Here is a 72,089-nt window from a genome sequence, read left to right as displayed (position 1 = left end):
CTCTCCCATGCTGTCTGCCACCAGCACCACTCCCACTCTCCCATGTTGTCTGCCACCAGCACCATCACACACTCCCACCGCACCTGCAAAGACAGAGGAAGGAAGCAAATATGCAACAATAGTAAAAATAGTAAAAAATAATTTGTAAATAAGGCTATAAAAGCCGAATGAAAAAGGTGGTAGTGGGGAGGGACTCTTCTTATTTTTTCTTTCATTTTTAGCGAGAGAAATGAGCACAAAAACAAGAAAGTGAAACATTCAATCTCAGATTCAATATAGTGATTCAATCATTTAAATACGAAATAGCATTCAAGCATAAAAATACCAAGATCAAAGGATTGAAAGCTTAAAAAAAAACCTAAGGTGATTTCTTTTTCTTTCTATTTTAAATTCGGTTTAAGTTTTTTTAACCTATATATATTAAAATATAAATAAAAAAATTTACCTTTACTGTGGTGGCGTGCGCAGTGCAGTGATCCTCCGGTGGCGGTCCGATGGCCAGGCCCTGGCGGATTCCCTCCTTCTCTCCCTTCTCTCTTCCTCTCTCTTTTTTTTTTCCCTCTCCCAAATGATTTTTTTGGTTATTTTAGGCCTTATATAGCCCTCCAAAGCGACGTCGTTTTGGGGCTACACTTAAGCCCCAAAGCACGTCGTTTTGGCCATACCCACCCATCCGGCCCGACCGCCAGGAGGATCCGCGTGTTTTGTTTGAATGGGTTATTTATGCGCGATCCTTCCGCTTTTCAAGGTTTTGCAATTAAGTCATTTTTTTATTTTCAATTTGGCCCCATAATTTTTCGCTTTTCGATTTAGTCCCCGCTAATGTGCTGCGTTTTAATGGGAGGAATAATTGCTTTTTTGGTCCCCTTTTGTTTTATGCTACTCAAATAAGCCCTTTTCTCTTTATTTCCTTTCACATTTGCCCCGAACTTTGTTATTAGTTCAATTTTAGTCCTTTTTATTTGTTTTTTCTTTATTAAATATTACATTTTTGCATTTCAATATTATTATTATTATTATTATTATTATTATTATTATTATTATTATTATTATTATTGTTATTGAAATACATTAGTGTATATCTTCATGTATGTATATATATATATGTAGTAATGTTTCTATTACTTTATTTTAATATTTTTATTATAATGGTTTTCGTGTTTCAATATTATTATTATTATTATTATTATTATTATTATTATTATTATTATTATATATCCTTGTTAGATGTATACATATGTATATTACTGTTTTTAATACCTTTATTTTAATATCATTTTATTATATTTACCTTTTGGTATTGTATTACATGGTTATTATTATTATATTTATTAGTGTATGCCGCTTACCCCGTATATATTTTTAGTACGTATTAATAGTCAATTTTTAATATATATTATATGAATAATTCATATATAATATTATGTATATATTTTAATATTATCGTTATATATACTATATGATTTCTAATACTATTATTTATATATATATATATATTTTTTTTTCTTAGTACCACATTATGTATATATCGTATATATTTATTTTACCCATATTGTATTTATTATTAATTTTAATACATTTATTTTATAGTCCGTATGTATATACCTTTCTTATTTGTATTATTTGTGTATGTTGCATTATTGATTTTGTATTTATTATTTTCCCTATTGCTACTTATTATATTATTATTTGGTGTATATATATCTTTTACTATTATTAGTATAAATGTATTTTCCTTGTCCATAGTATTCCTAATATTATTGTATATGTTGAATTATACTATGTGTATTTGTATCTAGTACGTATATATTTAGTAATATTGCATATATATGTCTATTAGGCATTATATTTTCATACATCATGTATATATGTCATATATTATATTTTTGCATATTATCTTATGTATATATTACCTTATATTATTATTACTAAATGTACTTTATATTTGTTTATGTTTGGTTTTTATTTCTCTTTTAAATATTATTATTGTTTTGCTCTTGCTCTAGTATTATGTTAATATTTTTCATTTGAAAATGTCATTGTTTGCATATTTGATTTATTTCAAATTCTTATTTCATGAATAATTTTATGTTTTAATTACTAGTCGAGGCAATACACCGATTTAACGTTAAGTCGTAAATTTCATCGCTATGTTGGATGGAATTTGTCGGCTCGTGTTAAAACGGTATATCCTTCTCAAAAATCAAAAATTGAAAGTTCTCGTCTTTTAAATAGGATCACGATTGGAATTTAAATTGAACTAGTATTTTTGAAAATTAAGACAACACATGTTTAAAAGATACCAATTTTAGGCATCACGAGGGTGCTCATACCTTCCTCAAGCGTAACTGACTCCCGAACCCTACTTTTTCTCTGATTTTAACGTAGACCTAAACTCGGCCTTCTTTTTAAAGAAAATAAATTTATTAGGTGTCCGATCATACCTATAAAAAGGATCGGTGGCGACTCCCATCTTTATTTCTGTTTTTTTTTAGTTTATGTTTCAAAAAAATCAAACTTCAGTTTTAAAGTTCTCAATAAATTGCCACAATTAGCGACCCCAAACCAAAATTTTTTTTACGTCGCTACAACAAGATTCAAGCATTTATTGCATAAAATAGAAATCAAAAAACATAATTCATCATAGGGTTCATCTCCCCTAAGTATTTAGAAAATTAGTTTATAATCGCAAATAAAAACATCCAAAATACAGTATAACCACAAGAAAGAAAAAAAAACCCATAATAAACTTCAAAGGAATTAAGAGGAGATCTCAATCTTGACGGAAATCAACTTCAGGGTTGACTTCAATGGTGTTTTTTGATTTGTTTTCTTTAGTATCCTATGAAGGCTCTCTTCTCTCTTCTTATCTTTGTCATATATAGGTCTTAGAATGCCCAAAGAACCTAAAAATTGCATTTTTCTACATGTTTGGAGTGCAATTTGTGATTTCCACAAGATCTGGCACATAGCCATGTGTCTAGCCTGTGTGGAATGGCCCAGCCCATGTGGCTCCTGACACTTGCTCCGATTTTTTATTTTCGCTTGTTATTTGCTCCTTTTGCTCCCAAATACTTTCCTAAGTATAGAAACATGAATTTAAAGGATTTGAAGCATAAAATTCAGCATTTTAAATCAAATAATCATCCAAAAACGCATTAACAGTGAGGCTAAAACATGTTACTTTTGGCATTCATCAATACATGTTTAAGATTGGATCTGTTAAGGAAAGGCTTGGTATTTAAGCAGTCAAATTTGACTCACCCCCCTTTCCTGGGATCCTACCTGGTGTATAGTTCACATTCACTTTTTTAATTTCAAACATTGAGGACATTATTTATTTTTAAGAGAGGGGACCAAAAATTGAATTTTTCTTTTTCTTCAAAAGTTATTTTTCCTATCAAATTATTAAGTTAAATTTTGTTCAAAAATTTAAAATTTTGTTTAGTTATGTTAAAATTTAATATAAATAAAATTCTATTATCTCAATAATTTTTATGTTAGCTAAATTATGACATAAATGTTGGTCTTAATAAAATGTATAAGTTAAGCCATGAAAAATTTAATTACTTAGAAAAACTAAGCATGCATGAAAGTTTAAGTCTCTAGAATTGACTTAGTAATTTCTTGAGGCAAAATCCTAGGAGGCATGATAATTTGAAAATGATTTATGCAAAAAAAAAATGGACCATCTGAACCTTTCAAGCCAACCTTAATGAATATTTATACATTGAAACTCAACTTTGAGACTATAGGGCCTAATTTTTTTCTGGATCTTATATTAATAAGCAATATTTATCTTTAAATTTTCCCAAACACTAGACTCAGTTTATTTAGAATATTTACAGAATTAGCTTGGGGGAATTAAGTAGTGGTACTAAAGGCTCAAAATGTTGAAGTGCATGTAGTAGTATGCTCAAGTTTGTTAAAAAAAAGAGAGAGATAGCATATGTACTAAAAAATAAAGATGTACAGAGAGCATGTGTACTCAAATTCAAAAGTAGCTGGTGATTTTGGGGCATTTGTATTTCGAAGGTTCAAGGCAAGCTAAGTCTAGGGTTTTAGCCTACATTATCTATCTTTTACCTACCTCTAGCCAAGCCACGTTACAACCATATTAATGACCTATTGATTTAGATTTCTATGCCAACTACATTAGTGGAGAGATATTTCTAAGCTCAACTTAAGAAGGCATAATTAAACTTAAGGAGTGCAACTTAGTTTAAATTAAGGGAACAAAAGTTTATTGGAATAAACTAAGTACATAATTATTAAGAGAAAGCATGTGGTCTATATTTTTGCTACCATGATAATATTTGAGAATAATTAAATGATATGTACACCTGAGTTGCATAATTATAGAATTTTTATTCTTAAGCATAATTGTATTAAACTCATAATTATGGGAAGGATTGATTTTTGAAAGGTTATTTTCTTGAATTCTTCGTAAGTCAAGATTCCTCGGGATGAGCAATGAATTAAGTTTAGGGGTGTAGAAACACTAAAATATATAAACTTTTCAGCACCTTCAGGCATTAATTCATGAAAATTCTAACTATTTTTTATTGGATTTTGTGCTTTCATTGTAAAATAACTAAGTTGGATATGATTTAAGACACATCTTGATTTTTAGCTTTTAATATTAAACTTATGGAATTCTGCCTATTTTGAGTAGTTTTGTGTAATGGAAGTAAAATCAGCCTTGAAGCCACCTTGGGAGGATTAAATTGCTAGAGCATCTCTAAAGCATTATTTGATGAATTTACAGCCATGAATGTCCCATATTAACATATTTGGACTCTCTAAACAATTAGTTTGATCCGATTAATAATTGGGTCTATAAATTTAGACAGCCTGATGTGAAAGGAAGGACCAATTGAGGAAGGAAGAAGCATGAGCCCAAGGAGCAGCCCAAAACCATCCATCTCTTGCCCAAATTTACTTAAGTCAATATTTCATAAATATTTTCTTGTACAGTCCTTATGGAGACGATAACTCGATATACTTATCACTTTATTACTTGTTACGATTGTATACAATTGCACATTTTGTAGTTCTAGTAAAGCATGTAATTATAAGTTAATTAGTATGTGTGTGTATGTAGCCCAGGTGGGAAATTTTTGGCTAATATTAACATCATACATGCACACCTAAAACCCAACCCGAAAGTCCAACTGGATCCGAAGCACCACTGTGGTCGTCGGAGCAACCCGCTCGATCAATCACTCAATCTTACAAATTAAAACGTAAATTGTAAAAAAAAATGATACAAATAATAAATCATTTAACATACTTGATCAAACAATCAATAAGTTTCAAAATAAAAATAAATAAAACCAAAAGTAATTGAACCAAACAATCTAACAAATCCTAAGTACATTCCAAACTTAGCTAATTAAATGGTCTTTATAAATTAAGTGATTGCAGAGACTCTTTGGCGACACTACTGAATCAAGAACTCACAAATTATCCATTACCTACATGCGGAATTAAAAATCCGAGCATTCTAGTAAGATACAACCATATATGATTATGCAATATTACGAGGGAAAGTCACCGTCAATAACATTTTTCAAAGATGCAATACCTTAATAATTCAATCACGAAATAACATTTCTAAATAACAATGAAACATTAACAAGGCGCTCAATAAATAACAAAAACGTTTCGATTCAATGTTCAAGTTCATTTAATCATTTAATCATTTTTCCCAAGTAACACAAGGAGGAAAAACGTTTGGGCATACAAGTGTCCAATCAAACGCCAAACAATCAATGAAAATAGTGCAAGCACCAACAATGACAATACTCCGTTGCACAATAAATGCACTTAATAAAAAACCAACCATCAAATCAAATGCATAAAGTGTAACAATGACAATACTTCTAGACGCTCAAGGCAATCCAGACAATGAACAGTAAGCAATGATTGGGGCCCCTATCATTTACAGCATGCCAACTATATATGAAATTTTTTTCACTACTTTTATTAGGCATTATCAATTATTAAAGAAATAATTTAAGCAATGATTATCAAAAAATAATCAATTAACTAAAATAACAATTTAACAATAGTAGCCATCATGAAAATCAATTTAATAAACTACCACACAAGTACAATTTTAAATGTAAGGTATCGCAACATTATAGTTACTAAGCTAATAATTTAATTACAATATTAAAATAATTTAAAATGTAAGGATAACAAATCATAATTCTAAGGGTTCGTAGCTTAGAAACAATCAATTCATTACGAGCATTGCTTTTAACAGTTCGTCTAACCCTTTTCACTTTAATAGAAAAATGTATGAATTAAAAGTAAATTTCTAAATTGGGCGATTTGGGCAACTTATGTAGGTTGAAACAACAAAAATTTTTGAAGAGCAAATCAACACCTTTGTAGAGACAAATTAAGTGCAACAAAGTGGCAATTAAATCAAATAATAGTAGCCGCTATTTTGAAAAAATTGAAACTTTATATGAAGCCATAACAACAACAAACGATGAGAAGATGAACAACAACAGGGAATTGATCGATGTAGGTAGAACTTTAGAGGAAAAAATTGCGACGAATTATTTAGAGGAACAAACAAGTAAATTGACAAGATTTTTGGCAACCAATTAAAGGCTAAAGGCAAGTGTAGCAATAAATTGAAGTAGCAATCGACAATTTAATTGGACGATAATTTTGTAGCAATTGACAGTAGGAAGGAATAATTGGTGTAGCAACGATTAAAAAAAATAGCAAAACCAATAGCAATTTAAGGCAAATGGTAGGAATAACTGGTGTATGTATATAGTATACTTCAAAGACTATAGACCTTAAAATGAATCAAATCAAATATATGCCAAATCAAATTTCAAGCATGATAACAACATATACCATTTCAAATAAGCATCAACCATTTCCAACTCATGCATTAACCAAATTTAATACCATGAACAACATGAGAATCATCATATACCAAATCCATTAAATGTTACCAAACTCATCAAGACTTTTATACATTAAGATGAATACCAAAGCACTATATACATGCCACAATCCCTTGACTCAAAATGATTAAATATCTAACGATTTAGTGATAAGATAGTGTGGGCTTCAGAATGATCTGACTTGACGTATTTTGCAAGGTATTGATCTATAAGGAAAAGGGAAAACAAACAGAGTAAGTTCATAGGCATTAAACAGAAGTTTACATCAACTTTCAATTAAGCACAACAAGTTACTAAGCTTGGCATAGTTGGCTAGACATGGCGAACCACATAATGTGAGTTTTGACTTGTAAATAAAATATATAATACCACAATCACATATCATGTCAGTTCATGTCATTTTGATTGACTAGCTCAAAACTTATTCAATTATGGAATGAAACAATTGTATACATTCTAATGTCATTTCTTTAATACCTTATTCAAGTTCAAATTTAACATTTCAAAAATGAATATCAATATCATTATGTCTCATTTCAATTTCTCAATTCATGTAATTTGTTTCGCCCGGTAAACCTTAGTAAACAGGCTCGGATACCTTCATGTAATTTATTTTGCCCGATGAACCTTATTAAACGAACTCTGATACTCAAGTATCTACATCACACCAGTTGCTCGTTTGAGCTAATTATATTCGTGTCAAGTTACCAGTCTTAGCTAAACCTTTATAACGACATATCTGATTGCTTGTCCAATCTGAAAATATATATGTCAGGTTACACGTCCAAGCTAAACCTTTAAAACGACATCAGGTTACCAATCCAAGCTAAATATGTGTCACTGTGTCTTCGAGTTCATAACAAATGCTGGATCTCAGTAAAAATTGCAACCAATCTCGTACAATAGCACACAAAACCCTATGGCATGTCAATTATAACCTTTATTTTACAATTTAGTCCATTTCTCACCATTCATACTAAATTACCACAAATCAACCCACAATATAACATATATACAAAAATCAATTGCATAACAACTTAAACACACTTATACCATATGAACTTACCTAGTCAAAACAACGAGCAATTTGAATCTTCATGGACTATTTGACAATTTTGGCTTTTCTTCAATTATTCTGATTTGATTCAATTCTTAATCTAAACAATTATTTTAGTTAATTCGTCAATACCAAATATTTTTACATCATTCAATGATATGCATGAACCTATTTAATTTCATTTTTCGAATGTCCCTTAATTTTTGCATTTTATTCAATTTAGTCCTTGAAACCGAAATAACTATCCTTCAAATTTGAGCTTCGATTTTTAAACCCATCTCAATTACATCCATTGGGGTCTCCCTAATATCTATTATTACTGAAATTTCATAATTTATTGACTTTAGTCCTTTTGTATAAAACTAACAATTACACATTACAATCTAGTCTTTTTTCACATTTAAGCTTAAATTCTATCAATTTAACACCAATTTCTTCAAGAAATCAATAATGGAAACTTTCAAAAACTTTAGAAGTTTTGCAAATTGGTACATAGGCTAGCTAAATCGAGCTCTCATGACTTTAAAAATATAAAAATTACAGGAAAATGACTTGAATTATCTTAATAATTGAGGACCGAATGGTGAAAACTTCCTAAGTTTTTCTTTTTTTCAAGTTTCGACCAAAAGAAGAAGATGAAGAAAAGATGAAAGGTTTACTTTATTTTTGTCTTATATAGTTAGATTAGGGATTTGTTAATTAAGTTTAATTATAATTAATTAACAAAAACCATCATTAACAAATTTTAGTGGAATCTTCTAGACATATATTATAAAATGAGTTAATTATTATTTTGAAACTTCGGATTATTGCAATTTAAGTCTCTATGTCTTTAGCCAATTAAAAATTTATAACGATAAATATTTTTACAATTTATTCCCTATACCCTGACTAAACAATTAATAGAAAAAATCAAAGGACCAAACTAATATTTTATTATACCAACGGGCCTGGTTTATAAAAATGAGGTTTTGAAACCACCTTTTTTGGCACCAATGAAAATTGGGTTACTATACACTAAACTTTTACTATCTTTTTGTTTTGGTCACTTGAAAATTTTTTCAATTTAATCATTAAACTATCTAAATTCATTTTTTTTAAAATTTAAAACGGTTGGATGATATGGTCATTTATTTCTCAAATCAACTACAACAATAATCAATCAACTATGTATCTGTTTTTGTTTGGTCACCTAACTATATTTTTTTATTTAGTCAATAAAATTTTTAAATTAGATTTTTAGTTATAATGTCATTAAATTGATAACAAAAATTTGACGTGAATCTTTTTATTGGACAAATAACAAATTCAACCCTTCAATATTTTTATCTTCTATCAATTTAGTCTTAATACTAAAGAACAACAATTTAGCCCTCAATATTTACAAAATTTTTCAATTTAATCCTAATTATTAAACTCTTTTTTTCATCTACCTATTTTTTATTGTCTTTGCTAGTGTAATTTAGCGTAGAAAACTCAAATGTTAGTTTTATATGCCAAAAGATCATAAGTTATTCGTAATTTTTTTTAACACTTTATATTAAACTGTGCCTCTCTGACACTGAAAAACTCAAAGCTTTTTTTTTCAGCGGCAGAAATATCATAAGTTATTGAAAAGTTTCTTCTATATAATTTTTATGTGAAAATAATGGTTCTCCTGTGCCAAAAAGTTCAATTCTTACTAGCGTTAAATAAAAAATTACAAAAAAAAAAACTTTCTAGCATCAAATACTGGTAAGAATAATTATAGCTAAATATATATAAATTAGGTTTAAACTTATAGAACATATAAATATTGAAGGAAACTTTTGATATTAGGCCAATAAAAAGATCACATCAAACTTTCATTATCAATTTAATAGCATAGTGGTTAAAAAGAATTCTAATTTCAAAATTCTTAATGAGTAATTAAAATATTTTTTATAATTGAGCGACTAAAATAGAAATGTTCTCATAATTGAATGACTATTTATATAATTTATCTTAGAAATAATCAACCACTTAACAATATAGTAACTACATAATTGAAGGAGCAAAACAGATAGAAGATAAAATTGTAGTCCCTAGTATGTTTACCCATGTATATTATTGACTTGGACTTTTTCATATTATTAAATTGCTTAATGTTTTAAAAAGTATAGTTGACAAAGACCATACTAAAAGTCAAGGTCTCTTGACATCTCGAAATAGAAAAACTTAATTCCACTAGCTACCTAGTTGAAAATCAGAGTATAATATAATGTTGTCCTTTATTTCGCGCGGAGAAAAAAAGAAGGGAAGGGCAGTGGGAGGAACAGTAGGCATTTTCAATGTTTCTTACATTTGTTTGGTAAGAAAAAGAGTTCAGACTGTAGATATTTTGATGTACAAAGTAATTCTTTTAGAAAAATAATATTGGCCTTGTGGTGCGAGATCGGGATATGTTTGTGGTGACGGAGGTGCACCACGACTTGAACCACTTTTATGATTCTCCTCTCAGCTACACTTTTTTAAAGAAATTTATGATCCACTTCAACCATTTATTCAATAGATAATTTATAAAAATAGTCATTTTTTTTTACCTCAGGTTATATTTTAGTCACTTATGTTATTATTTTGTTACGAAGTGATTACTCTACAGTTAAGTTTCGTTATCTCTCTAACGGTAATTGTAGATGGCAGTACAACTAGATTTTAAGTGCCAACTTAAATTTTTAAATGGGATGAAAATAAATTTTTAATTAAAAAAATTTATTAATTAAAATTTTTAAACCTAAACCTTAACTAAAAAAACTGTTCATCTCTTCTTTTTAATTTTTCTTCTGTCTCTTATTTTTTCAATGATTTTTTTTCATTTGACTGAAAAAACTATTATTAAGATCAAAATAGTTAAAATCAAAAATAAGAAAAATAATCTAGAATACCCACAAAGAGATTGTGAACATACAAGTTGATTCTAATAAAAAAATTGATTGAGAAACTAATTATTCAAGAACTATGAAAGAACTAGAAAATATAATAATTAGGAACAAGAACAGTGAAAGTAACAGCCCTTTTTCTGAAAATTTTAAAATTAGCTTGAATGAAACATGTTTCTGGTTGCATTTTATGGGATGTCTATTGACGCAAAATAAATACATGTTTACAAACAATTTCAAAAAGTAGAAGAAAATATCAAGAATTTTAATTTAGGATTTTCATTAAACAATAAAAAATCTAATCTTTTGTTTTTCAGTACTGAATAAAAGAGATAGAGGAATACAAAAAAGACATACCTGAACCTTCCATTGAATTCATCTTTATGAAGCAGTCAGTTTAATTTCAACTATTTTGATATTAATAATAGTTTTTCCAGTCAAATGAGAAAAAAAATATTGAAAAAAAGAACAGATGGAAGAAAAATTAAAGAGGATATAAACAGTTTTTTTAGTTAAAGTTTAGCTTTAAAAATTTTAATTAATTAAATTTTTAATTAAAAATTTATTTTTATCCCATTTAGAAATCCAAGTTGGCACTTAAAATCTAGTTGGACTGCCACGTAGGATTACCGTTAGAAAGATAACGGAACTTAACGGTAGAGTGATCACTTCGTAATAAAGTAATAACATAAGTGACCAAAACGTAACATTTCAAACATAAATGACTAAAATGTAACCTGAGGCAAACAAAAGTGACTATTTTTGTAGGTTACCCTTATTCAATTTATGAATAAATCTAATGTGACATATTGAATTGTATAAAATATTAAAATAAAATATTTTATAGATATTTATAACATTAATTTAAATTTTAATATTTACGATAAAATCATTGTAATCATATAATTTATATAAAATATGTATAATTATTTTGACTGAATTGAAGTCAAGTTAATTTGTAACAATTTAATTATATAATTAAAATATATTTATTTATTTAAAAAACAAAAGTGAGAGTGCCGATAAACTCATGTCTAAGAGAGCAATTAAACGAACTTTATAATGATACCAAGATCAAAGTTGAAACCTTAACGTACAAAAAAGAAAGAAAAAGAAATTGAGAGTAATTAACATATTTTCCACTTAAATTTAAATATTTTATTCAAAACTTTATTCTATTCTTAACCTCTTTTTATTTTCTATTATTTTTAATCAAACACGATGAAACATGATAATCTTTCGTCTCCAGTTTTCTTTTGCTTTCTTCACTTTTCGTACATACAATCCATGCCACACACCAACCGCCATTTTATTTTTAAAGTTTAAATATGTTAAAAAGGGTTTTATATTTTTTAATTTTTAATTTTTAATTCATATATTTTAATTTTGAGATATTATTTTTTATATTCTATTTTTATTATAATATCTTATTTTGATTGTATCGCACTATGTATCATTTAATAACAGAATAGATCCTTATTTCAAATATTTTTAGAATTAAATAGATCTCGCCAACATAATTTCCTATACTCACTTATTTTTTTAGAGTATATTTATGCACTTGCTCATGAGCAATGAATCGGTGATTTTTTTTTAAAATCAGGGTTATAGTGATAAATTCAATTTACTAATTGTGAAACGTCTAAATCTTCGAATGGATCAACAAAACCGTTTGATTAGTTCTACTAATGATTCCAACCAAAATCTAGTTTTTGGGTGCAACAATAATTTATTTTCTCAAACAAATTATAGCTTCAGGATTTACAGTCATTGTGAAAACTCCATTTTCCATACTATTAATATCCTATCCACAAGGGATACAAACCTCGAAATTCATAATTTACTATCAATTCATTCAATGTTTCTTTTTTTAGAGAACAAATGATCACATTTAAATTTATTTACAAATCTTGATAGTTAAGCTAACTGTTGTCCTATTTTATTAATACTTGTTGACTTGGTAATTATAAAAAAATAGAGTATATAAAATTAAAACAAAAACATTTTTTCATATTTCTAATAAAATCTTAAAATTTTAAAATATATAATTTTTAAAAATTTAAAATTCTTTAAAAAATTTTTGAAGAAAAGGAATTTAATCGCTAGATTCCTTTCTCCTTTAGTTTATGCTTTTCAGCTTGAAGCACTGAAACCATACAAAACAAGAACAATTTTACCCTCTTTTTTTTGTACTAAGAGTAATTAAAATCCATTTTAAAAAAATAAAAGAAATTAATACAAAATCAGATGTTTGCATCATCTCATCTACTCATCTATACAATTATAATTGATTTCTACACTGCCAAACCTAACCATTCTTTCAGTTTCATTTAGTAAACAATGAACATTAATTCTTGACTGATTATTATTTGTGTTATAAGCGGTGGTTTATCCATAAAAACTCAGGGAAAGTATAGGAAGGTATTTTATTTTGGTGCAACAGTCACATGGGGGTCATGGCCACATGGGTCACCATCTCCCCTATGTTCTACAAATTTAATTATAAAGGAGTCTAGACCTTAAAAGAGAATGCTAAGTCAACCAAAAAGGGGAAAAAGGAGTCTCTTTTTATCTCCCAAGTTCTTTTCTGCTTGTATTTTTTGCTTTGAAATTTTTTTTTTATCTCACCCTTTTGAATTACGATTCCCAAATGAGGTAGGAAATAGTTTTTTTTTCAAATTTTAGGGAGTTTTGTTTTATTTTTATTTTTCATAAAAACATTTAACTTCTTATATTTTAGGATTTTTATCATGTTTTTATATATTTTTATATTTTTATATACTTTTAAAAGTTAGATTAAATTAATAAAAAATAAATGTTGAAGATTATTAAAGTTGTGTTTCCTTTTCTCTATAATTGCCGCGTTAGAGACTAACAATAAAATGGACTAAAGTTAGTTGAGGGTCAACATTTTTAAATATAAAAAATAGTGATTTAATGTCTTGAATTTAAATTTAAAAAACATAATTTTAATTTTTTTTTAAAAACAATATGGGACACATTACCTTCAAGTTCACGATCAAACCCCCACTTTTATCTCTCATGTAAAACGAAACAAGAACCAAATGTTTTTTCATCTCATCACTTCATTTAATTTGCTAAACAATCTATTTTTTAGGTTAAAAAGGTTCCTTCAAATTCACATTTTCAGTCCAAAAAGAAAAAAAAAACTAAAAAACGCAATTTTTGACTCATTTAAATTATAAATACGATTTATATATTCAAATTAAATTTTTATACTATATTAATTATTTGTAAAATATTTAAAATTTATATTTTTCAATTGAATTTTAGCTCGATTGACAGTAGTATTGTTGTCAATGCAAGAGAACGTGGGTTCGAATGCGTTGAAATACATTATTTTCTTATTTAAGGGTTGGGAAGGGTTATAGATAGTTTTAGACATTATATAAAAAAACAGATATGATAAAAACTTATAATGAGATTAATGTTAAAAATAATCATATTTTATATATTATATTTTTAATAATGGGTTGTCATAATTTTTTTCATTTTTTTATTATTTTCTAAGTTAATTATTTATTAATATAAATGTAATAAGCATCGTGGTCATGATAATAAAATAAATAAATAAAGATATTTTACATTTAAGTCAATCATTCTATTAATTATGATTTTTTTGTTTTAATGTAAAAATCTAGAATTACTAATAATTTCTCATCAACCCTTAAATTAGAAGATAAATATTTTAGCATATTCGAACTCGTATTCTCCTTACACCGACAACAATACTAATAACAACTAAACTAAGACTCAGTCAACAATTATAACTTATTTTATAATTTATAAAAGTTATGTTTACATGCATTTAATATCTAGCTTATAACTTATATATTCAAATTAAATTTTACTGGTGATATATGTTAAGTGCTCACAAAATACTTAAAAGATTGATATTTTTATATATTAATTAATTTTTTATATATTAATAATATTTAAATTAAATTAAATATTTTAACTTTTTCACAATATTTTTATTTTAAAAATACTAAATACCTCAGATCTTAAATGACATTAATTAAAGCAATTTTCAAAAATAATTTGTGAGTAGCAACGCTAAAAGTGGATTGCCAAAGTTTGAGGGCTTTGGAGCAGCACTTAATGCCTCACGGGTCGTCCATGAGTCTGCCCCAACTACTCAATTATTTTTGACATAGATGGATTTGGCAAAATGCTTGCTTCCTCTCAACAAGCTTCTCAAGTTTTCTTTCTTCACGTTAAAGCTACTACTACTCTGCCCTGGACTTGCGCTTTTTTTTTTTTTTATTGCTTTAGCTTTAAGGATTTGTTCGATAGAGTATAAAAAGTTTTAAAAGGATAAAATTGAAAAATTAAAATATATATAGAAAGATGAAAATTATAATTTTTCCTATAGAAAATTTGATAAAATAATTTTTATTTATTAATTGATAGAGTTAAAAATAAAAAGAGAATCAAACTTTTAAAAATACATACTTTTACTCTTTTTTTTTTTTCTTCTCTTATTATTTTAATTGGAAAATACTTGTTTTATGCATTATGATTAAAAAAGCATATATCTTGTTTTCTTTTCTCATTTTCTTTCTCACCAAATATTATTAGAATTTTGTCTTCTTCTTTTTTTTCATTTTTTCACTCTCTCCTTTCATCTTTTCATGTTATCACTCAACCAAATACATCTATTGAAGGGTTTTACCATATAGGCATGACGAGGCTCTCAGAAGTGCAAGTTTACAACTTTGGAACGGCATCACCTTAAGATCAAGATCAATATTTTCTACTAAACCCAAAATGTTGCGTTTCTTATTTCTCAAACTTCTCAACATAAAATATAAGGAGAAAGTTTGGTTATTAGTGTAATGCATAAGGAAAAATTTTATTTAACACATGTTCTAAAATAGTTAGACATAAAATAAAAAATAATTAATATAAATTTAAACATATAACTAGAAATATGAGAAAAATCTCTTGTATAAAATAAGACCTCTTCGAAATAAATAAAAAGTCTTCCTTCTTTTTTCCACAAACAAGTCATACGAGTGACTAAATCAAAGGCGGACTGTCATCTCCCCTAAAATTTTAGGAAATCTTCATTTCTCCTTGAAATTTTTAAAAATTCTTATTATAATTTTTTTTGAAAATTTTAATTAAGCTATATTAAATATTTTTGAAAATTCTCATTAATCTCACAAAAATTTAATTAGACCCTCAATTTTTTAAAAATATCTCATTAGCTTCTAAAAGTTTGAAAATTTTACTAGGTCTCTAAATATATTATTAGACTAAATATTACCAATCATGAAAATATATGTAAAAATAATATTTCTACCCAACGTAGCAATAATATATCGGTGGTTAAATACTTAATAACTGTTACATAAACTACATATGGAAAGATAATGATCAATCCCTCATTTTCTTTAAAAAGCTTATTTCATGATGCATCATTTATTATAATCATCACACGTGTAACTGGACGTGTTTTATAAACAAAGATGAAAAGATTTGAGCCTTGATTATCAAAACTAAGAATTCGAAGATCTACGAGTACATGATTATGTGAAGTGGTAAAACTCTTGTATAGCTAAATACTAATAATATTGTTTAGTTAAAAATAGAAGGAACAATGGAATTAAGCCATCATTTGATGGAACTCATGAAAATCAAGCACCCCATTACCATCGATATCATATACCCGAATCATGGCAACGCATTCATCATATGATTTTGCATCCCCAAGTCGATTCAACATCCTTTGCAGCCCTTTGGGTGTTATGCACCCCGAACCTTTCTCCAGTTCAAACATCTCAAACGCTTTCTTCAGATCATCATAATCATCTCCCTCATCATCCTTGCTGGGTTCTCTTTTCATTAGCTTCAAGAAATCCTGATAGTCCAGCATGCTATCCCCGTCCGAGTCAAGATCGTTGATCACCCCTTGAGCATCTTCATGTGACATGTACTCCCCGATGGACCCAAAGTACGCCCTAAGTTCAAGAGCAGAGATTTTGCCATCACCATCCCCGTCGAAATAGCCAAAGACTTGCTTCATCTCGTCTTCTTCAGGCCTTTTGGTTCTCATATTAGGAATTGTGCGAGGAGATATTGGTGTTGATGATGGTCCAGGAGAAGAGCTTAAGGATGTTGATCTAGACTTTGATCCACGACGTTGAAGGCTTAACCTAAGGCTCTTGTTAGAGAACCATTTGGAAGCCTTGGAAACTTTAGCAGTTGCCATAATATATTGACCGTGGAAACCCTAATTTAGGCTCCAAAGTGAAGTTAACAAAGATTCAACAGCTTAAATAAAGAAGAGAAAAGCCATCTAAGTCTTTCTTTTTTAGTTAATGATAGATTTGCTTTAGAGAAATTTCAGAGAAGGCTAGAAGATGAAGTATATTGACATAAAGGAAAGTGCATGGCAACTTCCTAGATGACCTAACCTAAAATTTATTGACCGTTGCCCAACTCTCTTTAAAATGGTGTGTAGTGCGTTACCTAATTTGTTCGATTAAGATTTCTGTTTACACTTACGTCTATACTTCTATCTATATCTATTTATTGATATACACACTAATCAGGCATCACTTTCATTAAAAAATTACTAAAATAATTGTTTATATTATAAAATAAATTTAATTTTATTATTTCAATTAAAGTATAATTTAATTTTATACAGTAAACACATATCCTATGTATACCATATATATTTGTTTTCTTTAAAATAATCTATTTCCGCCTATTTAATTAATTTTATTTAATAAATTGTACCATGAATAAATAAAATACATCTGAATATTTGATTCCACGATTAATGTATACATATTTGCTTATGCAATGAAAGTGAAGTTTAATTTTTTTATATATCTATCTTTTTTCTTATGATAATCCATAATTCATAATTGCATGTATCTATTGATCACTTTTTATTGCATATTGCTATACATTTTTTTCAAAAATATATATTCTTTTCATTTAGAAAGAAAGCAAAAAGAAGAGAAAATATAATAAAATACTTTTAAAATAAAATATTTTTACTTCAAATTAGAAAATAAACAATGTTTTTAGCTTTTGAATTTGGGAAAAATACTTTTAGAGCCATAAAATTGCTAAACACATAATTATTGCAATCAAAATTGTTTTTGATCCCAAACTCTAAACCACTTTTGTTTAACTTTTGAATTTGAAAAAAATACTTTTAGAGAAAATGATATTTTTACCCTTATTTATAATTTAATATATTTTTGTAATATTTAAATTACATATACAATTATTTTTCATATTCAAATTTATCTTAAACATATAACATTTTATATTTAAATTTTAATGATTATTTTTAATATTTAAAATATAATTTATATATTCAAATTAAATTTTACAAATAATTAATGTTAGTTATCAAAATAAGAAACAATAAATTAATTTTTATTGTTATTCAAATATAATGAATATAAACATTTTGTAACATCATTTTATATTTCAAAACAATATTACACCAGCTCTAAGTAGAAGCAGAATAAAAGGGTGCTTTCGATTAGTTAGTCAAAACTTGGACCCAATTCTGCGGCATTTACACCGTCCCAAAAGATTAACAACGTAGCGGACCACCCACTACAGACAAAATGGGTTTTAAAGATCAACCTTTCACATTTGCTGTTGTGTTTTTGCATTAAATTGGATAATCCCCACGGCCTTTTATTTGGTTAAAATATATCATAAATTTATATATTCTTTGTAAATTTAAATTTTACACAGTAGAATTTTAATTTTTGGAATTTTTTTATTTTTTAGATTTTAAAATTCAAGTTTAATTGTTAATACTATTAAATTTAAGTTTGTTAGGATAGTTACCACCATCGGTCCAAAACCAATTTGTCGGCCCAAACCGATAAGGTCGCAGACTGAGCTCACACGATGGGATTGTAGACTGAACTCGCAGGCAAAGTTCCCTCGTCAAGCCTACTCCTTTGTGAAGTTATATGTGTATGAGAACGTGTAACACATGTTAAATCTAGAGTAAGGCACATGTCTATATGCATGGAGCCTACTTAGTATATCATCTCAATGAACAGTACCCATATCATATAAATAGGCAAACATCACTAGGAAAAGAAGATAGAGAGACAAAAACCTCAACAATGGGTGCGGTAAGCATGGAGAATTTCTTATCTTCAAAACTTCAGTTTGCTGAAAATCGAAATGGCTCATCTCAATGAGAGTTTTCCCATCAATTTTTTTGCAGGACAACTTCGAGTCTCTAGTGCCAGTAATCAATCTAGTGAAATGAACTTATTTTCTAGTTGGTTTATTAACCAACCAGAAAATTTAGGTAATTCGGCTCATGCAAGAGCCTCAAATTCTTTAGACTTGAACATCCTAGTATTGCCATTTCCCTTTGACCAGGAGGTATCCCTATAATGAGTAGTTGAGGTTGGTCAGGGAGAAAATGGCTCTGTAAAATGCTAAATTTGAGCACCAAAAAACGTTCCAGAAAGAGTTTTTGAGGCAAAATGAAGAATTAAGAAAGAAGGTATAATTTGACAATTCTAATCTCCATGGTAATAGTGACATGCGTGAAAGTGGTTCTAGGATGCATGCAAAATTGTGGCAGAATGAGATGGATGCCTTACGTAGGGATGTTCAGGCCTTGCATCTTGAATGCCTAGAATATGGATTGGCTATTTTGTTTCAACAATCTGCTAGCTTCTAAATTTACCATCGAGAGCCTACCAACTAACTTTAAGGTTCCTAATATGTTTGAAGACTTTTTTTTCTCTTTGAACAGTAAAGAGGGAGGGAAATAAAAACAAGCAGCTTCTCACGTTCCGTGAATAGCCGGGACATTGAGGAATATCCAGAAAGGCACTTAGGGAATCGGTCTGATTCTATCTCCGTTCGTTCCGTTGTATTTGCTTCTCCTGATGGTTGGTTGAGTAACAAAAATATTGTATTTTCCGGTACATCTTTATGGATTGGAGTTCTATTAGACAACCCGTGCTTTTTTCTTTTTTTTTGCACAAATGGAGAGTTTCGGATACAATTCGTATACCAGGATGGCCCAGCTGCGCCAAGGAAAAGAATAGAAGAAGCATCTGACTCCTTCATGCATGCTCCACTTGGCTCGGGAACCCAAACACGTCTCGCTTTAATGGGCGAAACACCCAACCCTTGAACATACTACTGACCTGTGTGGCGAAGAGCCGACATCGAGGTGCCAAACCTTCCGTCGTGGCCGCCAGGATGATAAAAGCAACACCTCTCATTCTTATTACTTTTCAATATGAAAAGTAATAAGAATGAAAAAAGAAAAGGTCGTCTTATTCAAAGCAGCTGCAACAGGAGCTGAATATGCAACAGCGATCCAAGGGCGCATACCCAGACCCTAGCTATTCTTAGCATGATATTGGGGAATCTCATTGCTATTACTCAAACAAGCATGAAACGTATGGTTCTATAGGAACCGGACGATCCTATTTGTTCAAATACCTAGCGACAAACTCCTATGTTCCTTTCATTACAGTATTTGGTGGTGAAATGGTAGACACGCGAGACTCAAAATCTCGTGCTAAAGAGCGTGGAGGTTCGAGTCCTCTTCAAGGCATAATATTGAGAATGCTCATTGAATTGGAATAAGTTCGGCAGCGGATCACGAGATCTTGGACCCCCGAATTTGGAGTATCCTACTTTCACGCAATTCACAGGGTTCAACAAGCAATCGATATTTCACGCGCTCAATAAAAAAAAGATTTTTTTTCTTCCCCAACCGGTTGGTTCCGTTTTAGTAAGCTATTGGGCTCTCCTTTTTGCTTGTATTCTTAGTGTAGGTTATAAGGGAAAGTAATTTTTTTTAAAATGTTTTGTATAGGAGAAGGTGGTGAGATGATGGTTTCGTTCAATCAGGCTAATCTGTGTGCGCGATCAGGTTTGATAATGGTAAGTGTATGCGCGTTGCTCGGTTTTGTATTGATGATTTTGTAATTAGATTGCTAAAAATGGTGTTTGGTATATTATTTTTAGGTTTGAGAAGTCTCGTGATTGTTTTTGCATCAAAATCGAACCAGGTGTATACTCCAAACACGAAAAATCGAGTTTTGATGAAAACTGAAAATAGGGTCTATTGGCGCCACATGGACGTGCGGTCGGCCGTGTAACTGACGAAGGTGTGGCCATGAGCAAGACACGACTGTGTGATGATGTGAGTGTGGTCGTGTGGGCCACAAGGCTAGGCAATTTGGGCGTGTGGGCCCACACAGGCATGTGAGTTTTATGCCAGGCCGTGTGGGCCATACAAGCATGTAGGCCTATAATTCTAAAATTTTTCCTAAGATTGTACGGGTCGTTCCGATCAACTGCGGGCCTGTCGTAGGGTTAGTAAGGGCTAACCAAACCATAAATCATGTGATCTGGTATTTTGATAGTCTACTATGAGTAAGACACAGATATATATATCTGACTGTTTTGTTTGAGTATATATGTTATCTGTATACGAGCATGTTAAGCATGATATTTTTGTATCTATGATTGGGGTGGGAATTGGATATCTGGAGGAAGTGATCTATATGAAAACTTTTTGCTTATATTCTGGCAGCTTGACTGCGTATTATTTGTCATGTGCCGCATCGAAACTATATAGTGTGTAGGGATGGATGGGTATTTTTAACCCCACATGATGCGATAGGATGGTCGGAGATAATGTATAGAGGATGGAGATAGGACTGAATATTTGTTCTGCTTATCTGATTATGATATCTATATCTATCATGGACTTAGTCCAAATCTGTATCTGACTATATATGAGATTTCTATGTATATTGCACATCTACTTTTGTTAGTTTACACACTAAGTTATGAAAACTCACATTTGTTTGTCTATTTTGTTCAGGTGATCCAAAGACTTAGGCAGTTCGGTGCAACGGAGGCTCAGCGGTGTCCACTCTATCGAGATATATTTTTATTTAGTAATAATTATTAAAATTTAAAATTGAGTTCTTTATAAGAGTTTGTAATTTTTGGGACTCTCTGGTCTGGTTAGTTTTTACCTTTGGATTTGGATTTTGATTTGCTACTTTTTCGCAACGTAAAAAAAAAACACACTTTACACAAACAAATGAGTTTTTGAAAACACGAGCTTGGTTTTTATTTTAAATGATTTGCAAACTTCCGCTGCGAAATAAACGGTTAACTTTAAAGGACTTCATATCACAGTTTCAGTATAACGAATATGTTTTATAATACTTGGACGTTTTATTAAATAACTAAACATGATTTTATCGAAATATTGTCAATTTCAAATCCCTTCTTCGTAACACTTCCAGATTCAATCATAACATCTAGATCGGATAAGGGGTGTTACATTTATTTATATTAGAGCTATGTTGCAAAACTTGGGCTCTGAATTTTGGGTTCCAAAATTGTGTTTTGAAAAAGAACTGGTTTTGAAATAATTAGGATCATTTGAGTAAGTATGTAGTAGGCTGAATCTCCGGCACCGGTCCTGTAAGTATCTCTGAATTTAGAAAACACTATAGTTAGTACTTTCTAAAACTGCACTGAGTTAAGTTAGAAACTGAAACCGCTAAAATACTTTTGAACTTCTAATAAATTAAGCATAAAATATTTGTTAATAGCACTGGAACTGATGCATAAAAGTTTATAATGTAGATAAATTTGAAATTATGATAAGCGCTCGTAGAACTCACGGTCATGGTATTCGTGGGCGCGGTGGGCGCCGTAGGTGGGTTCGAGCTGATTTTTCCTCTCTGGTCAGTATACCAAATTTAGATACGAGTAAGGCACCGGTTTCACCTGCTACTGAGGTTGGGTTTCAAAGTCGCTCGGCTGAGGATGACATATTATCCCAAAACATGTTGAGAGTGTTGGAAAGGGTCGCTGGACCTCATTTTAGATCTAGGGCCATGGGTCGGTAACTGAACGACTCCGGTCCAATAGAGTTGAATTGTTTAGGGGTGTCACTAGAGTCGCCCCTATTATGGCTGATTATTTGTTAGAGGCCACTGAGAGGATTATGAATGACATCGACTACACTCCTGAGTAGAAATTAAAGGGTGCAGTCACTTTGCTTCATGATGAGGCATATCAGTGGTGGTTGTCGGATAAGGGTACTTAACTGGATCGTCTAAACTGGGACTACTTCAAGACTGCCTTTCAAGAAAAGTATGTGGGTGCGAGTTATGTGGATGCTTGTAGGCGTAAGTTTATGAATCTCACGCAAGGTGATAAGTCTGTGGCCGAATATGAGGCCGAGTTTTTTAGATTGAGCTGCTATGCTCGAGGCATGGTGGCATCTAAGTATGAGAAATGTGTCCTTTTTTAGGATAGTTTAAGGGATAGTTTAAGGATTCTAATTACTCTATAGAGGGAGCGTGAGTTTACTGTTCTGGTGGATAAGGTGAAAAAGGCTGAAGAGGTTAAGCGCGTGGAGCACCAGAATAGAGATAGTGAGAGAGGGAAGAATAAGAGGGATTTAGAACCCTTTTAGTTCTATTTAGAGGCCTATGAAATGAGTCAGACTTAATGGGCCTATTAGAGTGGGAGTTCCTGTTGCTCCTACTAGGATTCAGCCTTGTGTTGACTGTGGTAAGCACCATCCGGGCGAGTGCTAGAGGGGATTATGGGCTTGTCTGCGGTGTGGGTCTTTGGAGCACCAGATTAGAGAGTGTCCACACCATGCGAATCAAATGCAAGCTACGTGATTGGGTTTTGTCTAGCCTCAGAGGGTGATACAGCAACCATCTAAGGGCCGTGGACTGGTTAGGGGTGGTAATAGCCTGGGCTAAGGGTAAAGAACATCGGGTAGAGGCGCTAATTAGATAAGGCGAGATAGCCTACATTGGTTTGTGTTGCTCGACGCTGAGAGGACAGAAATGCTCCTAATGTGATCACGAGTACATTTTTAATTTTTGATGCTCCATATACTACTTTGATAGACATAGGTTCAATACATTCCTGTGTAGCTAGTACTGTTTCTGAGAATTTGGGGACTGCAGTTGAGTGTACTATTTGTGAGATTATTGTACTGATTCTGTTGAGGCAATCTGTTCGGGTTAGTAGATTATATAGGAATGTTCTATTAGAAGTGAAAGGGGTTGTTTTTACGACAAATTTGATGGAGCTACTATTTGGGGAGTTCGATTTAATTCTAGGTATGGACTAGTTAGTTGAACACTAAGTTAGCTTGGATTGCATGACTAAGAGGGTCGTTCTGAGGACCGAGGATGAAAATGAGGTGATTGTGATTGGTGAGTGTCAAAATTACTTATCTAATATAATCTCCGCTTTAATGGCTGAGAAATTGGTTCGAAATGGGCGTATATTGCATGTCTACTTTTGTTGGGTTATACACTGGGTTACGAAAACTCACATTTGTTTGTCTGTTCTGTTTAGGTAATCCATAGACTTAGGCAGTTCGGTGCGACAGAGGCTCAGCGATGTCCATTCTATCGAGAACTATTTTTATTTAGTAATAATAATTAAATTTTAAAATCGTGTTCTTCATGAGAGTTTGTAATTTTTGGAACTTTCTAGTCTGGTTGATTTTAACTTTTAGGTTTGTATTTTGATTTGCTACTTTTTCGCAACGTCAACAAAAACATTTTACGCAAACAAACGGGTTTTTGAAAACACGAGCTTGATTTTTATTTTAGACGATTTGCAAATTTTTGCTGTGAAATAAACGGTTAACTTTGATGAACTTCATATCACGGTTTCAGTAACGAATATGTTTTTATAATACTTGGACATTTTATCAAATAACTAAACATGGTTTTATCGAAATATCGTCGATTTCAAATCTCTTCCTCGTAACACTTCCAAATTTAGTCATAACGTCTAGGCCGGGTTAGGGGTGTTACAATCATGCAGTATAATGATTATATGAATGTGTTAGGAGCTTCTGATGCTGTGAATTGTAAATCCTTCTTAACAACCCTTAAGGGTAGTACAAAGGACTGGTACTTATCCCTTCCACACGGTTCCATCTAAAGTTTCTCACAACTAGGCCAGATATTTTTAGGGAGATTTCGAGCACATAGAACGGTAATGAGTACTTCTATGGGTTTGATGTCTATCAAACAAAGAGAATAATAGAGCTTGTAAGATTATATTAAATGCTTTCATGTAGTGACATTAAACACGAAAAATTTGTAGGATCAGCAGGCCATTGATGCTTTCATTATGGGAGTTTTAAATGAACATGTCTAATATTTATTCACTAACAACATACCACGAAGCTTAGCAAATCTGTATAAAATGGTTCACAAGTTCGCTAAGGCAGAAGAGATCAAAAGAATAGCACGTGGCACATTTTAAAGAGATGATAAACATTTGAGGAATAGAGAGGGAGTTCGAGCCCGTTAAGGCTCCTCTTCTCAGAATCCTCAAGTACAAGTAAGGGATAATAGAAAAGACAGTAGCAGAATGAGTTATCTAGAATGCTCCAAAGATCTCAACCTGAGCATGCAAGAAAGTACCATCTTTATGGTAAATTTGAGACATATACTTCTTTAAATGCTACACGTGTATATTCTTAGTTAGGTGAAGAGTCTGGGCATTTTGCCAAGCCCTTTACTTATAAGGCATAATGTGAGAAGATTAAACTCGAGGGATAGATGTACCTTTCAGACATAAGACTGAAGATTTTTCTTCCTTAAAGGGCGCTATAGAAGAAGTAGTTAAGAATGGTGAGCTAAAGGATTTTGTTGCTCAGCGTACTGATCAGCCAGGGCAGAGTTCAATGACTGAGGCTAAAGGTAAACAAAAGATGGGAGGAACTATTAATGTGATAATTGGGATAGATGAAGATTGGGAAACTTTCAATGAGAAGAGAAAGGCTTATTTAGAAGTGTTATGTTTGTTAATTAGCCAAATAGATTTTGTTAGTAAGAAAAATGAAGGGTGGACTTTAGCAATGAGGATGAACAGTTAATTTGTGATGAAGAATGGAATGATCCAATGGTTGTGCCAGCAACTATTGTAGGTTTTGAAGTAAAAAGTGTATTGGTAGATAAGAATAGTGAGCTGAAGGATTTTGTTGCTCAGCGTACTGATCAGCCAGGGTAGAGTTCAAGGACTAAAGGTAAAGGTAAACAAAAGGTGAGAAGAACTATTAATGTGGTAATTAGGACAGATGAAGATTGGGAAACTTCTAATGCAAAGAGAAAGGCTCATCTTAGAAGGGTTATGTTTGTTAGTTCGCCAAAGAGATTTTGTTAGCAAGAAAAATGGTAGGTGGACTTTAGCAATGAGGATGAACAGTTAATTTGTGATGAAGAGGGGAATGATCCAATGGTTGTACCGGCAGCTCTTGTAGGTTTTGAAGTAAAAAGAGTATTAGTAGATAGTGACAGTGCAGTTGAAGTGTTAACATGGAAGGGTTATCAAAAAATGGGGTTGAAAGAACAGGCATTGAAAAAGGTGAGCCCACTGTATGACTTTGTGAACCACCCTATTGAGGTAAATGGTTGTATCGCTTTACCTGTTACCTTGGGGGATGGTGAGTATGCCACAACGGAGTATGTTCAGTTCTTTATGATTTACCAACCCATGGCGTACAACTTTATTTTCGGATGTCTCATAATGAGAATGGCTAAGATGATGATAACAACTTCCTACATGAAAATTAAGTTTCCTACAAGAACAGGGGTAGGGTTCATCAGTCTGATCAGCGAACGGCCAGGCAAAGCCACATGCTATTAGTGAAGCAAAATACCGTGATTTCTAAGGTTTTGTTAACCCTTTTTAAAAAAAGTTTCTCCACAAACTTAAACGGTTCAAGTACCCATGGGTAAAAGCATAATTAATCACAAATAGTTTTATCCTCTCCTACACATGGCAAACCTTGTGATGTTCGATGAAGCATAAAACGTGCTCAATAAGTTTTATTTATCTCAACCAGAGTCACTTTATGACTCTCTCTTTTAACCAAATAGGGAACAAATTGTTAGGATGGTTACCACCATCGATCCAAAACCCATTTGGATTTGGGACAACATTAGCCCAAACCCACAAGGTCGCAGACTGAGCTCGCATGATAGGATTGCAGACTGAGCTCATGAGCAAAGATTGCTCATCGAGCCTACTCCCCTGCGAAGTTATATATGTATGAGAACGTGTAACACGTGTTAAATCTAAAGTAGGGTATGTGTCTGTATGCATGGAGCCTACTTAGCGTATCATTTCAATGAACAATACCCATATCATATAAATAGAAAAATATCACCAGGAAAAGAAGACATAGAGAAAAATACCTCAACAAAATTCATTACAACGTTATTTTTCTTAGTTACATGTCTATCAAGTGAGTTTTTTTTATTATTTTTTCAAAATGTCTCATTAAAAAATTTAACAAATTTTTTTTAATGGTATTAACAATTGAACTTGAATTTTAAAATATGAAAAATTGAAAGGCTAAGATTCTGAAAATAAAAGTACAAATACAAAATTCTAAATTTGTAAAGAGTAAAGGGACCAATGGCAAATTTCAACTTTGTTTTTCAAGTGAGATTATGAAACCATCCGTTTTATGAAAACAAATTATGTATTCTTGATTAATAGTTAAAATAATAAATTAATGCATAGCAATTTTTGTGGAGTTAAAAAAATAAAGTAATCTTCATTAAATAATAAATAAAAACATAATTAGTATCAATATAAAAAAATGTATTTAAGCACATTCAAATGTGTTTTTATGAGGATAAAAACAATCAAGAAGGCAAGAAACCTTGGCAGTCAATATTAATTGCTAAAGAGTTAAATCACATTTTGGAGCTTGAGCTTGACAATTCTTTTCACATTGGGGTTTGATTTTTTTTTTCAGGTTAGGCCTTAAAATTGACAGTTGTTCCCACACTAGGACTTAAACTTTTTTGGTCAAAGTCAGACCCCTGAATTTAGCAAATGTTTTCACATTAGCACTTAAATTTTTTTTTATCCAAGTTATTCCTTGAAAACCTTAAGGTTTAGCTCTCAATGTGGGAACAATTATTAAGTATAGAGTATAACTTGGACCAAATCAATTCAGACCCAATATAAAAAAAATTATCAAATTTAAATTCTAATATAAAAATAATTATCAAATACAAACACCAAATAGTAATTTAATGCATTACCAATCCATGGGGAAAAACTTGATCGTTTGATACTTTCGAAGTTGAGTAATAAGAAAAACGAGCCTGCTACACGTGGCAAATTCAAAGAGCTCTTGGGCCCTGGAGAGAGGTTAATAAAATAGAAGCTTAAGCTCAGGCCAAGCCCAAGTTTGTTTAATTATGCACGAGCCCAGGTATAATCGGTAATGTTGCTTGGGAAAGGGATGCAACTCTGAATATTTCAAATAACATAATAAAAATTTAGGACTCAATATTTAATTTTTTAATTTGACTTATTTTATTTTAAGTTAAATTTATTTATTAATCTTTTAAAAATAATTAAATTACTTTTTTAAATAGAAATATTAATAAAACATTAATAATTTTACGTTGTTTATATACAACCCACGTGAAAGTCCACATGTATTTTATGTTGACTTGACATTATTTATCTTACATGTCACGTCAACTAAAAATTTAAATATTATAAAAATATTTAAAAGGTTATTCAAAATTATAAAAAATTATAAAAAGTTAATGAAAATTCAAAAAAAAAAAAGAAAATTATTTGATACACTATTAGTTAAGTTTTTAAACTCCATAAACAAGGCCAGGAGTTGACAAGTGTCTTATAAGGGTATAGTTTAATATTAAAAAAAGACACGTCAATTTTTTAAGGCGGTTTGTAGAATAAAAAAAGTATATTGTCAGTGCACTATATAACCAGCTAGAAAAAAATAGCATGAAATATATATGGATTGTCATGCGGGTTGTCATATTTCAAAGTTTAATGTTTTAGCTCGTATTTCATTTAAAAAAAAAGTCAACTCTTTTTGAAACGGTGATAGCTAAATTGGACTCATTTTAAAATATTGAGAGCTAAATTTAACTAAAAATAATATATTTTTTTGAATAATATCATCATAAGTTCTTATTATATATGCTCTTTTTAATACAATACCTATAACTAACAATAGCCCCTCCCCAACTCATAAATACGAGGATATTACGCTACAACACACTCGAACTCACGTCTTTCTGTATTGGTAATAATATCCATGTCAATCGAACTAAAATTCAATTAAGAACTAAAAAAGTAATTAAATTGAGAAAAGATATAAATATTTAAGATTAAATTATAATTTTTTAGCTAAACAGAAAATCTGTATGAGTTAAATAATTAAATAATAATTCTAAACTGTGCCATCTTAAACTCATGGTTAAACGTGACTTAACAGCAATTGCATATACAAATTAATTTATATTTCATTTAATCATCATTTTTCATCCAATTTATTGCGCGAGAAGGTAATAAAGCAGCACATGCAATGGTGGTTGAAGGTTTGTGAGCTGAGGTAGATTATTTGTAGGTTGAAGATGCGCCCTCGGAAGTTGTGGAAGTGGCCGATTCTGATTGATGGTTCAGTCTATCACCATAATCATTTTCTCTATAATGACGATTAGGTTGAGAAATTCTGAAATTTAGCTGGCTGTTTCAACTAGCTTCTTTTTTTGGGCGATTTATTGCCTAAATTTGGAGGTTTTTGCCGTTTATTGATGGGGTTCTTTGACACAAGAAAAGCCTGAAATTTGTTGGATGGAGAAGACGATGATTTTTTGGTTCCTTTTCTTTCTGTTTTGTTATCTTTTTTGTTTATTTTGGGTTTATGTTGAGACTGGTTTGAAACTTCTCCGAATGGATTTTTCAAGCCCAAATAATAAACGGACTAATTTAAAAAAAAAATAGCGCCGGTGCTAAAACGAGACATGGCAATGGCTTTTACTCAATGGTTATATATTGTGGCAAACGAGAAAATCAAGTAAAACATTTTGAAGATGGGCATGGTACTAAGAATCCATCCACATTGATGCTAATTATAATGCCTTGTAACCTGTAAGGTTAGGTCAAAACTCAAATCCCTATATTTTGTAGTTGTTTGGAAGATCAAAGTCTCAAACGAAGTGCCCTAAACTATGAGTCGGGAGTTTGTATGATGTTTTTCCATATACGGTGGTTGGTCAAAGATTTAGCCTCATTTCCATTATCTGGTTCACATTCTGAAATTTTGGCCATCCAATAGGATAGCAACTCTTCCGTTTATTAACCTTTTTTTTGGCCAAACCATATTATTAACCTTCAATGTCTAATTTTGTATCCATATATTTTAGTTACTGCCTTTTTCCATACAAACAGTCCATGTGATTAATCTCAAATCGATAAATAAATGACGATTATAAACAACCTCACATATATACATATGGCGGGGACCCATAAATTTTGCTCACAAATTATCCTAATTTACGGCCTGGGAATATGCGAAAACCTCAACTCCCATCAACTATGCTAATATTTCTAATAATATTGACATTTTTCTTATGAATTTATACATCATATTTATATAAATTGATTTATTCCTTAATTTCATAAATTATTCTAATTCTTTTCAGAACGTGAGATATAAAATTTTCGAGTGGAGTAATACCTTTTATTAAGGATTTAAGACTCAATTCGCCAAAACAAAATTGAAGTTATTTAAGTATTTGAAAGTAGGTTCAATAAAACAACTTTTAAAAGTAAGCTAAGTAAGAAAAATTTAGAAAATGAAAATAAATTTAAATTGATATTTTTAGACAATTTATAGAATACAAAATTAAAAAAAATTATAGTTATTTTAACCAACCAAATTTTATTTTTATTTCATTTATAATTAATTAAATATTTTATGATGTAAAAATAAATATTTCATATTTGGAATAGTAAAAATAACTTAAAATTATATATAAAGATATTTTCAAACAAATATCATACTTTACTTACTTCAAATATAATTTTTAGAAATATTTATGAAAAAGATTTTTAATTTTATCGAATAACATCCAAAGGTTGTAAAGTAAAGCTTATTTTGTTAAAATAAGTTCAAAAACCCAAAACTCGAAATTAGTAGAAAAGATTAAAACTTAACTCAAACTAAATTATGATACTTAAATTATTTTTTTAAAAATTAATCAAATTGAACTCACTCGTAATTGAATATGGAACTTGAAAGTTCACTATTTTAATTGTAAATGTCGATTAACTGAAAATCGACTAATAAAAATCAATGTGATTTATTCAAAATTTTTCATGGATTAGTTCAATTCCTAACTTTTAAAAAAATCGATTGAATTGATTTTTAATGATTTTGAATGGAGTCAACAGAATTTTCACTCTTAACCACCGCTTAAACAAAAAAGGTGATAACATATGCCCCATTAGTTATATTTAAAATTTTATAAAATAAATAAATGAAAACATAATTATTGTTGTGAATTTTTTCTTCCCACTAATAATATACCTGATAATAATCATAATATAAATAATTAAATATGTCAAAATTTTAAACATAAATATAATATATTTATTTTTATAAGGCAAAGAATAATTATATAATTTTGAAGAAGTAATATGTTCTAAAGACTTATAACAATACAAAGAATTTATCACTCCACCGAATTATCATTTTAAAATTTATTTACTATTAATGTTTGTTGATTTAACTTTAGTTCAGCTTGATACTGTTATATTTATTTTGATCTAATTAAATTTATCGATCAAATCAGTTAGATTGAAAATTGGTTGAGGTATTGATTTGAAGAAAAGTTTTAGACAAATTGAGCGACAAATTAATATAAATTGGTTGAATTAGGCTAAAAACCTAATTGAATTGATACATATTAGTCTAGTGAATTTTAAATAATTTATTTAATTAAATTGTTCGGACCGGCAAATCCACCAAGATATTGGTCCAAAGAAAGATTTTAGACCAATTGAACCGCGATTGATTAAACTATGCTAAAAACCTAATTGAATAGATAGATATGATCGTGAAAACCTGAAGCAATTTTACCATTGGAGTAGCTAGATTTAATATTTTTTTATATTATAAGTAGAAATAGAGATTATTTAAAAAAAATAAAGAAAATGTAATTAAATGGGAAAAGTAAAGCTAGCTGGTCCATCAAATATCAATCTCAAGAATTTAGTCAAAGTATGAAAGGTACATGTCCAGCTTTGGCAGGACAGTAACAACCCCCAAAAGTAAAGGAGAGAAATTAGAAAATAAAGAACCATAAATAATAAAAGTTAGAATAGTAAATTATTTGTACCCATTACTATGTATCCCATGATAAAGCTTCCTCTTCAAATTTAGAAACTGCAAGAATTATTTAGGTAGTAGACAAACTGGGCACTGTTAGAAAATGGAAACCAATTACTGAACATGTATATTGTCTTCAACAACCTCATGATTTTAACAATCAAGCAGCAATTGAAATTAAAAAGAGAAGATGAACATAAAATTTGAAATCAATTTGTTCTTCTTGATCTATAGCTTTAGTTGTTATATATACTGTTTTCAATTACATAGATGGAAAAGAAAACAAAAAGTAGATTGTAGTAAGATTGTTAAAGCTCTGTTGTATAGTCTATGAACATTGAAAACCTCCCCCCCCCTCCCCCCAACATTTGCCACCATCTGCAAGAGAGAAACATCTTAATTTTACACTCAAATCTATGTTGTGTGTATGTTCTATGGCCTCATCCAACTAAAAATCTCAGGCCTAGATATGAAAACATAATCATATATAAAAATAATTAAGATACCAAAATTTTAGGACTCCAAGGCAAATGGTGTTTGCAGCAGATCATACGGAGCCCATAAAGCATCCAAAGGACAAGGTCTGTTTGCATCTAATCTCACCCATGGCTTCCCTTTCCCACTCCAATGCAGTAAGCTAACTGGACCAGGATGCAAATTTCTACACAATCCTCTATAGTTATCTCCTCCGAGGCCATGTTGGTTCCACCGATGATCAACAGGAGCTATATTCCCTGCAAAGACCAGCAAAAACGGTGGCAAGGACCCTAACTCATAGATCCTTATTCTCTTTTGAAGCTCCATCCATTCTATAATCTTGGTAGTGTAATCTCCTTGTCGCCATCTTTGCAAATCTATCACCATTACCCCAGTGTTGAAATAACAGGCTTTGCGTCCGGCAAATGTTAGAGATAACGTTGGGTTTGACCAGAAGGTTGGGGTGAAGTAGGAAGTGAAGTTGGCGTTGCAATACTCCGGTGCAGCTAAAACCGAGCGGTCTCCGAGCGGCGTCGCGGCGAGTTTAGCAATGTCGTCGACGAGGACGAGGTCGGAGTCTAAGTAAACGACTCGGCTGAGACACGGTGGGAGGAGGTTGGCGAGGTAGTTGCGGGCATAGTTGAGAGGGCAGTCAAGCGCTGAGCGGATGGAGGTGGAAATGAGTCCTGACACCTTGGAGGAGTCGTATGGGTAGATTTGGAACTTGAGGGAAGGGAAAGAGCGGGAGATTGTGAGGCGGAGGTGGTGGTGGTTGGCGGTGGCGGAGGGGATGAAGTGGAAGCGGATGTTTTGAGGGCAAGAAGAGTGCTGGAGGACGGAGAGAATGGCAGCCATTGACCCACGTAAGTAGGCAGCGTCTAGGGTCATTGCAGCATGGACAGCTTGGTGGGAGCACATTTCATTGGTGTCCAAGGAAGGGCAAGCGGGAGAGTTGTAAAACTGTGGAGCTTCTTTGAATCTTTGATAATTAGTGGTAGTGGCGGAGGCAGGGGCAGAATTGGTGGCAGTGATGAGGAGGAAGAGGAGGAGAAGAAGGTGGTGTCGGTGGAGGTGATCATGTGGTTTAGGCATTTTGTTGGAGGGAATCCAAGAGGATATTGGAAATTAAGAAAGGGCTATAAAGTGTTTAGACTACGTTTATTAACCCTTTTAAGAGTGGGGGCGGGGACGGATCCTTGGTTCCCACGGTGCCAAAAAAGGGGTGATGCAGCCACCCAAAGTAAAAGGTTTTTGAAACAATTCAAACTCTCAAGTCTTTGGCTTCACATTTGCTTGTTGCAAAATTTTTTCCCTTTTTATAAAGAAAAAGATCGCATATTGAAAATGAAGCAACATATATTTAAATTTTAAATCTTAAAAATAATCATATGAATCTATTAAATTAATTAAAACCATATATTTACCTTCTTCTTTAATGCTCCTTGTATTGATTGACATAATTACAAAATTGCAGTCAAGTCAGTTGGTGATTTATATGGTAGTAGGGTTTAATGAGTACAAATATGGTAGCAAATCAAGTCATTACGATATAGTTTCCGTTTTATGGTAAAATATGGAATGTCTTTCATTCAAGATTTCCTATTAAACATGGTAAGGTTGGGAAAGAAAATACGTTAAAACTAGCTTTTTTACTGTATCTAGAACCCATAATGTCAACATTCTTTCTCCAATTTTCTTGGTTTTCATTCCTTTTCACCATATAAAAAAAATAGACAAAAAAGGCAGATTGTAGTAAACTTGAATTTACAACGACGTATTATCAACGATCTAGTTGAGCCATCCGCGTCTAGAGAAAGCCCTAGCACAAGAGTTTTTGCCTTCAATCTAAGGATTTGCATGTTCAGCGTAACAAAAAAACAAAATATTAAAAAAAAAATAGTATTATTTTATTCTTTTGGTCTCTAATTTGATCCACATATTCCGTGAAAAATTAAATGCAGAAGCTTACCGGTGTCCTAAAGTTATTATCAAGGCAACGTCGTCCAGTCCAGGTGGCTGCAATATGTGGGTCCATAGAGTGCCACCTAAGCAAGTCATAGGTAATTATTAAAGACAAAACGGAAGTTCACTTTTGTTAGGAGATAGGGACATAGAAACCAAGAAATTGGTGGGAAATGCTTCTCTTAACTAAACATTTTGCCTTCCCTCTCACTCTCGCCTTATCTAACTTCTTCTTGTGTTCTGTCACGAGTATGTGACCTAACATGGGCTCCGACTTCCCACAATTACTAAAACCGTCCACTTCTATTTTATTCTTTTTTGAAAATTACATGCCCATATTCACCATGTTCCATAATAATATCTCCCTTTTTCCTGTATCATATAATATAATGTTATGAAAGCCATCGTTTGTCATATTCGCAAGAATCCAATAAGCCTTTCCAAGTGTTGATTATTATTTCATACATCTTTGATATTTTAAAGTATTATTGCAATTTAGAGAAAAAATGAGTTACACAAAACTTGTAACTTGATTTTCTTGGCCAACATAAAGCTTCTTACCTAATTGGCCTTAATTTATATTATATGCTTACAAGATTAATATGAAAAGGAAGGTAACACAATATATGGGCTAGCTACTTTCGAATTCCATTGTACTCAAACGAGTTAGTTGCCGTTAGTTATTAACACAAAGGATGTGAGTGGGACATGCATGGTTCCCTCTTTCATTAATAGAGTTTACACGAAGCAATTAATAAATAAATAAATAAACCGAAGGCAAAGCTTTGCATGTGCTACACATGACAAACCCCCTATTTCTCTCTACACGATGACCCCAGCCTTCTTAATTAAACACCCCTCTTCTTTATTCTTTGATTAGAACCCCTTCGAATTTCTTCTCTGGATCTTTGATATAAAAAGGAAAAAAAAAAGTTGAACCTCATGCAATCATGCTACCCTTTTCAACCGACACTGACAACCTTCTGCTGTCGGCACTGCCATTCTCACCCCTTTATTTTGAAAATTAAGTTTCGAATCTTACTTTTTTTTTTCTTTAAAATAAATAAAGAAATTACGACTGAATCGTTGAATATGGAATCAAACGTTTCGACCTAAGCCACACGGTTTACCCCCAGAATGTGAAGATGATAGTTGAAAAAGAAAAAAAAGGAGTAAAAGGGGTCAGCTTCAAGCGGCAATCCCCATAGTTTCACTCACTCTCAACTCTCAAACTGAGATTTGTCTTCGTAAAGTGAGGTTTCGTATAATATTTTCATATATTTTACCGGCACATAGTTTGTATTTAAATAATATTAACGAGTGCCACTACGCAGGTTTCTATCTACAAAGTTCAAGCCCTACATTTTTAAATACTTTTTTCAACCTTTTTGTTTTCTCTATTTTGACTTTTCTAGCTAGTTAATATCATAAACTTCAGTATTTTTGTCTCATTTGATTATATTTTTAAATTTTAACTACTTGAGATCATGTTAAATATTCTCCTTTCATAGGTGGAACTTCAACCGTCCCTCCACACAATCATAAATAAAATAAAATAAAAATAAATTACATATATAATCATTCAACTATAAAAAAAATTATTTTAAATACTCAAAAAAATTACAATTTAAGTATCCACGTTACATAGTTTGATCATTTTGATCACTCCTATTAAAATCACAAACGTCAAGTTAATATGATAGTTAAAAATCAGTACAATAACACATTTAACCTTTAACTTTTACATATTATATCAATTTAATCATAACTTTTAAAAATAACGTTCAAAATTTAAAATTAGTCTCAAATTAATTTTATATCTAAAAATTCAAAAATATTATATTTATATATATAAATATTTTTAAAAATATAAAAATACATAAAAATTCTAAACTTGAGCTAATCGGCCTCTAGGAATCTAACCCATCTTTCTTGCTTTACTTCTTTAAGTTGTTAACACTGCAATTTGGGTTGAATTATCCAAAAGATAGTAAATGGAGAGATGCTGGTGGGGAGGGAGGGGGAGAGGGACCGCGGTGGGGGTGGAAGGAATGAGGATGTGGATGGCGGTGAGGGATTTTTATTTTATTTAATATTAATATAATTATATTTATTTAATATGAATTTAAATATTAATATAAAATTTAAAATTTAAAATTTTCTTTATGTATTTTTATATATTTCTTTAAATTTTTTAAAATTAAGATTAATCATGTAACACCCTAACTTTGTATTTGTTGCTTAACAGTTTACGGAGTATTTTTAGAATTTACAGATCAAATAAATAGATATTTCACATCATATAGCATTCATATCAAAAACCAATTGAAATCACTCATATCGTCCCTTATATGAGCCCTCGAGGCCTAAAATAAACATTAGAATTAAATCAGGACCAAACCAGAAACTCAGAAAAGTTTTCGAAAAATTTCAAAATTTTCCAAGGTGTAGGGGACACACGCCTGTGGGATAGATCGTGTGTCAGACACGGCTGAGACACACGCCCGTGTCACTGCCCGTGTGGACTAAATTAGGCCATTTCCAAGGCCATATTTTTCACCCAACTTGTCTTCCACCTACATTAACACTTTAACACGTTCACAAACCAATACAAAACATTCAAATCAAGCCAAAACTAGGTGATATGCATGACATATCAATACATATGTTTAACTATCCAATTGACTAAAATAACCATACATACATATTGGCATATTTTACCATTTATACCACCACAAATCAATCACTAACATGTTTATATGATTTTTTACATTCATCCATTTCAAATACACATCAAACATATTAATGCCATTTTTACATATCAAAACATACCATTTACAAGCCATACTAATGGCTAGTTTTCAACCAAACATGTACATATATACATACCATATATAATTGGCCAAATTTAGCCTATACATGCCATTATAACCAAAAGTAATTTAATGTTTATACCGAAATGAGCCGAATGATAGTATGATGATGCTCCGACCAGCTTCCAACCAATTCGAGCCTCCGAATTACTATAAAACAGAAAAATAAAACAGAGTAAGCTTTTAAGCTTAGTAAGTTCATATAACGGAAATTAACTTACCATTCTTTTACATCTAATGTAAGCATACAAAATACATCCAAAGCAATTTGGCTAATAGCCTAAACACATACTTCATCAAACATATTAGTCGTTCATTTCAAATGAATATCAAGAAACATGTATGAGCTCATCAAATATCAAATTTCCATTTATTTCGTGTATATACGAATAATGATTCATTTCGAATTCATATATTTTCTCATGTCAGGATTTTGCCCGTTGAATTATTTAAAATGTCGATGGATACACGGGTAGTACACACAAGGTGTACAAAACTATAATCTGTCAATTCATATACATGAATGCTCATGCAAATATGTAAATGGGAAGCTCTTTCGAGCCATATAATTGGAAGCTCATGTGAGCCATGTAACGGGAAGCTCATCCGAGCCATAATCGAGAAGTTCAAGCAAACCAATATCAGGAAGCTCCGAAGAGCCAATTAATCGGGAAGCTCATGAAAGACCCTTGAATCGGGAAGCTCCGAAGGGCCATGTAACACCCCGAACCCGAGACCGTCGCCGGAGTCGAACACGAGGTGTTAACAGACTTCAAACCACTTATTGAGAATTTCCCAGACAAGCTGCCAATCTGTGTACTAGTCGCTTCAAAAATCATAACTTGAGTTTTACAACTCGAAAATCAGTTTCGTAATTTTTCCCTGAAACTAGACTCATATGTCCATCTAAGATTTTTTTCTAGGATTTTTGGTCGAGCCAATTAGTACAGTTTATTAGTTAAAGTCTCCCATGTTACAGAGGTCGACTACACTGACCTTCGTGCGTTACAACTCGAATAACTCCCTGTGCAAGGCTTCAATACTGATGCCGTTTGTTTCTATAGAAACTAGACTCAAAGAGGAATTTATACATATATAGTATGACTCCTAATTATCTCTGGTTAATTTATAATGAATTTTCAAAGTCGGAACAGGGAATCCAGAAACCGTTCTGGCCCTGTTTCACGAAAACCCAAATATCTTTTAACATACAACTCATATGACCGTTTCGTTTCTTCCATATAAAAATGGATTCATCAAGGTTCATTTAAATAATTTATTCACTATTTAATTCCATTCCTACTATTTTTAGTGATTTTTCACATCCACGTCACTGTTGCTGCCAGCATCTATTTCTAGGGTAGACTTTCTCTAACACATAGTTTCTATGATTCAACCACCCCTTTTACACATATAGTCCAAAATATAATCATGATGACCCATTCTAATGGCTGGTCATTGCCAAACATTTCCATGCTTCTTAATGAGCATATACATACCAAATGATTATAACATTATGCTCAAAACATTTATAAGCCATTTTCGCATGGCTATTCAAAATTTTACATACCAAGTTCAAACAAAACATAATAGCCTATACATGCCGAAATGTACTCCAAGACCAACTACGAAGAAAATACCAAAAGTTGTTAGCGGTGTGATGACTTGATGATGGTCCCGAATACGCAAAAAGTCGAGTCCAAGAAACCTAAAATAGGTGACGAGCAAACACCGAATGAGTATATAACTCAGTAAGTCATAAGCAATGCACTAACAACCATTAATAACATTATCGCAAGAGGAAACAAAATGGAATGAGGCTAATTACTCCATTCAAACCGAACTATACCATAGTTCCTTAGACCTTTCGATTCAATCATACATCTACATGACCTTTCACTCATTCCGCGATAATTCTTATGTACGTGACTTCAATTTACATTGTCACATAGGTTCAAACTTACCAAGCTCGACCCCAAATATAAACATAGCGCCTATTAGCCATGAACTCAAGGTACTTACCCGATCCGCTATCCGTGATCAACTCAATAGTGTCGCACACTCAGTGTCAATAGTAATTCAAAAGCATATAGTGAGTCCGCACACTTAGTGCTATATAATCAACTCGCACACTTAGTGCTACATGATCAAACTCGCACACTTAGTGCTGTACAAGTTTTTAAACCCGCACACTTAGTGCCATTCTCATGATCACAAATGTTTATACCCGCACACTTAGTGCCAAATCAACAACTCAATACATCTCACCTCTTTTCCTTCCATTCAATACTTCCATCACCACATACACACATGTATATAAATTCATCATTCCTTTCGGCATAATTACATAGACATTATGTCTATTCAAATCAATACAAAATATATGCTTAGTGACTTACATTGTGTTGGGTAAAACAGTCCAAGTCGGCTACTCGATGACCTTCGTCTTTCCCTTGCTTGATTCTCCTTCTTTAACTCCTTGTGCTTAATCAATAAATCAACTAGTTTAACCATCTTGCTAAACATTCATAATTCAATTACACATGCATATGTATGTTTGTATATTCGGCAACCATCCTCACTTATTACCCATTTAGTCAATTATCTAAGCCAAGATAAGGCTTCAATACGGTTGCCTCTAACCGAATACATGCACACCAATCTACTTCATTTGGCCGAATATGCATGTCTATGTTGAGGCCAATTTTACACTTAATACCACACAAAAAAAAAACAGCATACATTTTACTAACTAACGCATTACATATTGTAGCTCAATACACATCTCTCATTTACTACATAACCGAAACATCATCACAAGCAAATATACACCTTGAAATAGTATATATGTCATACCAATTCATCATGTGCAAACACATATTCATGTAGGTGCAAGGTAGAATCTCAAGTTGTTTATATCCAAATATAAACACATATCCAAAGCTCAAATCTTACCTACCATGCAACATGCATGAATCATACTTATGGATATACCATGACCGAATACATCACAACACCATAATTTTGGTCATGATTAAGCAAAGAACTTAATGTCTTACTCAAAATACTAAAAAGAAAGTCCAAGAGCCATCAATCCCCATCACATATACCATTAACAAGCTTCATATTTAACATGCAATGGCATTAACACAAAATCCACCTTGGCCAAATACCATCCCCATGATATAACAAAGATTTGAACCATGGGCTAATAAGAACATCAAGCTAGTAACTAAAAACATGCATGAATCTCATGGCACAACCTCAAACATACCTTAATCTTGATGCAAGTATAGCCAAACCCCTTCCTAATCCTCTTCCAAACCAAACATGAAGCAAAAATTCTCTTCTTCCTTAGGATTTTCGGTCAAGAGAGAATGAAAGGATGATGAATTTTTTTTTTCTTTTCTTTTCTTCAATACACGGCAATAGGGGGGTTCACTCACACACATTTTTTTTCATTCTTTATTACCCATACCTATTTGTTTATTTCTTTTCTCCCTAATGCACCAACAAAACATGTCTATGACATGTTTTGCCCATCCCTCATTGTCATGGCCGGCCACCTCTTATAAAAAGAGGGATATTTGACATGCAAGGCCATTGTTTTGCATGCATGCTTTAATTAGTCATTACACATTCCCCCATCATACTTCCAAAGTTTTCTACTAGGTCCTTTCTAGTGAAATTCACATTTATAACTCTAAATCAAAAAATCAAAAAATGTCACACATGAGTTAACACATATTATAGGCAATAAAATAAATATTAAATTATTTTTATGCCTCGGTTTTGTGGTCTCGAAACCACATTCTGACTAGGGTCGTTTTAAGGCTGTCACAGGCCATATATCGGGACATTCATAAGAGCTGCGGTGTGTCCACAACACATGTAGGATCACAACCATTCGGGATGCTTCGGAGAGCTATTAATGAGAAGCTCGCAAGAACCATTTAATGGGAAGCTTATGAGAGCTAGTAACGGGACACTCTTGAGAGCTGTGGTGTGTCCGCAACACATGCAAGATCACAACCAATATGAGAACCTTGTATCCATCGAATTTTATTTATTCAAATGGGACTTAATACTTGTCAGTCATCGTCGGATATGTGATTACTTTTATATACAGAGCAATAATACAATCACGTACATACAATTCAATTTAACATTTAAACATACAATTCAATTATACAAACTTACCTCAACAAGTGTTCGTGTACGCAAAATCTACTAATCTGACACTTTTTCTTTTCCTCGATCTAACTTCATAGTTGGTCTATCTGGATATATATGAATGAATTTAACATCAATAGACATCTTTGGCAAAATAATCATTGTGCCCATATACTTTTAATTAGTTACGATTTCATCCCTAGGCTCGAAAAATGAAATTCATGCATATTAATCCTTATTCCAAGCCTAGAAAATTTATATATGTCAATAGCAGCCCATGAATTCCATAAAATTCAAAAATTTCCATGAATTCAACATCTTTTCAATTTAATCTCTAAATTATGATTTCATCAAAATTATTTAACAAAATACTTTTAAATACTTAATAACATCTCAAATTCATCATCTAATAACTAAAATCATATAAACTCATCAATGGTAACTTCCAAAACTTTCAATAAAATCAAAAACTAAGGTAAATGTTACTTGGACCTAATTGTAACAATCTCAAAAACATAAAAATTTCAAGAAATGGGTAATGATTTGACTCACATGAAGCAAAAATTGAAGAACTAGCTTAAACCCTCTCTCTCATGGCTATTATTGGCGAAATTTGTTGGTGAAAATGTCTAGAAACCTTTAATTTCCAATTTGTTTCATTTTAATTTGGCAAAACTTACAATTTTGCCATTAATTGGTTTTTATTTTATTAATTTCTCAGGTTATGCCTCCTCATCCACTTACTTTAGGAATATTTATGCCTTAAGTTCTCCCCTATTTATTAGTTAAGCTATTTAATCACTTAATTATCATAATTAGTAAGTTTTGCATCTTTTTCAATTTTGTCCTTTTTAACAAATTAGACATGTAATCGGTAAAATTTCTTAACAAGATTTTCATACAACATTCCTGTCATACCATAGGCCATGAAATAATATTAAAATAAAATTTCTTTCGACCTTGGATTTGTGGTCCTGAAACCACTATTCCAATTTCATTGAAAACGGGCTGTTACAACTCTCTCCCTTAAAGAATTTTCTTCCTTGAAAATCTTACCAGTAAAGAGATTTGGATATTGCTTTATCGTAGTTTCTTCTGGTTCCCAGGTAGCTTCTTCTATTCTGTATCGTTGCCAAAGAACTTTTACTAAAGCTACCTTTTTATTTATCATTTTTTTTTGTCTCTCATGCCAAAATTCTAATCGGTTCCTCACTGTATGTCATGTCAGGCTGAATCTCAACAATTTTCGAAGAGATAACATGTGAAGGATCTAATCGATATCGTCATAACATAGACGCATGAAAAACATTGTGAATTCTATCAAGCTCTGGTGGTAATGCCAATCGGTACGCAACAAGTCTGATTCTTTCAGTGATCTCATATGGCCCGATAAATCGTGGACTCAGTTTTCCTTTTCGACCAAACTAAAGAACTTTCTTCCAAGGCGATACTTTCAAGAATACTTTGTCATCAACTTGGAATTCTATTTCTTTCCGTTTAAGATCCGCATAGGATTTCTGACTATCAAAAGTTACTTTCAAGCTGTCTCGGATCACTTTCACTTTTTCTTCGGTCTCACGGATCAGATTAACTCCATATATCTTTTTCTCATTGAGCTCAGTCCAATACAATGAATTTCTACATTTACGACCATATAGAGCTTCATATGGTGCCATCTTTATGCTTGACTAATAGTTATTATTATATGTGAATTCGACTAACGGCAAATATTTCTCCCAATTGCTTCAAATTCTAAAATACAACATTGAAGCATATCTTCTAGAACCTATATTACACATCCGGATTGGCCATCAGTTTGTAGATGAAATGCGATACTAAAATGTAATTGCGTACCTAGAGCCTCTTGCAACTTATTCCAGAATCGGGATGTAAAACGCGAATCTCTATTTGAAATAATGGAGGTTGACACTCCATGTAGTCTGACAATCTCAGAAACATATAATTCAGCCAATCTATCAAGTTAGAAATCCATACATACTGAAATAAAATGTGCAGACTTTGTTAAACGATCAATGATTGCCCAAATGATATCTTTCTTTTTCAGAGATAGGGGTAACCCCGATACAAAGTCCATAGTAACTCTTTCCCATTTCCATTCCAGTATCGTCACGGCTGTAACAATCTTAAAGGTACCTGATATTCAGCTTTAACTTGCTGACATATCAAACATTTAGATACGAATTCAGAAATATCATGTTTCATTCTTGGCCATTAGTACATTTTTTTTTCAAATCATTGTACATTTTATTACTCCCCGAATGAACAGACATAGTACCATTATGAGCTTCATGCAAAATCTTCTGTACAAGCTCTGAATTCTTCGGTACACAAACTCTGCCTCTGAATAACAGGCTATCATCGAGTCCTATTTGGAATTTTGAATCAGAAGTAGTTTCACACTGTACCTATTTAGCTTGCAATTCATTATCACTTTTTGAGCTTCGCAAATCTGCTGTAGAAACATCGGTTTAGCTTTTAACTCAGTTATGACTGAATCATCATCAGATAATGACAATCAGATATTCATTGCTCGTAAAGCGAACAGAGAATTTCTACTTAGAGCATCTGCCACCATATTTGCTTTTCCTGGATGATAATCGATAACCAAATCATAATCTTTCAACAGTTCAAGCCACCTGTGCTGTCTTAGATTCAATTTTTTTTTGAATATCAAGTACTTTAAGCTTTTATGATCAGTGAATATATGACACTTTTCATCGAACAAATAGTGTCGCCAAATTTTCAGAGCAAAGACAATAACTGCTAATTCTAAATCATGTATCAGGTAATTCTTTTCAAGTGGTTTTAGCTGTCTAAAAGCATACACTATTTCTTTACCTTCTTGCATCAATACACATCCTAAACCATTCAATGACCTGTCACTGTAAATTACGAATTTCTTACTCGATTCAGGCTGAACTGTAATTGATGCTTCAGTCAACAGGGCTTTTAACCGGTCAAAACTTTGTTGACATTTATCAGTTTATTCAAACTTTACATCTTTCTGTAGTAGCCTTGTCATCGGTAAAGCTATCATCGAAAACTCTTTTATAAATTTCTGATAATATCTAGCTAATCCCCAAAAAAATTTTAACTTCAGATACATTTTTTAGTGGTTTCCAGTTAACAATAGCTGAATTTTTATTCGGGTCAACTCTAATACCTTCTGTAGATATTATATGTCCAAGAAAACCAACTTCTCGAAGCCAAAATTCACATTTGCTAAATTTAGCATATAGTTGTTTTTCACGCAGAGTTTGCAGAACAATTCATAAATAATTAGCATGCTCGGCTTCATCTCGAGAATATACCAGGATGTCATCAATAAATACCACAACAAATCTATCCAAATATGGTCTGAAAATCCTATTCATCAGATCCATAAATACCGCAGGTGCATTGGTTAAACCAAACGACATTACAAGGAATTCATAATGGCCGTAGCTAGTTCTGAAAGCTGTTTTTGGCACATTCGACTCTTTCACCCGTAGCTAATAATAACCAGAATGAAGATCAATCTTCAAGAACACTATAGCACCTTTCAATTGGTCAAACAAATCATCAATACGAGGCAGTGGATACTTATTCTTAATTATAACTTTGTTGAGCTGTCGGTAATCAATACATAATCGCAGAGATCCATCAATTTTCTTAACAAACAGAATCGGTGTACCTGAGGGTGAAGAACTAGGTCGAGCAAAACCCCTGTCAGTCAGTTCTTGCAACTATGCTTTTAACTCTTTTAATTTTGTAGGGGCCATTCTGTATGGTGCTATAGATATCAGTATTGTCCTTGGAATAAGATCTATAGAGAATTCAAATTCTCTGACCGATGGTAATCCAGTTAACTCTTCTGGAAACACATCAGGATACTCACAGACTACTAGCACTGATTTAATCTTCGACTCAGATACTTTAGTGTCCAACACATAAGCAAGGTAAGCATCATACCCTTTTCTGATATATTTCTTTGCTGATATGGCTGATATCACATTAGACAACCCTTCTAATTTATCAGATTCAGTACAGAGAATTTCACCATTCTGACATTCCAATACAATATGCTTTTGTTTACAATTTACCACAGCATCATGCTGAGTTAACTAGTCCATGCCCAGAATCACATCAAACTCATCCAGTGGTAATAACATCGGATCATCCAGGAAATAGCAACCCCGTACCATTAACGGATAATTATTGCAAATTTTATTCACCATCACATACTGGCCTTAGGGGTTTGATACTTTAACCACGAATTCAGTGGACTTGACAAGTAAATTTTTATTAAACACTAAATTCATGCAAATATATGAATGTGTTGAACCAAGATCAATCAAAGCAGTTATATCAGTATCAAGAAAAGAAAAAGTACCAGTAATAACATTGGGTGCAGAAGCATCCTCACGTGCACGAATAACATATGTTTTAGTCGGTGCTTGTGCTTCAGATCTGACGGTTGAATCTTTTGTCGTACCTCAGCTACCACTCACATTGCCGGGGTTACAAGGTGGTCTACCTCTTGTAGCGAGGTTGCTCGGCCTTGAATTTTGGACGATATCTTTTTTAGGCTTTTTCGAGCAGTCTGTGAGATAGTGGTCAAAGGAACCACATCTAAAACATGCTCCGCTTTTCATGCGGCACTATCAAAAATGCATTTATTACAGTGCTTGCATCTAGGATTGGGATTTCCAACACTACCTGCACTCGCTACAATGTAGCTTTAGATATTGGATTGGAGTGTTGAATACCTCTGTCTCTCCCAAAATACCCTACAGAGGTGGTAAAACAGTCATGATATTTCTTTGATTTCTTTGAGGCAAATTGATATAACTTTCCTGTAAATCTTTTACTTGAAGTTCTAGCTTCCATCTCAGCTTACTTTTTCCCTTTACTAAGCCCCTTAGATTTATGAGCTTGGTCAACCAGTACTACAAATTCTTTTAATTCAAGAATCCCAACTAACAACTTTATGTCTTCGTTTAAACCTTCTTCAAACCGTTTACACATGGCGATTTCAGTCGAGATACATTGGAACGACGAAAATGTGCAGGTGTGCACAACCGCAACAAGTAATAAAGTGACAAGTAAATGTTGAGTTATCGTACCCACAGGGACTGTGAAAAGGATTATTTATGAATGCAATTTAAAACACTTTGGTGAAGAAAAATATTTTTTTTAAAGAGGGTGATTAAAAACTTAAGAAAATTAAAATAAATATTCAAAATAAGATTTAATCAAGATGATATAATTCTGTTGGATTAATTACACTTCTCATCTTAGAATTATTAAACTTATGTTTATATTGTTATGAATAAAATCACGACAACCTGATAATTTGCTAACTTATGAACATACTTACATATCAAAATCCATTCATCTCTTGACATATCCCTATGTCAATTCAACCGACTAAACAGATTCTAGTAAGCAAACTTGTTATTGCACATACATACTTTTTAAATAGAACTAATCTCTTGCATATCCCTATGTCAATTCAAACGATTAATTAAATCTAACAAGCATATAAAAGATTATGTGAGGTAACAAGGTATCCTTACCTTGAAACAGTTTAATCACAATAATCTTGCAAGTTATGCAAGACAATAATGTCACCAGATACATTGCTAATTTAACCTTCAGCAACCTTAGAAGAATAAACATCCACTGTAACAGCCCGATTTTAGGGCTAGTCAGAATAGTGGTCTTAGGACCACAAATCCGAAGTCAGAGAAATTATTTTATTATTAATATAGAGTCATAGCATGTTTATATTAGTGCATGAAAAATTTGGTGAGCTAATTTTTAATGTTTGTGAGCCTAATTGCGAAAAAGGACTAAATCGCATAAAGTGCAAAAGTACTAATTTGATAGCTAAAGGTGTTATTTTATTAGAGAATCAAAATTGGGGGATTTTAAAGTGCAGTTAGACCCTTTTAAAGGAGCATAGCCGTCCATAGAGTTAAATAGGAGACAAAATTTTAAAATCTAGTGGGTTAGGTGGCTTATTTTGACCAAAAATAGAAATAGATAAAAGAAGGATGATATCATCCCTTTTCATCTTCTTCTCCACCAAAATTTTCAGCAAAGAATGGGGTTTTAAGAGCTTGAAATTTCAGCAACTTTAAGCCTTCACAAATAAGTGATCCTAATGGCTTTTCTTAAATATTTTTGTACTTTTGAGGCCCTTGAAGCATGAACTTTCAAATGAGGGTACTATTTTGAAAAATGATTAAGAGTATAGGGTTTTTCCATGAAAGGATTTGTGCTGTTCACTAAGTTTTTATGGAAGAAAATGAGTCTTGGGTGTCTGATAAACAACTTTTGTGAAAGGTGTTAGCATGAAAGCACCTAAAAGGACTAATGTGCATAATAGATAATAAATGTGTGAAATAGTGAGAATTTGGAGTTGCTATAAGAGTCAAAGAGGTTCGATTAGCCTTGAGAAATAAAAAATTTGATAAAAATTGATTTTTGAGCCTAAGGGTAAAATGGTCATTTTGTTAAGGTCTAGGGGCAAAATGATCATTTTACCAAAAAAGTGAATTTTCGATTGCCTAATTTTATTTAGTGATTAAATAAGTGTATTTTGCTATTATAGATCAAGAAATACCGAATCTGAACCTAGACTGAGGGAAAGCCAAGCAAATCGACTAAATCGACTAGTCGCCACATTTTGTAATCCGAGGTAAGTTGTATGTAAATAATACAACTACTTTGATAATATATGTGCTTGAATTGTATCGAAATTATTATAGCATAAATTGCTTGACTTGTGGAAATGAGAAAATGTGATGAGAGTAAAGATAGTAAAAGTCCTGTTGGAACCCTAGGGAAATAAATCGGATATTCATGCCATAACAATAGGGTCATTTGTGAGAGCTAGTGTAAGACCATGTCTAAGACATGGCATCGGCATTGAGACGAGTGCTAGTGTAAGACATGTCTGAGACATGCATCGGCCTCAAGACGTAAGCCAGTGTAAGACATGTCTGGGACATGGCTTCGACTTGAGATATAAGCCAGTGTAAGACCGTGTCTGGGGCATGGCATCAGCATCTTACCCCACGTTTGAGGCTATGGTATATCTGATAACATTTCGAATGGTTCAATGGTAGAAGTTTTGATTTCTAGTTAACGAGGAAAGCATAACCGTGTCGTGAGTGATACAGTTACCTCTTTGGTATGTATAAAATGTGAGCCACATTATATGCTATATGATGTGCATTGAGTATTGATGAGTAATTTTTGCTTATGCCCACTTGTGTATTATGATACTTGTTGATAAATGGAAAAGTATTGTTGTATAATTATTTATATGCAACTTACTAAGCTTTATGCTTACTCCTTCTCCTTTCCTTTTTCTTATAATGCCGCCTATCTAGCTCAAGGATCAATGGAAGTCAGAGATATCGATCACACTGTCAATCAAAGCATTCGGTATGGTTTGATTTATATTTTTGAACATGGCATGTATAGGGAACTAGACTTGAGTTTTGTGTTGTTATTAATTTGGCCAAATATGTTGGCTTGGGATAAATTCCTCGTTTTGTATTAAGCCTTGAATGATGGCTAATACTCATTTTGATATATGCAAATGGTGTTATGATCATGGATGAATAGAATGCACAAATGAAATGTTATTTATTGTGGCTAATTTTATTGTATGAAATAGTCTTGTACTGGTTTTGGTTACTTTCTTGTAGGTTGTGTAAGTAAGGGTGGCAAAGAGGCTTGGTAAATAGCTTGATTTTGTCCACAAAGGTAGACACACGGCCAGCACTATGGGCATGTTGTCTAGTCATGTGTCCCCTAAACGTAAAAATTTCAAGTCAGTATGCATGATAGTAAACACACGGGCAGAGACACGGCCGTGTGTCTCAGCCATGTGAAGGGCACGGTCTAACACACGGGCGTGTGCCTTGGCCGTGTGACCCTTATGAAATGTTGACGTCAGAAACAGAATGTCCCGATTTTTGCACACGGGCTAGGACACGGGCGTGTCATGGCCGTGTGAAGGATACGGGCCAGGGACACGGGTGTGTGACAGGCAGTGTAAAAACCCCTATAAGTGTGCATTTAGAATTAATTCCACACAGGTGAAGGACACGGGTGTGTGACAGGCCATGTGAAAACCCCTGTGTCAAGTGACATTTTCCTATAGTTGTCAAAAGGACTCGGATTGGTCCCGAATGGTTTTTGATGTGTGTTTTGGGCCTCGTAAGCCCATGTTAAGAATATATTGATAAGTTTAAGAAAGTTTTAAACTTTCCAAGTCATGAAGACTCGGAATTGGTTGTAAGTATGAGTTCGAGTTAGGTAACGCCTCATATTCTGCCCTGGCATAGGATACGGTATGGGGTGTTACATGCACTGATCAAGTACTGTGTCAATTAATTACAATTTCAATCCGTTTAAATAATTAATTCATTAGTTACCTCACAGTCGTAACGCAAGAATAACTTTGGCATGATTTTATGTAACACCCCTTACCCGTATCCGACGCCGAAACAGGGTACGAGGTATTACTGGACTTGAGTACTTGTAATCATTTAAAACCGAGACATAAAATTTCATCAATTTTAAACTTTTCAAACATATTCAAGACTATCTACATTAAATGACTTTATACAATAGAGACCTTCAAATAACATAGGTCAGTATTTTAGGCCAACTCCTAGCAACTTAATAATAATTAAATGAGTCCCTATACATGCCAAAGACTTAAAAATACTTTAAAACCTTTATATATCGATCAATAGTTTGATAGTGTGATTTAACCTCCGGCAACCTCCAACTCGAGCTAACATCTGCGACACTATAGGAAAAAGGAAAGGAAGGGAGTAAGCATTATAGCTTAGTAAGTAAATATGTAAATATTAATAAACAATACATTATCATACATTAAACAAAGTCACAATATGTTCCCGGAATATTACCATCACAAACACACATACTTTTACTATTACAATTATAAACAGGTTCAAAATAAGCTGTCTAACAGAGTATTAGTATCTAAATTATTTATTTCTAGAGCTACAAAACTCCAAATTACAAAATGTTAATTTTCCTTGAAATTAGGTTCACATATATTCTTACCATAAAATTTTCAGAATTTTTTATCTAGCCAATTAGTACAGTTTATTCATTGAAGTTACCCCTATTTCACTATTCAACTGCCCTGACCACTCTTCACTAAAAATAAATTTTATCTTCGTACAGAACTCATATGATTTTATCGTTTATTTTATTTGAAACTAGACTTATTAAGGATTTAAAATATATAAATTATATCCCATAATTATTTTTTTTACAATTTTTAATGATTTTTTGATGTCAGAACAGGGGATCACGTAGTCATTCTGAAACAGTCTCATAGAAACTTAAATATCTCTGAATATAGACTTCTTTTGCTTGCTCTGTTTCTGTTATATGAAAATAGACTCATTAAGATTTAATTTGATATCTTATTCAGTCTCTGATTCAATTTCTAATATTTTTGGTAATTTTTTAGATTCTCATCACTGCAACTATCCAGAACAGTTTTATTGTCAATTCTGATCTTTCACACTTCAATTGTATTCATCACTTACCCATAACAATCTTTCCAATTTCCAATCACATATCAAACATATTACTCATAAGTTACACACGTATATACTTACACTTATCTTCACAAAGTCATACACAATTTCATTTAATTAATTTCCCAGTTGAACACTTCGGAATAATAACAGATACGCGATGGTATCATACACAGTCCACCTTTAAAATCGAAGCTCTCTTGTACACATAGTGGCCTTCACTTAGCACCACTCATGTGACCTAGCTCGATTGTACACATAATTTTGTCTCTCTTGTACACATGGTGTACACATAGTATCACCCATGTGACCTAGCCACTTTATCTCGTAGCTTTCTTGTTTACATGGTGTCCTTCACTTGGAACCACACATGCAACCTAGCTACATCTATCTCGTAGCTTTCTTGTCTACATGGTGTACACATAGTATCACCCATGAGACCTAGCTACCTCATAATGTCTCGTAGCTCTCTTGTACACATGGTATACATCCCGTATTACACATGTGACCTAGCTACATACCATCTGTATCTTTCGATCCGAAGGTTCAAACGGGAAGTATCTCACTTTCTAATACTTTATTCCATTCTTCCAATAGTCAATTATGATTCAAAAATCAGCTACAATACATAAAATATGTTGAAATATAAAAACGTAATAAAGATAATGTATTAGTTACATACAAACTTACATACTTTCTCATTTCCATGTCGAATTAATATTGAACATTTAAATCATCATAATTATACTTACTTTCAACGCCTCGGCAATCATAGTAAATATATTAATTTTACATTGAAAGTTGCATAAATTAATTCTTATTATACATATGAACTTACCTCGATACTAAAACGGCCATTTTACCAAATTTCTCGATTTTTGATTTTTCTCCCATTCTAGGTTCAAATCTCATTTTCCGGGAATCTAAAACATCATATTTTACTTATTTGATTAATGTACTATTCAAAACAGTCCTTAACTCAAACTTTGAAAAAATTACAATTTTGCCCCTAAACTTTTACATATTTACACTTTTTCCCCTAGGCTCGGGAATTAAACTTCATCCCTTATTCTTCTGTTTTATGACATGCTGATCATTTTTCCCTTCTATGGCAACATCAGATTCTCACTCTAACACATAGTTATGAACAATAACAACTTTTACCGATTAAGCCGTTTTACTCATTTTTGCTTAAAACCGCTTAGCAAAAGTTGTTTAACATAATTTCAGCCTTCATATTTTACCATAAAACATCAAAATAAACACATTTCACCTATGGGTATTTTTCCAAATATGAACCCTAGCTTAAATTATTGCTAGAATAAGCTTAATCAAGTTACCGGGATTCCAAAAACATAAAGAACTTGAAAAACAGGGCTAGAACGGACTTACTATTGAGCTTGGAAAGCTTGAAAACCCTAGCCATCGCTTCCCCCATGCTAATTTTGGCATCCATGAAAAAGATGAGTCAATTTTGGCTTTATTTTCCCTTTTTATTTCTTTTAATTACCAAATGACTAAAATGCCCTTAAGGCCTTTTTTTTAAATTTTGTCCTATTCATGCCCATTTTTGTCCAAACAAAATATAATGGTCTAATTCTATTTAAGGAACTCCTCTTTAAAACCCCATTTCAATCAAGTACTTATGAATTAGAACACATATTTTGCAACTATTGCAATTTAGTCCTTAAAGTCCAATTAAGCACTTTATCAGTAAAATTTCTGAACGATATTTTTACACAATATTTTAATCAATAAATAAACCTTAAAACTTAATTGAAATAAATTTTTCGACTTTGAATTCATGGTTCTAAAACCATCATTCCGTTTAGGCCCTAAATTTCATTTATATAAAGAACTCGCAAATAAGCCCTAATAGGCAAATTAAACATGCAATCTATAAAATTTCTTATCAATACTCTAACACATGCATCTAATAACTCGGTAAATCATAAAAAAAATTAATCAAAATAAACTTTTCTATCTCAGATTTGTGGTTTCGCAACCACTATTCCATTTAGGCCCTATTTCGAGATGTTACATTTGACTTAATCAAGCATTTTACTGAGGCCTATAACAACATAAACACAAACTTAACAATTTAAGAAGACAAAATGCAATCAACCCAACACGAATTAAATTCAAGCTAAGCTAATTAAATTACCCATTCCAACAACATGAATACTCATAGATATGTTCATAATAACAACAACAAAAATTAAAGAGATAGGGAATAAGAATCAAATCCGGTGGTTTTCTGAGGCTTGACTTGGTTGCTCCGTTCTTCCTTCTTGTTGTCCTTGCTGGTCAAGGCTTCGATGAACACTCAATTTCTGCTCCAAAATGGTTGAAGAACACCCCTTTTCCAAGGGAAAAAATCGGCACAAGAGCAAGGGAATTGAAATGGAAAAATGAGAGAAAAAGAATGAGAGATGAGAGAAGTGTTGTGAAATGAATGAGGAATGAATGAGATGCTATGAATGATCAGCCAAGAGGGATTTTATAGCTGAGTGTGGTAGCTGAAATTTGCTAAAAATATCAGCCAAAGAGCCACCCCTTGGCCGGCCACCTATGTGGCAAATTTGATGCTTTGAACTTTGCTAAAAATGGCTTCAGGCAAATCCAAAAATCCACCAATTGTGGAGGGGTTTGAATGCATCTTTGACAAGACTTCAAGGGCTTCTTTGCAAGCTTAATTAATCAGATAATATTCTAATTTGGGTCAGCATATGGCCGGTTTTGGGCTGCCCAATCTTTGGCCGGTTCACTTCAATCGGTTCGGTTCAACTGGACCACTTTTTCCATAATTAATTAATATTAATTTATTTAGCCCAAATTAAATTAGATATAAATTAAAATTATTTATATTATGAATTAATACACATAATTGGACCGTCTTAGGCTGGAAATTAATTCCTTGATACTTCAAATTGCTTCTCGATTTTGTGCTTCAAGCAGTGTCTGCCGAGCCATTTTTCGCCCTTTGTGCAATTCTGTCAAAAATAACCAAAATTACTTAAAATTAATTATAAAATTAAGTAAAATTCATTATGTTCATATTTTACGTATAATTTAATTATTTTATAAAATTAATTATTTTTCGACAAGAATTTAATCGAAACGGTATGATTTTAAGCTAAAAAGGATATGTAAAAATGCGTAAATTTTCGTGTTTCCACACCCCCAAACTTAATTCATTGCTCGTCCCGAGTAATGCACAAATTTTGAAAATAATTTCTTAGAAACACGTTTGAAAAACTCCTTCAGAACAACATTTTTCCAAAATTATGAATTTAATATACTTATGCTCAAAGACAAGAAATTTGATAGTTATGCTACTTAAGTATACATATTGTTCAAATTAATCTCAACAACTGTTATGAGAGCAGAAATTAGACTAAACGCTTCCTAATAAAGTCATGTTAAACCTTACCAATGTGATTTTATTCCTTTTATTCAAGATTAAGCTGCAATCATTAAGTTTAACATATGTCTTCATATGTTGTACATAGCAATTTCTTTCCACTAATGTAGGTAGAAATGGAATTTTTGAATCAATAGGTCTTTAACAAGGTTGTAATGTTGTTGGGCTTAAGGGAAGGTAAAAGATAGATAATTTTAGGCTTTTAAACCCTAGACTCAACTTGTATTCAGACCTTCGAAATAATGACCTTCAATACACCAACTTTCTTTGCTTTCATATATTCTTTTGTACATTCTCTTTTAGGTACATATGCTTTTTTTTTTCAATCTACATGAGCATTTTCCTGAATGTACCACAATTTTAAGAGCATTTTATACTTCTTTTCAACTCCCCCAAACTTATTTTTAATGAATACTTGGAATAGTACTGAGTCTAGTGTTTGGGACAATTTTGAGATAGTTAAGAGAGAAGCGATGGCTAATTTTGCAAGGGTTCAAATAAAATTAGGCCATATAGTCTTAAAGTTGGGTTTCAAAGGATAAAAATTTCATCATAGTTGGCTTGAAAGGCTCAAACGGTCCAAAAAAAAGTTGCCTAAATCATTTCCAACATTCCATGCTTCCTAGGATTTCGCCTCAAGAAACTATTAAGTCAATTCTAAAGACTTAAACTTTCATGCATGCCCAACTTTCGTAAGGAACTAAAATTTGATGGTGTGATTTGCATGCTTTATTAAAAATAAATTTATATAATTATTAAGCTAACATAACAATTCATTGAAATAATAGAACTTTATTCATACTAAAGTTTAGCATACTTAACAAAATTTCAAATTATTGAACAAAATATATTCTAATCATAATTAACAGAAAAAAAAATTATTTTGAGTGGAAATAATTCAAATTTTCGGTCCCCCCAACTTAAAATGAACAATGTTCTCATTGTTTAAAATGGATAGATACTATACACCAGGTAGGATTCTAGAAAAGAGGAGGTGAGTCAATTTGACTACTTAAGTACCAAGCTCTTTTCTAAATCCAATCCTAAACATGTATATACTCATTGCCACACTTTATACTTCGTGACTTGCTCAAATTTTATTAGTGATTTTCCTCTCTTCATTTAAAATAAAAAAATTCCTAATTAACTTAATCCTAAAATGACCTAAGAACAGAAATAAAATAAAGTCAAGATCCCCCCTTTATTTATTTGCAGACCCTTCCGAATTTGAATCATCTTTTGCTCCATCACTATCGCCTTTGCATGAATTTCTTCACTCCTTATTTGATAATGGACTCCATGGTTCAAAAATAAAATATTTGCAAGTGGTGTCAAAGATTCTCTTTGACAAGTCTGGATTATTTGCTTTGACACAGTCCACTTAGAACCTAGAACTGTAAGTTCCTCAAGAATTTCTTACAAATTTTCAGGCTCGATGTTGCTCATCAAAGAAGAATATTCATCATTTTCGAAATCAAGTAATTCAAAGAACTCATTAATAGCATTTGAACTTATTGGTACCTTGATTCTGCGAATTGGAACTTCTGTCAAATTGCTTGAGGTTAAATTCGCGCAGAATTCACGAACTAGTTCCTATCCACACTAGGCCTCTTTTCACAAAATAATTCCCAATTGAGGGCTTTAGCAACTTGACGAATACGTACCATAAAGTCTTTGTAGTTTCTCTCTTTCAAAGTGAAGCCTTTCTCTAGATGCATCTGTTGATTTTTGAAGATACTATCGTATCTTGCTTTGGCTTCTTCACAATAGAATTTGTTTTGTGTTTCATCAATTTGGGCACAAGCACGAGTTCTCTTGCGAGGCATGATTAACCTGAACAAAAGATGAGAAAAATTATTTCCTCAAAAATTTAATTCACAAAATTTATTAATAATTCAGTAAACTGACAAAATTAAATAATTGAATAAAATTAAAATTTAGGAGAAAAAAAATTGTCTTACCACCTTTTTTCATAAAACTCAGAACTCCTAAAAATAATTAATAAACAAAAGAGATCAATTTAAGGTGGGTTGGAATATTTCGGCTAAGGGGCTTGGTGTAGGTGTATGCCGCACAAGTGCCGGACAGCAAGCAGACTCGTTGAGCAGGAGCAAGAAGCGACACAACTTGGCCTGATGAGCTACACGGGCAGTAGGCCACAAAGCTGAGTGGGCAATAGCTTAGACGCCACGCTGGAGCTGAGAAGATGCGTCGAGGCACGGCTCGGTGAGTCTTGGAGCTGGACGTGCGCAGGTGCTGGAGCAGGACGGGGCATGCAATGCAGCATGCGATGGGGGCAGGTGTGCTAAGCATGTGCCATGGAGCTGGGCTGCTGGGTGCTTGCTGGCCGAATGGCTGCTAGGCTAGAGGCTTACGGCACTTAAAGGGTTTTGGTGTTTGGGATTTTTAGTGATGAATGAATGGAGAATGTAGTATTTATAATGAAAGGAATAGGACTTAAAGTAGAATTCTTAGAGAAATTTAATTAAGTTCCAATTTTAATCCAAGTTAACAACAATTAATAATTAAATATATGCATATTAAATTATTAATGCTATTAATTTATTTAAACAAAATGAAATATGATTAAAACTAATCCTAATTCTATGCTAAATTGATAAAAATTAATATATAAGTTATAATAGATATCATTGTATATTAAAGTTTATCATCTTATTATTATTAAAACTTATTAAATAAAATATGATGAAATTAACACTAATCCTAACTCTATATAAAGTTGATAATAATTAATATATATTATAATGAATATAATTATATATTAATAATTATCATTTTTGAATTAAAACATTTATTCTAGAAGCATTTTGAAAATATTTACAAAAAGAAGCATCTAGTTTTTATTATTTACTGAAAAGAACAACCAAATTTTGAAAATAATTCAATTAAGTCCCTAGACTTAATGAAAATTTGAAATTGAGTTGCAATTTAAAACTTAGGTCAACATTGACCTCTTTATTTGAAAAACTAAAAATTTATTTTTCTTTTTAGGGTATAATTTCTCTGAAGATTATGTTAAAATCAATTCCCAGGAAAAATTGGAGGGGTCACAAGCGGTCCCACTTAAGTTCCAATCTCCTAGATAGAATTGATTTAAACATACTAATCTCGAAAATATAACCTAAATCATTTATTAAAAAGAAAAATAAAAAAATTTAAACATTTGATAGAATGAACGAAATTTGATTCTCTTCAGTCTTATCTCCCCAATAATGTTTCAGACGCTGAGCATTAACTTGAAAATTACCTTCCTTACTTTGGAGTTCAACAACTCCGTATGGATAGACGCGATGAATCGTAAATGGACCGAAGCAACGTGATTTTAGTTTCCCTGGAAAGAACTTTAATCTTGAATTAAATAACAAGACTTGTTGACCTGCTTCAAACTCTCGAACTCGAACGTGCTTGTCATGTCATTTCTTAAGTCTCTCATTGAGTAGTTTGGCATTTTCGTACGAGAACATTTGGAATTCCTCTAGCTCATTGAGTTGGAGCATCCATTTCTCTTTAGCAAGCTTAAGATCCAAGTTGAGTTGTCAAAGGGCCCAGTAAGCTTTGTGTTCTAACTCCAAGGGGCAGATGACAAGCTTTCCCAAAGACCAACCTATAGGGTGACATCCCTAAGGTGTCTTGTATGCTGTCCTGTAAGCCCATAAAGCATCATCCAGTCTTTTGGACCAATCTCGTTTGTTCGGGCAAACTACCTTCTCAAGTATGCCTTTGATCTCCTTATTTGCCAGTTCAGCTTACCCATTCGTCTGCGGATGGTAAGCTGTAGTGACCTTGTGTTTCACTCCATGTTTATCTAACAACCATTTCAACCACTTGTTCACAAAATGGGACCCTTCATCACTGATAATAGCTCTTGAGGTTCCAAACCTTGTGAACATGTGTTTCTATAAAAACTTTATTACAACCCTTGCATCATTTGTTAGATAAGCTTTAGCCTCGACCCATTTAGACACGTAGTCTATAGCTACCAAGATGTACTTGTGACCAAAAGACGAAGGGAAAGGACCGAGGAAGTCAATGCCCCAAACATCGAATAATTCTACCTCAATGATGTTTGTTCGAGGCATCTCATTTCTACTGGTGACATTTTTGACCCTTTAACATCGATCACAACTCTTTACATAAGCGTATGCGCCCTTGAATAGTGTTGGCCAAAAGAATCCGGCTTGTAATACTTTGGCCGTAGTACGAGTACCTCCGAAGTGTTCCCCACTTGGTGCTGAGTGACAATGGTATAGAATCTTTTGTACTTTATCTTCTGCCACACATCTCCTGATTATTTGATCAGCACACTTCTTGAACCAGTATGGTTCTTCCTAGAAATAGTACTTCACATCGTGAAGAAACTTTTTCATTTGATGATACGTCTTATCAATCGGCATCAAACCACAAGCTAAATAGTTAGCAATATCAGCAAACCCAAGGGTATTATGGACATGATTTACCTTTACTCTGTGTTCATCCGGAAATGTTTCTTGAATTGGTATAAGAGGAGAGTTCCCTTCTTGCGGCTTAAATTTGGACAAGTGATCTGCTACTTGATTTTCCACTCCCTTTCGATCTTGAATTTCTAGATCGAACTCTTGAAGTAGAAATACCTATCGAATCAACCTCGGGTTAGCATATTTCTTAGAGACCAAGTACTTAATTACCGAGTGGTCCGTAAAGACAGTCACTTTGGTACCTACAAGACAAGATCGATACTTGTCAAAAGCAAACACAATAGCAAGTAACTCTTTTTCTGTTACCTTATAATTTAGTTGAGCTCCTGTCAGAGTTCGACTTGCGTAGTAAATGGGATGAAAAACTTTGTTCCTTCGCTGGCCCATAAAGGCTCCTATTGCGAAGTCACTCGCGTTACACATCAATTCGAATGGCAGATCCCAGTCTGGTGTGACTATTATGGGTATCGTAACTAATCAACTCTTCAAATATTTGAAAGCCTTTAAGCATTCCTCATCAAACTTGAACATCGAGTCCTTCTCCAATAATTTGCATAAGGGTTTAGTAATTTTGGAGAAGTCCTTGATGAATCTTTGATAGAAATCGAAGTGGCCCAAAAAGCTCCTAACACCTTTTATAGATGTTGGAGGTAGGATTTTCTCAATAACATCTACCTTTGCTTTATCTACTTCAATTCCATGTCTCGATATTCAATGCCGTAGGAAAATCCCTTCTTTTACCATGAAATGACACTTTTCCCAGTTGAGTACTAGGTTTGTTTCTTTGTATCGCCTTAGTACCTTTGCTAGATTGGCTAGGCAATCATCATACGTATCTCCAAATACTGAAAAATCATCCATAAGAACTTCCAAATACTTCTCAACCATGTTAATAAAAATAGACATCATACATCTTTGAAATGTAGCCGGTGCATTACATAAACCAAATGGCATGCGTCTAAATGTAAATGTATCGTACGAATAGGTGAATGTTGTCTTGTGCTAATCTTCTAGTGCTACTGTAATCTGATTATACCCCGAGTATCCATCGAGAAAACAGTAGTAGTCTCACCCCGCGAGTCTATCCAACATCTGGTCCAAAAACGACAAAGGAAATTTATTTTTCCTAGTCGCCTTGTTCAGCTTCCAGTAATCGATACAAATTCTCTATCCTGTAACTTTTCTAGTCGGTATCAACTCGTTATTCTCATTTTCAATGATCGTGATACCTCCTTTCTTTGGCATGCACTGGACCAGACTTACCCATGAACTATCTGAGATGGGGTAAATTATACCCGCATCTAACCACTTAATGATTTCTTTCTTTACAACGTCCTTCATGATGGGGTTCAATCTTCATTGTCCATCAATCGTCCCTTTCTCACCATCTTCTAGTATGATCTTGTGCTTGCATACAGATGGGCTAATACCGCGGAAATCGGCTGTAGTCCATCCTATAGCCTTCTTGAATTGTTTTAACACTAAGATGAGTTTCTCTTCTTGCTCAGTAGTTAATTCTGCTAAAACAATCATAGGCAGAGTAGAATAGTTACCTAAATAAACATATTTTAGATGTGAAGGTAATACCTTGAGTTCTAATTTAGGTGGCCCCTCATTGACTCTTTTGGTTGGGCATAATTCCTTTCCTCTAACTCCAAAGATTCAAAGTGGGATTGTGGAATAAATCCCCTTTGATTAGCTTCTAAAAAAGCTAAGTACTCATCCTTCTCTTCATCATTCGAAGGATCTGATGTCAGATTTTGTCCTAACGGATCCTCCATATAGTTGAGCTCCTTCTCCACTATTAAATATTCTAATTGGATACTGCAGAACAATCATCAATTGTGTTAAGAAATCGCATAGACTTAAAAATGTTAAATGTTACCTGATCATCCTGTACACGCATAGTAAGCTCGCCCTTCTGCACATCAATAAGGGTCCTTCCGGTTGCTAAGAACGGTCTTCATAAGATAATTGGCACTTCTTTGTCTGCTTCAAAGTCTAGGATAACAAAATCAGCAGGGAAGATAAATTTTTCCTTCTGGATGTGCTAAGGATCGATCTGCTAATTTCAGTGTAACCGTAGTAGTTCTAACTTCACCTATCCCCAAATTTTTAAATATTGACATAGGCATCAAGTTGATACTCGCACCCAAGTCACATAGTGCCTTGCCACAATATATTGCTCCAATGTTCCAAGATCCTTCACTTTTATGGGTAGTTTATCTTGAAGATATGAACTGTATTCCTTCGTCAGAGCTACCGTCTCAAATTCTATGAGTCTTCATTTTTTGGACAGGATATCCTTCATGAATTTGACGTAGTTTGGCATCTGCTCAAGTGCTTCAACCAACGGGATGTTGATATGAAGTTGCTTGAGTACGTCTAGGAACTTCTTGAATTGAATCTCCTGCTTCTGCTTTTGAAGTCTTTGAGGGTAGGATAGTGGTGGTTTCTTTACTGGAACTGGTTGATTCATCTTCTGTGGCAATTCTACATCTGATAGGGTTGTTAGTTGATCAGAATTAGCTGGTTCTGAAATTACCTTATAGGGTTTTACAAATTCTGGTTATTGTGAAACTGGAGTTTCAACGCTCAGTTGAACTTCCTTTGATTCTTGAGTATCAGCTTGCTCCTCTTCAGCTTCAATTATATTGTGCTCTACTATCTTTCCACTCCTCAATGTTAATGCTTTGCAATGTTCCTTCCCTGGATTCCTCAGATTTTTCGTACCACTAGGTAAAGCACCTTATGGTCGGTTCCTGCGTTCAGTTGCAAGCTAGCCCCTTTAGTTTTTTAGGTTTTTCAATGTAACTGCTTGGCTTTGGAATAAGGCGTCATTCTTGGCCATGTATGCCTTCAACAGATTTTCTAAGCCATTGGATGGTTCAGCTTGGGTTGGTTTCTGAACTTGTTGGGGAAAACTTGGTGGCTGGGTCGATCTAGGTTGGGCGTAAGTATTACTGGTTCCAGCTCCTTGGTTACTCCAAGAAAAATTCGAGTGGTTTTGCCACAGTGGGTTATAAAAATTAGATTGCAGTCCTTGCCCTCATCGGTTTTGGTTTTGGTTATGGGTTTGATGGACATTCTTTAAACAAATGTCCTTCCCCACAATAAACATAGGCTATATTTTCAAATTGATTTGGTGGCTGTACTGCAAAACTGTTAGACCCATTAGTAGTAAGATTTTTAAGCATTGAGGATATTGATGAAACCTAAGATGTGAGTGAAGTCATAGCGTCTACTTCATGTATTCCAGCAACTCGTCTTTCTGACGCTGCTCGGGTGGTTGGCCATTGGTAATTGTTACTGGGAATCCTCTCGATAATTTCATAAGCCTTATTATAAGACTTAGAAAGGAGAGCACCATTAGCAAAAGCATCCACTACCATCCTCGTGTGAGCATTGAGACCATTATAAAATGTCTCAAGTTGGATGCAATGTGGGATTCCATGATGAGGGCACTTTCGTAATAACTCTTTGTACCTTTCCCATGCCTCATAGAAGGACTCATCAATCATTTGTTGGAAGGCAGTGATGTCGTTCCTCAACTTAGCATTCTTGCTAGGTGAGAAATACTTCATAAGGAATCTTTCTACTAACTTTTGCCATGTGGAAATTGAGTTCGGTGGCAATGAGTTCAACTAGGCTCGAGCTCTGTCCCTCAGCGAATGTGGGAATAGCTTCAATCGTAATGCATCTTCGGGTACTCTGGCTAACTTGAAAGAATCTCTCACCTCTATAAATAGTCTTAAATGTAGGTGAGGATCTTCGGTAGGCATTCCACTGAATTGGCCCACTGTCTGAAGCATCTGGAACATGACTGGCTTCAGCTCGAACTATTGTACCTCAATTTCGGGTCTCCTAATACCCGAATTAAGATCATTAAATACTGGCACGACATACTATCGTAAAGTTCGATCCCTATCATCAGCAATAAGGATAGGATTTCGAGTAGGGTTTGCTCTGTTTCCTTGGATTAGATTTTCGAAGTTCATCTCTTTGGTCCTCCTCTGATTTGCTTGTCTTCTTCGCTGTCGAAAAGTTCTTTCTATCTCAGGGTCTACAGGGCGTAGGTTAATAATTTGGTCAATACTCATAAACACCTGAAATAATCACAGAAAAATTAATTAAGTTAAAAATTAAACAGAAAAGAAAAAAAAACTAAAATGTAAACTAACAAATTCACAAATAATGACTTTTTAAAATAGTCCCCGGCAATGGCGCAAAAAACTTGGAACGACGGAAATGTGCAAGTGTACATAATCGCAACAAGTAATAAAGTGACAAGTAAATGTCGAGTTATCGTACCCACAAGGACTGTGAAAAGGATTATTTATGAATGCAATTTAAAACACTTTGGTGAAGAAAAATATTTTGTTTAAAGAGGGTGATTAAAAACTTAAGAAAATTAAAATAAATAAAAAATGAAGCAAAAGAAAGTCCTAATGCACGATTTCAAAATAAGATTTAATCAAGATGATATAATTCTATTGGATTAATTACACTTCTCATCTTAGAATTATTAAACTTATGTTTATATTGTTACGAATAAAATCACGGCAACCCGGTAATTTGCTAACTTATGAACATACTTACATACCAAAATCCATTCATCACTTGACATATCCCTATGCCAATTCAACCGACTAAACAGATTCTAGTAACACATACATACTCATTAAACTGAACTAATCTCTTGCATATCCCTATGTTAATTCAAACGATTAATTAAATCTAACCAGCATATAAAAGACTATGTGAGGTAACAAGGTATCCCTACCTTGAAATAGTTTAATCACAATAATCTTGCAAGTTATGCAAGGCAATAATATCGCGAGATACATTGCTAATTTAACCTTCAGCTACCTTAGAAGAATAAACATGCACTGATTAAGTACTGTGTCAATTAATTACAATTTCAATCCATTTAAATAACTAATTCATTAGTTACCTCACAGTCATAAAGCCAGAATAACTCAGGCATGATTTTACTTAATCAAGCATTTAAACGAGGCCAATAACAACATAAACACAATTTTAACAATTTAAGAAGACGAAATGCAATCAACCCAACACGAATTAAATTCAAGCTAAGCTGATTAAATTAACCATTCCAAAAACATGAATAATCATAGATATGTTCATCATAACAGCAAAAATTAAAGAGATAGGGAACAAGAATCAAATTCGGTGATTTTTCGAGGCTTGACTTAGTTGCTCCGTTCTTCCTTCTTGTTATCCTCACCGATCAAGGCTTCGATGAACACTCAATTGCTGATCCAAAATGGTTGAAGAACACCCCTTTTCCAAGGGAAAAAATCAACACAAGAGCAAGGGAATTGAAATGGAAAAATGAGAGAAAAAGAATGAGAGAGGAGAGAAGTTTTGTGAAATGAATGAGGAATGAATGAGATGATTTGAATGATCAGCCAATGGGGTTTTTATAACTGAGTGTGGCAGCTGAAATTTTCTAAAAATAGAAGCCAAAGAGCCACCCCTTGGCCGGCCACCTATGTGGCAAAGTTGATGCTTTCAACTTTGCTAAAAATGGCTTGGGGCAAATCCAAAAATCCACCAATTGTGGAGGGGTTTGAATGCAACTTTGACAAGACTTCAAAGGCTTTTTTGCAAGCTTAATTAATCAACTAATAAGCTAATTTGGGTCAGCATATGGCCGGTTTTGGGCTGCCCAATCTTTGGCCGGTTCACTTCAATCGGTTCGGTTCAACTGGACCACTTTTTCCATAATTAATTAATATTAATTTATTTAGCCCAAATTAAATTAGCTATAAATTAAAATTATTTATATTATGAATTAATACACATAATTGGACCGTCTTAGGCTGGAAATTAATTCACCTTGATACTTCAAATTGCTTCTCAATTTTGTGCTTCAAGCAGTGCCTGCCGAGCCATTTTTCGCCATTTGTGCAATTCTGTCAAAAATAACCAAAATTACTTAAAATTAATTATAAAATTAAGTAAAATTCATTGTGTTCATATTTTAAGTATAATTTAATTATTTTATAAAAATTAATTATTTTTCGACAAGAATTTAATCGAAACGGTATGATTTTAAGCTAAAAAGGATATGTAAAAATGCGTAAATTTTCGTGTTTCCATACACTTTCGGACATATTTACTTTTTTGGAAAAATTCTCATTCATACTCAGATACTGTTATATGCCCCTATTTAAGCTCTGAAAATTCCTTTCGTTTCTGATTAAGGAATCCCTAATTAATATACTTCTTTTTTAATTCAGTTTGGAAAAATTCCCATGTGACCTGTTCTTTTGGTACAACTGAAATTAAGGTGTTCCACCAGTGGTTAGTGGAACAACAAAAATGTGCAAGTGTACACAATCGCAACAAGTAATAAAGTGACAAGTAAATGTCGAGTTATCGTACCCACAGGAACTATGAAAAAGAATTATTTATGAATGCTATTTAAAACACTTTGGTGAAATATTTTGTTTGAAGAGGGTGCTTAGAAACTAAGATTTCAAACTGAATAAAAATAAAAGTTGTAATGCACGATTTCAAAATATGATTTAATCAAGATGACATAATTGTGTTGGATTAATTACATTTTTTTAACTTAGAATTATTAAACTCATGCTTATGTTGTTATGAATAAATTCACGGAAACTCGGTAATTTGCTAACTTATGAACATACGTATACAAATCCATTCATCTCTTAACATATCCCTATGTCAATTCAAACAATTAAACATATTTTAATAAGAAAACATGTTATTGCTCATACAGACTCGTTAAATTGAACTATTCTCTTGTATATTCCTATGTCAGTTCAAACGATTAATTAAATCTAATGAGCATATAAAAGACTATGTGAGGTAACAAGGTATTCTTACTCTAAAACAGTTTAATCACAAAAATCTTGCAAAGTTATGCAAGGCAAGTGTATTGCCAGATACAATACTAATTTAACCTTCAGCTACCTTAGAAGAATAAACATGCACTGATTAATTATTTTAGTACAATTTAGTTATTTTATAATAATTAATTACTTTTCGACAAGAATTTAACCGAATTCACATGAATTTAAGTTAAAAAGGGTATGAAAAAGTGTGTAAATTTTTGTGTTTCCACACCCCCAAACTTAATTCATTGCTCGTCCCGAGTAATGCAAAATTTTTTAAAAGAATTTCTCGAAAACACCTTTGAAAGATTCCTTCAGAACAACATTTTTCTCAAAATTACGAATTTAATATACTTATGCTCAAAGACAAGAAATTTGATAGTTATGCTACTTAAGTATACATATTGTTCAAATTAATCTCAACAACTATTATGATAGCAAAAATTAGACTAAATGCTTCCTAATAAAGTGATGTTAAACCTTACCAATATAATTTTATTCCTTTTATTCAAGATTAAGCTGCAATCATTAAGTTTAACTTATGTCTTCATATGTTGTACGTAGAAATTTCTCTCCACTAATGTAGGTAGCATTGGAACTTTGAATCAATAGGTCTTTAACAAGGTTGTAATGTGGTTGGGCTTAGGGGTAGGTAAAATATAGATAAATTTAGGCTTTTAAACCCTAGACACAGCTTCAATTGAACCTTTGGAATAATTTCCTATGACAGCCCTATTTTGACCCTAGTCGGGAAGTGGTTTCGGGACCACAAAACCGAGTCAAAGTTTTGTTTTCTAAATGCTCATTTCTATGTCTATTATATGTGTTTAAATCATGTGTGAAATTTTTGATGTTTTGATATAGTCATTTGATGTGAATTTTCCAAATAGGACTTGAGTGTGAAACATGAGAAGTATAATGGGTAAATTTATGGTGTCCAACAAATGCATGCAAAAAAAAAAAATGTGGACTTGCATGTCAATTTACCCAAATTACTTTGAGTGGCCAGCCATGACAAGATCATTTTCACTAAGTTATGTTTTCTTGCAATATTAAATTGATAATGAATTAAATGAATTAAAGATGAATAAAAGAATAAGGGAAATAAAATATGTGTTAGTGGGAGGAGAAACCAAAGTTGGTTCATCCTTGTTCGTCCATTGCCGTAGCTAGAAAAGAGAAAGAAAAAAATTTTTGTTAAAATTTTCGGCTAAGGAAATTGCTAGAATAAGGTATGTGTAATGCTACTCTTGGAAATTCATGCATAATTTGAATGGTTAGTTTGAATTCTACCTATTTCATGGTTCGAATTTTTATTATTTTGGAAGATTGATATTCGGCCATAGAGGCTGAAATTCTTGGTAGATGTTTTGATGTCATTGGTATGGAGATTTATGTTGGATGTGTTGAGTTTGTTAGTTGTTTTGGCTTGAGTTTAATGACATTCGGCCAAAGGCCCTACGTGCTAGCCAATTCGGATATAAATGTTTAGGTGTTATTCATATTGTATTTGATGTTTTGAAGAATAAGTAGTGGTTAATTGAAGTGAAGAAGGTTAAATTTTTAGTTTTAGTTAAGTTTGTGCATTCGGCATATTGCCATAAATTGAAATTGTGTAATATGAAAGTTTTTAAATAGTTCATAATTATGTGTTGATAGAAACATGAATGGAATTTTGTTAAAAGAGCTATGAACATGTTAAAGTTTGATCGATTGGATTTTAAATTCATTTTATATCCAGTCAAGAAAAATTTATATGAAGCTTGAGTAAGGTTAAATTGTAAATGCCAAATGAGCTAGAGGAGGTGTGGATAATTTTTATGCATGTGAGTGTGTGTATGCCATTTACTTGGTGACATTCGGCATTACTTAATTAACATTAGAGATAAGTGCATGAAAGGCTAGAAATTTTAAAGTGGGTTATGACCTTGATTAGAGCAAGATAGGATCGGCCATGAGCATGATTAAATGGTTCGGTCATTGTTTGGCATTGGTGACCATATTGATTTGTTTGTTATAAATGAAGTAAATTGAAATGGTTTTGATCAACTTGTGATTTGGCAATTAAAATATAAATAACCATACCTGTAGAAGTTATTAAATATATAATTTGTCTTAACGTATACATGCTTATAATTATAAACTTGATAATGCCTAGTAATGTGTTCGGTTGTCATGAGTAGGGAATATATATATGGTGTTTAAATAGCTAGTTATTAAGGTCATTTGTCCCTTAACTATATGATATACATGTATTAAATTAAATTGCCTATTTGATAAGTGATTAAATAGTAAATGATCTTGGTTAAGTAATTAAATAAATCTATTTGTTTTAAATTAAGCTCAAGAGCAAAGAGGGTCGAAGTTGGATAGGGGAAAAGAGAAAGTAATTGACTAGCCTTTCTGCAACCGTTCAAGTATATCCGAGGTAAGTTTTGAATAGGCACATTTAGTACGTAATTGATAATGTCTTGATATGTGTATGATTTACCGTTTGATGAATTTGAAGTTATTCTCGGTATGTATTGGTTGACCGTACATGATGCAGTTGTGAATTGCAAAAGAAAGACTATTGATTTGAGATGTGCAAATGATGAGATAATCTGAGTTGAGTCTACTGATTTGAATGGGTTACTAGCAGTAATATCCTCGATGTTGGCTCAGAAATATGTAAAAAAGGGGTGTGAAGCATATTTTGCGTACGTATTTGATAGTAAAGAGTCAGAAAAGAAACTTGAATTAGTGTCAGTGGTTTGTGAGTATTCGGATGTTTCTCCTGAGGAGTTACTAGGATTACCACCTGTTCGAGAGGTAGAGTTTGGCATTGAACTTGTACCTGGGAGTACACCAATTTTGATAGCTCTGTATCGTATGGCACCAACCGAATTGAAGGAATTGAAAGCTCAGTTGCAAGAGTTGACGGATAGAGGATTCACTTGATTGAGATTCTCACCTTAGGGTGCACCAGTATTGTTTGTGAAAAAGAAAGACGGAACCATGAGAATGTGCATTGACTATTGTCAATTAAATAAAGTGACAATAAAGAACAAATATCCGTTACCGCGTATTGATGATTTGTTTGATCAGCTGAAGGGAGCCTCAGTGTTTTCAAAGATAGATTTGAGATCGGGTTATTATCAGTTGCGAGTTCGAGACTCAGATGTGCCTAAAACTGCTTTCAAAACGAGATACGGTCACTATGAGTTCTTAGTGATGTCATTTGGGCTCACTAATGCCCTAGCGGTATTTATGGGCTTGATGAATTGGATCTTCAGACAGTATTTGGACCGGTTTGTAGTTGTGTTTATAGACGACATTTTGATCTATTCGCGAGATGAAATCGAACATGCCGAGCACCTGAGATTAGTGTTGCAGATTTTACGGGACAAGCAGTTATATGCTAAGTTCAGTAAATGTGAGTTCTGGTTGAGAGAAGTTATCTTTTTAGGGCATGTGGCATCCGCATCGGGTATTCGTGTTGATCTGAGTAAAATATCAGCCATACTTGATTGGAAGCCTCCTAGAAATGTTACTAAAGTTCGGAGCTTTTTGGGACTTGCCTGTTACTACAGACAGTTTGTAAAGGGTTTCTCGATGATAGCCACACCAATGACGAAGCTACTTCAGAAAGATGTTAAGTTCGAATGGTCAGAAAAGTGCCAGAAAAGTTTCGACCAACTGAAAACCTATTTGACTGAAGCTCCAGTATTAGTGCAGCCCGAATCCAGTAAAAATTTTGTCATTTACAGTGATGCGTCCTTACATGGGCTGGGTTGTATATTGATGCAAGAAGGTCGAGTTGTAGCTTACGCTTCGAGGCAATTGACGCCACATGACAAAAACTATCTGACCCATGATCTCGAATTAGCTGCCATCGTATTTGCTTTGAAATTGTGGCAACACTACTTGTTTGGAGAGAGGTGTCATGTATATTCGGATCACCAAAGCCTCAAATATTTGATGACTCAAAGAGATTTGAATCTGAGACAAAGACGTTGGCTTAAATTGTTGAAAGATTACAAGCTTGTCATTGACTATCACCCGGGAAAGGCTAACGTGGTTGCCGATGCTTTAAGTCGCAAGTCATTGTTTACTTTGCGAGCAATGAATATACACTTGTCCGTTTCATCTGATAGTGTGTTAGTAGTAGAATTAAAAGCCAAACCATTATTGATTCATCAAATATGTGAAACTCAGAAAGTCGATGATGAATTGGTTGCTAAACGAGCTGAATGTGTTTTGAATGTGGATTTAGAGTTTCAAATTGATGACAATGATTGTTTGAGGTTTAGAAGTCGATTGTGTGTTCCAAGAAATTCAGAAATTATTTTGATGATTTTGAGCGAAGCTCATAATAGCCGAATGTCGGTCCATCCTGGTAGCACGAAAATGTAAAATGATCTAAAACATCAGTATTGGTGACATGGTATGAAACGTGATATATCTGACTTTGTATCGAAGTGTATAATTTGCCAACAAGTGAAATCAGAACATTAAGTGCCTTCAGGGTTACTTCAACCGATCATGATACCCGAGTGGAAATGGGATCGAGTTACGATGGATTTTGTGTCTGGGTTACCTTTCTCACCGAGCAAGAAAGATACGATATGGGTTATTGTGGATAGATTGACTAAATCAGCTCATTTCATTCCCGTACATACGGATTTCTCACTTGATAAGTTAGCCGAGTTGTATGTCTCTTTGATTGTCAGATTACACGGGGTACCTGTTTCAATTATGTCAGATAGAGACCCAAGATTTACATCAAGGTTTTAGAAGAAATTACAAGATTCTCTCGGTACCAAACTACATTTTAGCACCGCGTTTCATCCTCAGACGGACGGTCAATCAGAACGAGTAATTCAGATACTCGAGGATATGTTGAGATGTTGCATCCTCGAGTAATTCAGATGCTACATCATAATGTCTTGTAGCTCTCTTGTACACATGATGTGCACTCAGCACCATACAAGTGACCTAGCTACATACTATCTGTATCGTCCAATCTTTCCGAAGGTTCAACCGGGATTTCTCTTTCTTTTCCAACAATTTCTCCAATCAAGTAATTATCCACAAACATATTTCCAATATTATTATAAAATATCATAATACAAGTAATATTGATGTATTACTTACATATAAACTTACACCTCATTTAATATTAGGCAAGAACATTAAATTACACATTGCCTTATTAAAAATCATATGAACTTACAATTCCATAATATCCATAATCATAGAAATCACATTTATGTATGATAATTCAATGCACTTCATGTACCATAGACATATTTTTAAATCAATTCATAAACTTGGCACAATAATCATTTAATTTAACATAATTCAATTAATTCACTAAATTTAACTTTCAAATATAAATTATAGCATTATTGTCAGATTATTATCATACCAACTTACATACTTTCAACACCTCGAAATTATAATAAATATATCAATTTTACATTGAAACATGCATAAATTAATGCTTATTATACATATGAACTTACCTCGATACTAAAACGATCATTTTACCAACTTTCCCAATTTTCGATTTTCTCTCATTCTAGGTTCAAATCTCATTTTCCGGAATCTAAAACATCATATTTTACTTATTTAATTAATGTACTATTCAAAACAGTCCTTAAGTCAAACTTAGAAAAAATTACAATTTTTCCCCTAAACTTTTGCATATTTACACTTTTGCCCCTAGGCTCGGGAATTAAACTTCATCCCTTATTATTATGTTTTATGACATGCTGATCACTTTTCCCTTCTATGGCAACATCAAATTCTCACTCTAACATATACTTATGAGTATTAGGTATTTTTACCGATTAAGCCCTTTTACTCGTTTTCACTCAAAACCAAGTAGCACAAGTTGTCTAACATAATTTAAAACCTCATATTCTATCATAAAAGATCAAAATAAACATATTTCACCTATGGGTATTTTTCCAAATATGAACCCTAGCTTAAATTATTACTAGAATAAGCTTAATCAAATTACCGGGATTTCAAAAACGTAAAGAACTTGAAAAACGGGGATAGAACGGACTTACTATTTAGCTTGGAAAACTTGAAAACCC

The 72,089-nt window shown here is 32.6% G+C and overlaps 2 protein-coding genes and 1 non-coding gene across 3 annotated transcripts; 1 reads left to right on the top strand and 2 right to left on the bottom strand.

Annotated features, from left to right (window-relative positions):
* Positions 1 to 16,303: 16,303 nt before the first annotated feature.
* LOC108482017 (probable calcium-binding protein CML41) lies at positions 16,304 to 17,416 on the bottom strand. The gene has a single exon (XM_017785124.2). The coding sequence runs from the start codon at positions 17,125 to 17,127 to the stop codon at positions 16,522 to 16,524; it is 606 nt and encodes a 201-aa protein (XP_017640613.1). The 5' UTR covers positions 17,128 to 17,416; the 3' UTR covers positions 16,304 to 16,521.
* A 14,818-nt stretch (positions 17,417 to 32,234) lies between these two features.
* LOC108480841 (probable galacturonosyltransferase-like 1) lies at positions 32,235 to 33,938 on the bottom strand. Its single transcript, XM_017783962.2, has 2 exons — positions 32,637 to 33,938; positions 32,235 to 32,508 (listed from the first exon to the last, which is right to left on the bottom strand). The coding sequence occupies exon 1, from the start codon at positions 33,697 to 33,699 to the stop codon at positions 32,644 to 32,646; it is 1,056 nt and encodes a 351-aa protein (XP_017639451.1). The 5' UTR covers positions 33,700 to 33,938; the 3' UTR covers positions 32,235 to 32,508; positions 32,637 to 32,643.
* Positions 33,939 to 62,563: 28,625 nt separating this feature from the next.
* Positions 62,564 to 62,670, top strand: LOC128284624 (small nucleolar RNA R71). Its single transcript, XR_008275047.1, has one exon. It is a non-coding gene; the product is annotated as a small nucleolar RNA R71 (small nucleolar RNA).
* Positions 62,671 to 72,089: the final 9,419 nt, after the last annotated feature.

Source organism: Gossypium arboreum, chromosome 11 (genome assembly GCF_025698485.1).
Source record: "Gossypium arboreum isolate Shixiya-1 chromosome 11, ASM2569848v2, whole genome shotgun sequence".
Taxonomy (NCBI): Eukaryota; Viridiplantae; Streptophyta; class Magnoliopsida; order Malvales; family Malvaceae; genus Gossypium; species Gossypium arboreum.
The sequence above is the reverse complement of the archived record's forward strand: the minus strand, read 5'-3'. Positions and strand labels throughout refer to the sequence as shown.

What these genes read in the sequence shown, in the direction of transcription:
- LOC108480841 (XM_017783962.2), bottom strand. Translation starts at nt 33,699, where the DNA reads ATGCCTAAACCACATGATCACCTCCACCGACACCACCTTCTTCTCCTC.
- LOC108482017 (XM_017785124.2), bottom strand. Translation starts at nt 17,127, where the DNA reads ATGGCAACTGCTAAAGTTTCCAAGGCTTCCAAATGGTTCTCTAACAAG.